This window comes from Glycine soja, chromosome 20 (genome assembly GCF_004193775.1).
Source record: "Glycine soja cultivar W05 chromosome 20, ASM419377v2, whole genome shotgun sequence".
Lineage (NCBI taxonomy): Eukaryota > Viridiplantae > Streptophyta > Magnoliopsida > Fabales > Fabaceae > Glycine > Glycine soja.
Window position 1 is genome coordinate 2,654,959 of NC_041021.1, and position 72,089 is coordinate 2,727,047.

General features: G+C 32.2%; 6 protein-coding genes across 6 annotated transcripts in view; 3 read left to right on the forward strand and 3 right to left on the reverse strand.

The window, feature by feature from the left end:
* Window positions 1-20,923: 20,923 nt before the first annotated feature.
* On the reverse strand, window positions 20,924-22,525 carry LOC114402790 (nodulin-C51). Its single transcript, XM_028365467.1, has 2 exons — window positions 21,780-22,525; window positions 20,924-21,177 (listed from the first exon to the last, which is right to left on the reverse strand). The coding sequence occupies exons 1-2, from the start codon at window positions 22,429-22,431 to the stop codon at window positions 21,155-21,157; spliced, it is 675 nt and encodes a 224-aa protein (XP_028221268.1). The 5' UTR covers window positions 22,432-22,525; the 3' UTR covers window positions 20,924-21,154.
* A 4,865-nt stretch (window positions 22,526-27,390) lies between these two features.
* On the reverse strand, window positions 27,391-32,934 carry LOC114403743. The gene is made up of 8 exons (XM_028366889.1): window positions 32,597-32,934; window positions 31,953-32,029; window positions 31,641-31,775; window positions 30,556-30,610; window positions 30,288-30,375; window positions 28,173-28,271; window positions 27,720-27,827; window positions 27,391-27,636 (listed from the first exon to the last, which is right to left on the reverse strand). Exons 1-8 carry the CDS (start codon window positions 32,896-32,898, stop codon window positions 27,613-27,615), a joined length of 888 nt encoding a protein of 295 aa, XP_028222690.1. The 5' UTR covers window positions 32,899-32,934; the 3' UTR covers window positions 27,391-27,612.
* Window positions 32,935-46,591: 13,657 nt separating this feature from the next.
* LOC114403030 (glucosidase 2 subunit beta-like) lies at window positions 46,592-54,996 on the forward strand. The gene is made up of 17 exons (XM_028365745.1): window positions 46,592-46,935; window positions 47,062-47,178; window positions 47,296-47,391; window positions 48,117-48,356; window positions 49,176-49,402; window positions 49,923-50,039; window positions 50,164-50,256; window positions 52,460-52,790; window positions 52,887-52,976; window positions 53,070-53,171; window positions 53,275-53,332; window positions 53,446-53,514; window positions 53,668-53,755; window positions 54,180-54,241; window positions 54,352-54,403; window positions 54,479-54,564; window positions 54,637-54,996. The coding sequence occupies exons 1-16, from the start codon at window positions 46,824-46,826 to the stop codon at window positions 54,539-54,541; spliced, it is 1,917 nt and encodes a 638-aa protein (XP_028221546.1). The 5' UTR covers window positions 46,592-46,823; the 3' UTR covers window positions 54,542-54,564; window positions 54,637-54,996.
* A 1,807-nt stretch (window positions 54,997-56,803) lies between these two features.
* Window positions 56,804-61,802, forward strand: LOC114401484 (protein FAR1-RELATED SEQUENCE 6-like). Its single transcript, XM_028363993.1, has 2 exons — window positions 56,804-56,984; window positions 59,645-61,802. The coding sequence occupies exon 2, from the start codon at window positions 59,645-59,647 to the stop codon at window positions 61,649-61,651; it is 2,007 nt and encodes a 668-aa protein (XP_028219794.1). The 5' UTR covers window positions 56,804-56,984; the 3' UTR covers window positions 61,652-61,802.
* A 1,875-nt stretch (window positions 61,803-63,677) lies between these two features.
* Window positions 63,678-67,082, forward strand: LOC114402536 (pyruvate kinase, cytosolic isozyme-like). The gene is made up of 3 exons (XM_028365154.1): window positions 63,678-64,116; window positions 65,017-65,478; window positions 65,950-67,082. The coding sequence occupies exons 1-3, from the start codon at window positions 63,883-63,885 to the stop codon at window positions 66,760-66,762; spliced, it is 1,509 nt and encodes a 502-aa protein (XP_028220955.1). The 5' UTR covers window positions 63,678-63,882; the 3' UTR covers window positions 66,763-67,082.
* A 1,549-nt stretch (window positions 67,083-68,631) lies between these two features.
* LOC114401566 overlaps window positions 68,632-72,089 on the reverse strand; it is a 12,128-nt gene continuing 8,670 nt past the window's right edge. The window contains exon 5 of the mRNA XM_028364104.1: window positions 68,632-69,261. Coding sequence (XP_028219905.1) covers window positions 69,220-69,261 — 42 coding nt within the window. The 3' untranslated portion in view covers window positions 68,632-69,219. The remainder of the gene's footprint in view (window positions 69,262-72,089) is intronic.

Here is a 72,089-nt window from a genome sequence, read left to right on the forward strand (position 1 = left end):
CATCGTGAAAGTAATAAATAGAAGGAAAACATAGATGAAACATGAGGGATTGGATATAAAACAAAAAATACCTACCATTCATTACAACCCCCGTTAAGCCCTGTAATTTCACATAACAGAAAATAAAATTTCAGAGAAAAAACTAACTTGGGAAAACATTTCTCTTTTCATATTTTATTCGTAATATTGCTAGGAGAATTTACATTATCAAATACAACAAATGATTAATTGAACTACAATCAATTCCTATACAAATTTACTATTAAGGAGGTGCAATGTACAGAGAAGACGTCTTCAGGAGAAAGGAATATCAAAGAGTAGCTTCCACCACATCAACAAACTCCAGTGTATTATTACTTCACTGTCAAGCTAGAGTTGCCCTCTTGTCTCTTGTATCCCTTGACTACAGCAATTATTTTTGTTAACAAATTTAGAAAAAGGCATAGCTAAAACATAAAGATATCTCATTATGCAATTATTTACCCAATTAAATTAAGGAAATGAAACATTTGCATTTACATATATTTTTTAGGCTTAAATATGTTTAAGATCCATGATAAATGACCGAATTTTACCTAACATGACTTGAAGCTCATGGGTGTTAATTTACCCAATACTCAACAAGCAGCAAGTTCCTACTCACATCCATAAACACAACATGAATAGAATTCTGTTAATACATCATAAAGACGAACTAGTTCACCGGAGCAACATCACCTCCTACGAATTATATGAAAGCAAGTAGAAGTGACCCCCCAACATAAAGACTCAACAGATTGGGGGAGAGAAAAGGACGGAGGGAGAGAGAAAAAACCTGGGCAACAACAGATCTCTTTGCATCCAGAAATTGGCGATACATATTTGTTGGGATCCCTCCTTAATTGGAGAGGTTCTAGAAAATTCTAGAGCTTTCTAGAAAAGTGTAGAAGTTTCTAGAACGTCCTGTAGAACTCTAAAATAGTGTAGAACTCTCTTGAAGCTTGTGAAAACCTCTAGAATATTCTGGAGATGTGTGGAACCTTATGGAAGAGTATGAAAGGGAGTAGAAGAGTGTAGAGACTGCTAGAATGTGTGGAGCATTCTAGAGAATTAATCTCTACCCTAGGATACAAGTAATATCCACCATTCATTGTGGAGGTGGAGTAGTATAAATAAAGGTAGGAGCCTTCATTCCTAACCATCCAAGACAAGAGTGAATCCACTTCTTAGAGTGAGAAAGCTAGAAAGTTAGAGAGCCGCTTTGAGAGAGAATATAAATAGTTTGGGAAGTCTCTATCCTCAAGCTTGAGTGAGGCACTGTAGAGTGAGTCAATTTTGTAAACACATCCTTGTAACCCTACTATTCTTTTGTATAGTGGAAGAATCTCCATATTGGAGAATTATAATCGTGTGCTCCCATTACTACCTTTAATTACTAAGTGTCTATCTAAACTTTACATGCTAACACTTTTGCTTCCTTAGTACATGTACTAGTTGCATAATTTGAATTTCAAAATTGTGATAGTTGGTCTTTGTTATCTGTTAGTGGTTCATGACATCTTTAACTTTGTCATGAGTTGCTACTATAGAAGATTGATTCTTCTGTAGAATATTTTTGTGTTGTTGCTTTTGATGACTATAGTGTTGGTGCAAGATTTTTTTTTTCTTCTTTTGGTTGCTTTTCTATAATCAAGACTTGATGATATCTACAAGTTTTGTGCCTCTAAATTACTTACAAGTCTTATTAAGAGCTTATTGCTTATGTATTAGTGCTTCTAAGACTTTTGTGTTACTTTTGATCATGTTATTGCTTATGGTGTGCTTTTCTAAACATTATAAATGCTAATGTCGCCATTGTTAATTTTCTTAGTTATGCATCTTTTGATGGTACTTGATTCGTGTGTAGATTTTCATATCTACCCTTTGACTAAAGATATCTTCTAATCCTATATCTGATCTTACAAAGCTTCTAATCTTGGTACACTTTGATCTAAGAAAGCAAAACCAATCTTCCATGCTTCTGATAAACTCTCCTTCTAGTAGTCCTACTTATGATTGTGCATAATCTATGTATAGAGGGTTGGTATGCTATAACCTGATAGTTGACACCTTTCCTAATGCTTCTTGATCAAGTCTTATCTTAAATTCAAACACTTATTAGTAGCTTAAGCCTAACAGACTTAGAATTTACTTCTTAAAAGTTTGTTGTCATTACAACATTTGATTCCAAAAAGGGTCATGCTTCAACATAAGATGATGAGGCTTAGTTTGCTCATGAGCCCTTTAATGATCCTCTATAGCAAATCCTAGTCTGGCCTAAGGTAATTAGTATTGGCCATTGAAGGTTCATGACACTAATCATCTCCCGCCTTAACTTCATGGATGTTTTCTTGTTTGCTTTAGAGGGATCTAAGAATGAGGATGATAATTAGTATAGCTTGGGGAATCTATTAGGATTTTATTTGTTTTCTTAGGAATTTAGCTTGTTTTTTACTCAGAGTCTATGTTTCTCCTTTATTAGGATTTCTTTTTATGTAATCACATAATATTCAATTTATATTGTATGTCCTCAAATGTACTAGAGTGTGTGTGTGCTATATATATATATATATAAACAGAGAGAGTTCTTGCTATGTGAGTATACTATGAGGTGCTTGGTGTGTGTTTGTTGAAAAAGAGAGAAAGTGTGGGTGATATTGAACCCGTTTAGCTAAGGGAGGTTCTGTTCGTGTGAGAGTGATATAAGAATGATGATGGATGGGAAGAGAATACGTGGGAACCATAAAGTGGTATTTGGTTTCATCCAAAAATATTTCTCTCATTCTTTTAAAGGAAAAATAGTCAAATTCATCTCATAAAACAAATTGATCTTTAAAAAATAATGAGAAAGACAAATTTAGTTCATGAATATGTAAAACTACAATAAATTAGTCTTACCATTAAATTTGTGAGATCATTTTATCATTAAATTATAATGTTTAATGATTTATTTGACAATAAATTATATTGTTTAGGATCACATGCAGTTGAAAAATTTAGGGCCAAGCAGCTTGTCGACCTATTTAAGGTTCAACTCAGCTTGACTTGTTTACTATAAAGGTCAAGCTTAAGCTTTTTAAAAAGCTTTTTTAGATAAAAAGGTTAAACCCAAACTATAAAAAATGCTTGTTAAACTTGACAAGCCGACCTGTTTAAGTAATAATAATAATAATAATAATAATAATAATAATAATAATAATAATAATAATAATAACTATTATTATTATTAAATAAAAAAAATTAAAATTCTTCAAATTCTTATAAAATAATAAATAGAAAATAAAAGTACTTTTAAATTGGATTGTGACCTGTACGCATTTCACCTCTACACACGTCCCTTTGCATTCTCACTTTTTAATTCATTTTCTTTCTCTAAGTTCTTGTATCTATGCCAAAAAGATAGAGATTAAAGTTAAAAGGATAATGCAACTAGATTAATACTTCCAAGGAAAAGAATATTTTGTAAAGACATTTTCAAATAATTTAAATATTTTTGTTTGACTATATTAGTATAAATCATCTCTAATTCATACATTTTTTTAATATTATGTTTTTTTTCATTTTCTTTTGATATACTTTGTGTTTTAACGACTTGAATTCAATATGATTTCGTTTATCAATTATTTTTGGATTTGTACATTAGTTATATGAAATTTTATAAGTTTCTTTTTTTTAGTTAGTATTTCACTAGGCTTTAAAATAATTAATTGATCAAAGACGTCTTTAAGCAAGCTTTTAAATATGCTCGTAGGCCAAAATGTAAGTCGAGCCGAGCCTTCAAAAAAAGCCTATGACAGGTAATGAGTCAAGCTTAAACCTTACGTATTCAATTCAAGTCGAACTCAAGCCTAGTAAAGCTTGGCTTGACTCGACTCATTTCCACCCCTAGTGGTAAGGCAATCTTGGTGGTGGGAGGACCAAATGCACGACGTGGTGGTTAGCACGTGCCCCAGTAAGAGAATCACCATAGGTTTCTTTTAAGTTATTGAATTTTTATAATTTTAAAAATATTTTTAAATTATTAGATAATAAATTTTCTTATATTATTTGTATTTAATTTGTTATTAAAATTTCTTCCCTCTCTAAATATAAAATAGAATAACTATTTTAAATGATAATTTTTTCTTGCCTTTTAAAACAAGAACATTTAAAAAAAATCTTTAAAAAATATTTTTGAATATTTTTGTTATTTTTATTTTCTTTCAATCTATTTTTCATTGATGCAAAATGAAAAAATAGATTCAAAGAGAAAAAATAACAAAAAGTAATAATTAATAATATTTGTTGCACTATTCATTTTTTAATTTTTGTTTTTAAGTTGAATTCAAATATTTTTTTAAAGAAATTATTAATAATTAAACGTAACTTTATGTAACAATATAAATACCTTATATCATAATATTAAAATATAATTTTATGTTCAAAATATTTGTTTGACAATAATTTTAATTTAAATTTAATATTGTATATAATAATTTTTTGTTATATAAAATAAGTATTTATCTTGTACATGACGCATGCTAATATATTATAAAAATTCACAATGTTCATATTTTTTTATTTTTTTTGCTTTTCCTCTTTCTAATGGAACATATAATAATATTTCTTGAGTAGAAAAAAACTAAACAAATTGCCAAAATTAAATGGATGATTATTTAAATGAAAAAATTTGGATAAATTTACCCTCATATAGTCATGTTCTTAATTTAAAAAAATTGGATGTAGATTTTTTTAAATGTTGAATAGTCTCTGACTGAGAAATCTAATTCAATTGGTTGAATAAGTTGTGTGAATTATTATAAATTCTTATTATTCATTTGTTTTGTGAACCATTTATTTGTTTATGAGAATATTATTCTTGAATATTAAAAAAAGTGTTTGATTAACTATTAAAATTGATCGAATAAGTTGTGTGAATTATTATAAACTCCTATGAGACGTTTGTTTTGTGAACCATTTATTTGTTCCAAAAAAATATTATTCTTAAGATTATAACATGGAAATATTATTCTTGGATATTTTAAAAAAAAAATATGTTTGATTAACTATTAAAATTAATTGAGAATGTTTTTTATATTCTCAAGAATAATTAAAACATGTGTCTGGTTGAATTATTTTTTCTCAAGAACGTGAGAGAATAGTGAGATAGTGGTAATAAGAAGGATATATCTAAATATTTACTCACGAATGTTGATTATTGTCACACAAGAATAATTTTTTCCTAACCCTCCTATAAGAATAAACATTGATTGAAGATAAGATTATGATTTTTTCAAGAATAAAATATACACGTTAATAATTATTTTAATATCCCATAACACATGCAAGATACATTTTATAGTCTTGTATTCCTGGAATAAACAAATAGTCCATAAAATAACAATCCACACACATGTTATGGGAATTGTCTTTCTTCTCGAGAAGTAGGACTAGTGAAGAACACAAACTTGTGCATGGCTGAATCCACCCAGTGCCCAATAATTTATCTATTTGTGTTCAATCTTTAACTTCTGAGCATAGGGTTACCTGTAAAGGCAAACAGTGATGGGAACAACATTTTGGAGTAGTGGAATAGAATGATTTGTAGGCCTCACCAACAACAAATGATGAGAAGATTCCTCCAATAGGAATGCATGGTCATGGAATAACGGGCGAAAGGTTAGATTAAGCACATGTGCATGATGGAGAGGGGTATAATCACCCAAATCAGGGTTAGTGATACGTAACTTTGCGACCTGATCTCTCGTGAGAAGCTTGCACAAATGGTTGTAACTCAACTGAGTTGGGTCAGTGGATGTTTCTCCTTTTAGTTCAATATAGTGAGGACCTTGGGCAAACTTCATAGTCAAAGCCTGGTAATCCATCAATAAAGACCCAAGTTTTTTGAGCCACTGGGCCCCTAACACCACGTCTGACTTTTAAAATTTTTTAAGGGTTTTCTAGATTAACAATTATAGGAAACCAATAGGATCTTGAAACCTATGATTCTCGCAAATAATAGATAAATAATGTGTACCTTTCTCTATAGTGAGACTTCTCTCCAGTGCACTTTGATTTCTTGGAAGAGGAGAGAAACAAGATTTCACTCCCTTGACTTTTTTTTTGTCTCTCTACGTTTGTAATAGTTACAGATTAGAGAGAATGCTTTTCTGTCAAGAAGGGAACCATATTTTACATTAGTGGGTATTAACCCCTTTTATAACCACTACTTCCATCAAGTACCAATTACCTTTAGACACTTTTTTTATTTAACCCAATTACAATTTAATCCCTAACTATTAATTATTTATTTATTAGTCCCTACATAAGTCACATGTCTCTCACATAAGACATTAATTCTAACATTCTCCTACTTGGCTCATGTGACATTAATAAACATTATGGATTAAATAAATAAATAGATTAAGCTAACATAACGTGCATTGAAATGACTAAATCGTTCTATACATTAGGTACACAATAATTTTATGATTAAGAATAGGAACCAATTTGAGTCATGGCGGTTGTACATCACTTAATCGACATAGTCCCTTCCATGTACTACATTAATATAACCATTAGTTAGGAGTATATAATCGGTCCAACATAATGTCTTTATTCAAGACAAAATCCGTTAACATTATTCTAATACAAATATACATGCAAACATATAGAACAGGTAATTAGAAACATGTCATAAATGAGCTTAGAGTGTCATTAAAATGCATAAGATAATTACACTTAATGATCATCAATAACAATAATGTTTATACTTTCAACATGTTCTATAAATGTCTTAGGCGGTAATCCCTTTGTCAAAGGGTCAACAATCATAAAGTTTGTGCTAATATGTTCTGTTGACACTCTTTGTTTCTGAACTTCTCCCTTCATGACAAAGTACTACAATTCTATATGCTTAGCACCCTTAGATTACTTGTCATTCTTAAAGAAAAATACTGTTGTAGAGTTATCACAATACATTTTCAACGGCCTAGCAATACTGTCAGCAATTCTAAGCCATGAAAGAAATTTCCACAAGTAATTAGCCTGAATTGTAGCCTCAAAACATGCTAAAAATTTATCTTCCATGGTAGATGTAGCAACAACTGATTGCTTTGCACTCTTCCATGATACTGCTCCTCTGGCTAAGAGAAATACAAAGCCAAGAGTGGATTTTCTTGTATCTACACATCCAACAAAGTCTGAGTCTGAATACTCAATCACCTCAAGGTGATCAGACCTCCTATATGTAAGCATGTGATCTTTCGTTCCTTGTAAGTATCTCAGAACTTTCTTTACAGCTTTCCAATGTTCCATTCCTGAATTACTTTGATATCTTCCTAACATTCCAGTTGTAGAGCTTATGTTTGGTTGAGTACAAATCTGAGTATACATAATACTCCCAACAGCAGATGCATACGACATTGCTTCCGTTTGTTTTTATTCCAGATCATTTAGGACATTGTGTGAGACTAAATTTGTCTCCTTTCTAAATTGGAATGAGTTATGTTGAGCACTTTTCCATCCTAAATCTCTCTAGTACTTTATTGATATATGTTTTCTGAGATAAGCTTAACAATCCTTGTGATCTATTACAGAATATTTCTATTCCTATCACATAGTTTTTCTCACCCATATCTTTCACTTCAAAGTTTCTAGAGAGAAACTTTTTAGTCTCGTGAAGAAGACCGAGATCATTAGTTGTAAGCAAGATATCATCAACATACAGAATTGGAAAAATAACTTTACTTCCATTGACCTTTAGATATATACACCGATCAACAATATTTTCCTTAAATTCAAAGGAAACAATGGTATCATTAACCTCAAATACCATTGGCAGGAAGCTTGCTCAAGACTCTATATTAATTTCTTTAATTTTCACACCATGTGTTCCTTTCCTTCAACCGAGAACCCCATAGGTTGGTCCATATAAATATTCTCCTCTAAATCTCCATTAAGAAAGGTAGTTTTCACATCCATTTGATGTAGCTCCAAGTCATAATGGGTCACTAATGTCATGATAATCTTGAAAGAATCCTTTCATGAGACTAGTGAAAATGTCTCTCAATGTCATCTTTTTGAGTAAATCCCTTACCAACAAGTCTAGCCTTGTAACATTTAAGGTTGCCATGAGAGTCACGTTTAGGCTATACAACCAACTCTCTTACAACCCTTTGGCAATTCTACAAGGTCCCAAACACCATTATGTTCCATGGAATTTATCTATTCTTTCATGACATTTAACTACTTCTCAAAATTATCACAACTTACAGCTTGTGAAAATGAAACTGGACCATTATCATTAATGCTCAAGTCTATTTCTGTTTCATGTAGGCATACCACATAGTCATTCAAAATAAATGGTCTCCTTTCTCTTTGATACCTCCTTAATGTTATTTCTTGTGGTTCTTCCACTATAGGTTCATTATGTATCATGGGCGGATTATTGTGTTGTTCTTCTTCATTATTGTTTTGAACAACAACTAAAAAAGCAATCACCTTACTGCTAGAGGCACAAGCTAAAGGGACTTGCACTCTAACTTCTTTAATTTCCACATCTCGTGGAACTATACTCCCACTGATTTTACCATTTTCAATGAACCTTGCATTTCCAGTTTCGATAATTCTCATACTATGATTAGGACAATAAAACATATACCCCTTTGACTTTTCTAGATAATCGATGAAATATCCACTGATTGTTCTTGCATCCAATTTTATTTCTTGTGGATTATAAACCCTTATTTTTGCTTGAAAACCCCAAACATGCAGGTGCATTATACTAGGTGTCCTATTCCTCCATAATTTAAAAGGTGTCTTTGGAACTGTCTTACTAGGAACCCTATTCAACAAATACATGACAGTTTTCAAGGCATACATCCACAAAAATATAGATAATGTTGAATTGATTAACATACTTATAACCATATCCATTAAAGTTCTATTACGCCTTTCTGATACACCATTTTGTTGTGGTCTACCAGATATTGTGCATTGCGCACAAATGCCATGTTTCTGAAGAAGTATAGCAAATGGACCTGGGTATTACCCAGTTTCATCATTTCTTCTATAATACTCACAACCTCTATCATATCTAATAACTTTCACCTTTCTGTTTAATTGTCTTTCTACTTCATTCAAGTAAATTTCTTAGGTATCCACTGCCTAAGATTTCTCATGCAGTAAGTAGACATAATCGTAATGTGAATAGTCATCAATAAAGGTGATAAAGTATCTTTCCTTTCCGAAAGAATTAACATCAAAAGGTCCACAAATATCAGTATGCACAATTTCAAGAAGTTGAATGCTTCTTGTAGCCCATTTCTTTGTATGCTTTGCTTGCTTTTCCTTAATATAACTCACACAAATCTTTAGATTTGTAAAATCTAGATCACGAAGAATTTCATTCTTTATATATCTTTTCATCCTTTCTCTAGAAATGTAACTTAAACGTTTATGCCACAAGAAAATAGATCGTTTGTTCACTAAACTACACCTAGTGTCAACATTATGATGCAGAGTTAAAGCAATTTTAGCATACAAACCATCTAATTTATATAAACCATCACAAAGAACACCAGTACCAATGAGATGATTATGCTTAAATAAACTAAAACATCTATTACCAAAATTAAAAGAGTATCCAGTAACATCAAGTCTAGATAATGAAACTAAATTCCTAGATAAACTAGGTACCTAAAGAGTTTTCAATAAATCTAAATGATATACAATGTCAAGTTTTAAACGATAAGTCCTGACTACTTTCACTAGAGCTCTTGTTCTATTCCCCATGGAGATGAGCTTCTCATTTGGGCTTATGGTTTGGATGGTAAGGAATCCCTGCATAGTATTAGAAACATGACTCATATATCCAGAATAAGTTCACCATGTATTATGGGGAACTTCAATTAAGTTTGATTCAAAACATACATGAGCATTAAGCTCACATTTTTTTCGAACCAAGACTTACGCTTTGGACAATCCTTTTGGAAGTGTCCAGATTTCCCACAAAATTGCCAATTATTTCCCTTTGATACCTTCTTCTAGATTTGCAAAGAGTTGTCATTGATCTTTAATGGCCCTTTGCCTTTATCATCCTTCTTCACTATTTTCTTTCCAGCTTGGCTTACAAAATGAACTAAATGACTTCCTTGATTCTTAAGCCTCGTTTCTTCCTGAACTAAGATATTGTGCAATTCATGCACATTCCATTTATCTTTCATGGTATTATAACTCATTTGGAATGGGCTATACTCAGACGGTAATGAGTTCAAAATAAACTGAATAAGGAAATTCTCATTCACAGTCATTCCTAAGGTCTTAAGTCTTGTTGTAATGTTTGTCATCTCAATGACATGTTCATGCATAGTATGTGAACCATCAAACTTCATGGTGGCCAATGTACTTATAAATGTCCCAGCAAGAGACTTATCAGCTATTTAAGAGTTCTCTCCCACTAACCCCATAAACTCTTTAGCATTATCGATCATAGGAAGAGTTATCTTAATATTGTCTGCAACAGTTATTCTCATGAACATTAGGCTGAGTCTGCTAGATCTTTCCCAAGCTTTATAATGAATTTTCTCTTCATAATAAATTTCACATAAGTGTTTTGAGACATAAAACACATGTTATACATATGATTCGTTCAAATAGTAGTCAATATATATTGATGCTCTCATTTGGGTGATACACCAACACACAACATATAAACATGATGATGCTAATAAAATTCTTGACATTATTTGGCAATTAAATATGCACCAATTAGTAGTACCTATTTCCTTTGGGTATATAAATAAAACTAATGATACACACAAATTGTCAACAATTATATTCATTAATTATAAGAACAACTAATCAACTTTTGAACGATCCATAAATGTCTTATAACAATGAATTTCAATGTACCCATAAACCAATAATCATATAATTTAGCATCATTATTCTATGAGTAGTTGAAATAATCATTAATTTGAAATTAAATAACCTTATAGATTTGGTCACTTTGGTGACTAACAAATCTATCATACACTTAATTCCAACCAAAATATATGATTTGCACATACTTATTGTTATTATCAATTCATATCCATTTTATTAATTTCATTCCAGACCATAAAATAATATTCACATTTATTTGTCTTTTGCATTCAAACACGTTCAAGCAAATATGTAGCATATACATATTTATTGCTACGAACAATTTTAAAGCATTCACGTCAATTTAATTCCATGAAATAAACTTTAAATCCTTTAATGAAATTCAACAATAATATTGGGAAAAAAATGAGCACGTGGGATTGAGAATAGAAAAAAGTGGGTTGGAATAACAATTCCAAAAAGAATTCCTTATTTGTATTGCTTTTTCAATTCAACCAGAATTGCTTTTTCAATTCAGCAAGAATGCTTTTAAGTTGTACATGGCAAAGAGATTTCACGTTTCGTATTCCTTTCATTCTATTCAAATTAAAAGACTTTCTTTTTATTATATATCAAATAGCATAAGATGGAACAACGAAAACACATGTACTGGAAAAATAAAATCCTGAAATTTTATAATTAGGGTTCATGCATAATTGAGAGAAAATAAATCATTCTTGGGGAATCATAAATTTCATAACTCATGCATTGATACCACATGTAAAAATTTTAAGGGTTTCCTAGATTAACAATTATAGGAAATCAACAAGATCTTAAAACTTATGATTCTCACAAATAATAGATAAACAATGTGTACCTTTTTCCATAGTGAGACTTCTCTCGAGTGCACTTTGATTTCTTGGAAGAGGAAAGAAACAAGATTTCACTCCCTTGACTAACTATTCTTTCTATCTCTCTACGTTTGTGATGAATAAAGATTAGAGAAAACATTTTTTTTGTCAAGAATGGGACCTTGTTTTACATTAATAGGTATTAATCCATTTTATAACTAGTACTTCCATCAAGTAGCAATTATCTTTAGAAACTTCTCCATTTAACCCAATTACAATTTAATCCCTAATTATTAATTATTTATTTATTAGTCCCTACATAAGTCACATGTCTCTCACATGAGAAATTAATTCTAACATGACCCACTCATTTCCAAAACACATAAATCCACAATAAATAAATGATCCTGAATACTAGTTCACCCTTTACACACTTGGTCACATGTTAATTGTTCCCCATTATCCACCAAGACCTTCAGAAGTCTGGTTGGGCTTGATACTAAACCCAAGTCTTGTGCCACTCATTGTTGTATGAAATTGTGAGTACTCTCACTGCCTACTAGGATTTGGACCTGGTGTAAGTGAATTTGGCCTGTACTTTGAGATTTTCAAATGCATGATGAAGTGACAAAAATATCACAAGAAGACAGAGTTGAATTGTGTTTTTACAAACTTTGATTCTTTTTTGAAGACAAAGTTTATTGTGATATAAGTTCAGAATGAAGAATAGTTCTAAGCTCAAAACGAAAATGCAAACAATTCTAGAAAACGAGTTTTCATAGTTCAGAACTTTGTTTTAAAAGGTTGTTTAGTTGAAAAGACTTTGATATATAAAAAAAAGGGTTTAGTTTTAAGTGTGTTTATCAAAGGAGTTTTTTTTCCTTAGTCATAGTCAAAAACCAGTAAACATATTACAATTTAAAAACCATGTAGAGGGAGAGAGAGAAGGAAGATGATGCACACTGAGTTTTATATTAGTTCATCCCAAACTTGGACTACGTTTAGTTCTTACACCCTTCAAGATGAGATTTCACCAACACAATGAGTCATTGTCGGACCAACCAACCACTGGATTTCAACAACCTGCCAACAACCCCACTGGACTTCACACTTTGCCACTACTAGACCAACAACACCATTGATTACAACCTTTGCCAGCCACTTGTTGGACTTTCAACAACAAAAGATTTTTGTATTTAGACTGCTCAAAGAGAGATTTCTCCTCATAAGAGGGTTTTCACTTAGGAAATTGCAATATATCTAAGATCTATTTTAGCTTACAAGCTTTTACAGAAGTAGGTCACTCACTTTTTCAAAAATATTGAAGAAATAAAATCCCAACTCGACTTTGAGTCTTGCTTTGCTATAGATGTTAATGGTAGAAGTGGAAGGTTAGGCCTTCTTTGGAGACATGCTTTCAACTATCACCTTCTAAACTTTTCTTCCAACTTCATCAATGTCTAGGTTCATCAAACAGTTTTTCCAACCTGGAGATTAATAGCCTTCTATGGCATCCTTGAAAAAGAAAGAAGAAAGGATTCTTGGAACCTTCTTCAGACTTTAGGAACAAACACTTCTCTCCCTTGGTGCATATTTGGTGACTTTAATGATTTGTAACATCCCAATTTTTGTAATCTAGTTTAAAAAGAATTGTTATTTATAAATAAATAGAGTTTTAGAAAAATGATGAGATTTTATAAATAAATAAATAAGGAGATATAATTATTAATTAAAATAATGATTTGAGAGAAAATAAAAAGGATATTTCATTTATTTGTTTGATAGAAAATAAAATAGTTTGTTTTTATAAAATAAATAAATAAATAAATATAGAGCAAATAATAGGCTGAATACCCTAGGTATAAATAGTTATGGTAAGTCAGGTGCCTTTTTTTGGCCTTATTTTCGTTTTTTCCCTTCTCCTCTCAAAACCCTTTCTTTTTCCCGCAGCCCATCAAACCTGTCTCAGAAAAACGACGATCTTGGACTCGTTTACCGTTGGATCGTCGTGAAATTTGAATACCATGTTCGAAACCCAATTTCGAACATTCTCACCGTTGGGAATTTCAAAATAATATATGAGCTTAGAGGAAAACCCTTCGCATTGTAGCATTTCAATTTCCCGCAGAAACCCAAAACTGTCTCGGTAAAACTATGATCCCGATTTCGTTAAGCGTTGGATTTTCATGAAATTTGGATATGTTGTTTGAAATTCAATTACACACACTTCCACCGTTGGGATTTTCGAGATAATATTTGTGGAGGGAGAAAAAGGAATCTCATAAAGACAGTATAAGTGGAGGCTTCAATCTCTTCTCCATCTCTCTGACATTTGGGAATTCTATCGGAGCAGTCGGAGGAATAACTGAAGGAATCTCAGGGAACCGCTATAGATGTTACTATCGCTGGCTGAAGACACGTGAGTCCGCTCAGAGGTAAGGGATGAGTTTATCGCAATTGGGGGTTAGAATGAACATATGTAGGGATCGTTAGAGAACTAAATTTGGGTTTATTTTGGGATGTTTATTTAATTATAATTTTTCCTTTATGATTATAAATACAATATTATTGTGTTCTATGTACCAATTGATGTCCTGATGAGAATTGATTGATAAACTTGAGTGCTCTTGATGTCTTTGTGTTTAACCCATGAATTTGATTAATTGATTTTGATATAATTGTGAGAAACTATTTCAGGGATTTTACACCCCATGTTGTGATGAAATCTTTTGTATAAATTGTTATGTTGAGGTTATGAAATGATGATTCAAACTGTGAGTATGTGATAAATTGAACATGTGACGGATGATGAAATACATGTGTATTGAGATGAGATGTGTGTATTGAGTTGTGAACTATGAACTGTGCAATCACACAATTGTAAGATCCTTTAAGGGCGACGAGTATTGTGATGGGATCCACTGTGGAAACCCGACGAGTTAAAATGATTTTGAAAACAATTGAGTAGATGTGTGTATTGCATAGTTCATAGGTAAAGTGTACATGATTCATGAGGTGTGATAACATGTTAAATTGAGATTATACCATTGTGATTGGGATTAAGTGTATGTGATAAATTGAGTATGTATATGATTGAGATATATATGTGCATCGAGTTGTGAACTATAAATTGTACAATCACACAATCATAAGTCCCTTCAAGGGTGACGAGTTAATGCTAAGTCCCTTTTAGGGCGACGAGTTGATGTTAAGTCCCTCTTAGGGCGACGAGTTAATGTTAAGTCCCTTTAAGGGCGACGAGTTAATGATAAGACCCTTAAAGGGCGACGAGTTAAAATTATTTTGAGAACAATTGAGGAGTCGTGTGTTTTGTACAGTTCATAGATAGAGTCTGTGTGCTAAAATAATTTTAGGGGTTGGACCTGAATCAGGAGGGAGAGGCCCTGACGGACTCTTCGGAGTGTAGGCCTTGGGGGTCACCGAGTTTGAGTGCTCCTTTAAGCCTATGTTGATCCCATATGGTTGGAGCATTCTCGCAAAACATCGTGACCCTGACTGGTCTCCCTATGATCTTACTTAGTGAGAGTGACCTGACAAACCCATTGTGTGGTGTGTCTTGTTATATACTCCTAAGCGCCCCAGGGTGGTTTTTCACTGACATGGTACCACATTGCATATAGGCTGGAGTCTTAGCATAAATGTCGCATACGCTTGCTAATTGTTTATTATGAAATTGATGTGTTATTATGTCTTGATCGGAGTGTGTGATTCCTGTGTATAATGATTGATGATTGAAAGGTATGATTGATGAATGACAAAGTGATGAAATAATGTGAGATATGCTAAGTAAATTGTATTTGGCTACTATATATTGTGTTGTTTCTCTCTAGTAGTTAGCAATGTGATAACTCACTCCCGGTTTGCTGTTTGTGTTTGGATCCTGTGATGATCTTGAACTTTGTGTTCGGGGGAGCAGATGAATAGGTGGATAACTATGAAGAACCTCATGCTAGAGGACACGGGAACACCACGCTCTGATAGGATGTGACATTAGGATATAGGTTCTATATTAATTGTATGAGACTTATATGACTTTCTTTTAGTCGAGATGACTTTATTATTTATTTGGACAAGTTTGAATATGATGTAGAAGAAAGTGAATGTGAGCCTTTTACCCATTTGAAAAGCTTGTATTTAAAAATGTTTTAAAAATACTTTTAATTAATATTTGAATTTTTATTCCTTTATTAATATATATGTGAGGGGTAGAGGGTGTCACAACAATGACTAGATTGGACTAGTGAATCACCCAAATTAGCTTCTAAATGGCTTTAGAGAAACTCTCATTGACTACAACCTTTATGACCTTCCAATGGAAGGCTACCAATACATGTGGACCAGGAGATGAAGAAAACATGATGTTACAGAGGAGAAACTAGATTGTGGATTGACAACCCTAGACTGGATTTTTGTTTCCAAATTCCAAACTCTCAAATGGATTAACATCAAAATATGATCATTCCTTTATTGTGCTCATGTTAGATGCTAGAAGAAGAAATTTTCCATAAGCCTTTTTGGTTTGAAAACTCTTGGCTTTTTTACCTTGATCTCACAGAAATTGTTCAACAAGGATAGGCCAATGATCCACAACGTGATTTCCTTTAAAAAACTTCAATCTTTCACAAATGAGATGAATTCATGGGGCCGAAATTTAAGGAGACAATTTAGAGACCAAATTGATGATGTTAGTAGGCAACTCGATCAAATACGTCATGCTGTCAGCAAAAAAATTCAGCCTTTTGATTGCTCAAGAAGAAGCTTATTGGAGACAAAGAGCAAATATTTTTTGGCTTAAAGATGGTGATTCCAACTCAATTTTTTCAATGCAATTGCTAATGCAAGGAAAAAGAAAATTTTTATCTCTTTTTTAGTCAATGTAAATGGTGATATTGTTTATGATCACAATGGTATTTCTGATGCTGTTTCTTCTTACTTTCATGAGGTATTCCAACCAGAGAGTAATTGTAATGATTTTCTCCCAATTATCAATAAAATTCCAGCATGTGTTTTCCCTTATGACAATGACTCACTTTTGGCACATTTTACTATTGATAAGTTCAAGAATGCTCTCTTCCAGATTGGCTCTAACAAATCAGGCTTAGATGCATTGAACCCTATTTTCTACAAGAAATTTTGGCACTTATGTGGTCCTTAACTCTTTAACTCTAAAGTTTGCTGGCTTGAACAAGGCACTTTCCCACCCAATGAAAAATGGATAAATTGGATGAAACTTTATTTACAAACATTTCAATTCTTGGTGGTTGTTAATGGTGAAGCAATGGGGGAAAATTATTCCAAAGAGAGGATTAAGACAAGATGACCCACTATTACCCTCCCTTTTCATACTTTGCACCGAGGGACTTTCAGCTATCCTAAAAAAATAGAGAGGCAAGAGGTGATATCAATGGGGTTCGGTATGTTGAGGGGCTCCTCCTCTCTCCCACCTTTTAATTGTTGATGACTATTTTTTGGTTTCCAGGGATGATGATAATGGGATCTTTATTCTTAAGGAATCTTTAGACACATGTGGTAAAGCATCGGGTCAACTCATCAACTACCATAAATGAGAAATCTATTTTTTTTCAATTCAAACACCAAACATGACTAAAGGTGCAACTTCTTTTCATTTCTTGTTGTTAATGAGAGCATTGGTTCTAGTAGATACCTAGGGCTACTCGTAATCATTGGAAAAAGAAATAAAGCACTCTTTGGCTATATCAAAGATAGCCTTTGGAACCGCATCAACCACTCAACAAACAAGTAATTATCAAAAGCGGGTAAAAAAATTCTTATTAAATTAATTGCTCAATCAATTTTCACTTATTGCACGAGTGTTTTTCTGCTTCCTTTCATTATTGAAGATGAATTGTAGAAAATGATGAATTCATTTTGGTGGGATTCAAATAATCAACAAAGGAGAGACATAAACTTATTAAGTTGGGATAAAATAACAATGAAGAAAGAATTTGGAGGCATAGGCTTAAGGCAATTACATGCTTTAATCTTATCATGTTAGGAAAACAAGGTTGAAAATTGACAACCAACTAAGATATACTTTTTAAAGTTTACAAAGCCAAATATTTTTCATCCGTGGAAATATTTGATTGGTGCTCATGTATTTATACTTACAAAAGATGTGAATTTTGCAATATAAATATAACAAAATCTAGGAAATGTAAATAAATGTTTATTATAAAAAAAACATTATATATATTGACCTTTCATCTTATTATATATTATGACTCGTTTGCTTTCCAAGAGCTAGAAAAATATCTGCCTTTCTAACATTAAAATGGAATATAGTTACATAAAATAATAAATTTATTTTATCATTACACTCATTACTATTGCATTCATATTTATTTATTTCCTTTTTCTTCAGTTAAAGAGTGTTTTTTTTATAGATGTATATGTATATATAATCAACAAGTTGTTTAAAGTGATATGGTTTAAACTTTAAATTTCCATTCGAAGAGATGTTTAATTACATTTAAGAATTTAACTCCTTTAAAATAAGAGAATACATTTTAGAAAATATATAGTTAATTTTGATTTTTGGAATATAGTTACATAAAATAATAAATTTATTTTATCATTACACTCATTACTATTGCATTCATATTTATTTATTTCCTTTTTCTTCAGTTAAAGAGTGTTTTTTTTATAGATGTATATGTATATATAATCAACAAGTTGTTTAAAGTGATATGGTTTAAACTTTAAATTTCCATTCGAAGAGATGTTTAATTACATTTAAGAATTTAACTCCTTTAAAATAAGAGAATACATTTTAGAAAATATATAGTTAATTTTGATTTTTGATTAAAAAAATTAATGATTATCATATATTTATGAAATTTTCAACTGTAATAATCTTTTTAATTAATTGTAACTATTTATTTTAAAGAGGCAATACATTTGATGCGTGACTATACATGCGACCTTGGGTTAGAATATTTCTTTTAAAAAAATACACGTAAGAAAAATATAGTTATATATGTAATTATTATTTTTAATTATATTCAATAAATTATCAAGTATTTTTTATAAAATTAGTATAAAATTAAAAAATATTTTACGGCCCTTCGTTTATAGGATAGAACAAAAACTTGCATCAAGCATTAATGTTGATATTTGGGAGAAAGTGGGTTTAACAAAGAGATTCTTCATTCAAAGGATGGTGTGTTCAATTAGGATTTCAAAAAATTTTAAAAGATTTTTTTTTGGGTAAAATAGTCTTGAGGTATTCAATCAAAATTTTTAAATAATAAAAATAAGTCTTCTGGTATTTAATCAAGATTATTAGGATTTTTTTAAAAAAAAATCCATAAAATTTATTGGTATTCAATTAAGATTTTTTTACAACTTAAAAAAACTCTGTATATATTTAAAAGTATACAAATTTCAGTGAATTCATTTTTAGGATGAATGTTAATGGATTTCATAAGATTTTTTATATGAAAATTCACTATGAGATAATCTCACTCAAACCTTGAGATTTCATGAGACTATGTTTTTTTCTTTTCTTGTCCATTAACATGTTTTTCTTTTCTCGTCACATAATCCATTGTCTCTTTGTTAAAAGCGATCGATATTCATAATTTATTTTACTCTTTTGACCAATGGTTAACATGCCCTTGAATGTGTCATATGAAAGATCTTCTCAATTCTTTGAATTTGGGATATCTTGATTATGTGCTAATACATATAAATGAATATGAATATATATGAACATAAGAAATATATAATTTTAATGAATGTGAGAAGTTGACTCATGTATAATTGGATAAATATAAAAATGAGGTTTGAAACAATTGTTGGATATATTTTTTGTTTGGTATGATCGTTATTGTGAGAATGACTACAAATATTCATGTTATTGACCGATATTATGGTATATAGTTTTTATAAACATGATTGATGATTGAAGGGGAATCATCCTATTATGCTTGTAAATATACTAGGGGAAATTGATTTGTTATATAACAAGTTGAGGGTTTTTATATAAGATAAATTTTATTTAAAGTGTTAGTGAACAAAATTCATGGATCTTTATTAATAATTTTGAATATTTTTTTAAATTCACGAAATCTTTTGAAATCTTAAAAATTCATAATACCCTTTCAAATTTTATGAATTCATATTTTGTAAATTCATTAAAATTTGAACTACAAAATCATAATCATAAATTTTTTTTTAAATCTTTAAAGTCATTACATTCATACAAAATCTTTTAAAATTCACAAAATTTTATATGACAAAATAATCTTTTAAAATCTTGATTCACTACACCCTAAGAGCCATTTCATTTTATTATTTAAAAATATAATGTTTGGTATATGAAGTTTTAGTTCATTAACAAAGTGCAATTATTATATGCCACGGTTATATATAGTTAAATAGCTTGATTAGGACAATAATTTATTTTAAAAAATGTGCTAAATTATATATATATATATATATATATATATATATATATATATATATATATAAATTGCAATGCTATTTTTTTCATTTTGAAAAATTAAATTATATTTTCCTCACAAATTGGGGTGGGAACACACATGAGGCGACTCTATATGAGCTTACAATAATATTATTAGATTCAATTTGATCATCAACTCAGTTACATTAGATCAATCCAATGAATTACTCATTGATTCAATAGATATTAAAAAAATTCTAAATAATTTCAAAAGTTGTTCATAGTTTAACAACATTCAACATATTTAGAAAACAACTTTTTAAGTTATTTAAAAATTTAGTGATCAAATTGAATCTTTTAAAATAATTTAGAGACCAAATTGATAATTAAGCCTAAAAGTCAGAGTTTACATGTGCAATCTTTTAAAAAAGTGAAAGATGATGATGAAATTATTAGAAAAAGAACATAACAAATTATATAAGAATCAGCAGAATGTGAATTGGAAAGTCTAAAGGAAGAAGAAAGTAGGGAACCCATGATAAAACAAGTATGTTTAAGTATCTTTGAAGAATTCCCTAAAAAAAAGTATATTTGAAGAACGATGCAAAGAATAGAGTCTAAATTTGCCCAATTAATGATACAAAATATTAATATAAAGAACTCTGTTGTTAAGATTGGGGGTTCAACACGGATTTGGATTTCCCCCGTTCAACAGATGCAGCTAGGTTCAACCTGAATTGATTATGCATGCTAAGAATCCAACGAAAAAATAGAAATAAAGCATGTTTTATTATTATTTAGTAGGAACACCATATCGTTCGTGACATTCAATGTTTATTTATGCATGTCAATGTAGTAGCTACTTGGAATTTTGAAGGTATAACAAATCCTTCATCATAAAACAAGCTAGCTAGCTTAAATCTAGTTGACGCATGTCTGGCTATTCTTCTACTAGCAATACTTCCAACATATTTTCCTTTATGCCTGAAATAATTTACGCCCTAATAGGCGGGCTACCTGCATCAACAAAATAATTTTTAAAACTTAATTAAAATCTAAACAACTGATAAATATAATTAATTTAAGAAAGAAAATCATTAAAAGCCACATTATTATACTACTAAAACATAGTATTATACACGGGATTACACATAAATTTAAATGCACTTACGTGTATGTATTTGTGTAAAATGAATTCTCTCGAGTTAGATTTTTACATAAATTTTCCATTTTAAAAAATGTATTTATCTCTCTTTTAATATATGGACAATATAAAATTTGATCGATAAAACCCCAGTTATTTAATATCAATGGAGAAAAATTAAATATTCTTCATGATTTTGTTACTCGAAAATTTCACATGAAAGAATGCATTATTCCTGTATTTGTATGAATAAAATGTTATTGATATGAATGACATTTGTATAAACTAAAACAATTAGAAGTATATAATAAAGTAGTGAGAAGTCAAGATAGAATTTATTTTTTACAAGGTTTATACATGAAGTAAGTTTGTAAGTAAAATGCAAAAATAAAAGTGTATTAATCGTATTTCATAATTTATAAATGGTTTCTTTTATGAAAAAAAACGGAGAATTAATTGGGAAAACAACACGTACCATATTCAGCTCCACGAGGATAGATGCATTGATTCATGGATGGAGTGAGACAAGCCTCTAAATCAGATGTGGCAACATTTGGAGCAGTGAGACAAGTTCGTGCAGTGACATGAGTACAGGTTCTCAAGGCAGTTCGTAATTGTATAGTCTCAATGAGTGACAAATCTCGAGGAGCTATGGGTGGTGATGGAATCGTTCTTATAATCGGACTTGTTGGTCCTAGTTTTAGCATTGGTGGTAATAGAAATGGTGGTAATCGAAATGATAAGGGTTGAACTTGATGGTCATCTAATTTGGACTTACGTCCACCTTGTGGATTATTCTTCCTTGGAAATACTTCAGAAGGTTCAACTTGAAGGTTAGTAACACTTGTTTGATAAAGTTGGGCACCATGGTCTACCAAGCATCTCTCCATAGAATCGAAAAGGCAAAGAGCCAACCCACCCTGGTTCTGCATTAATGCTTCACTTCCACTACTACTAGTAGTACTGCATGTTTCACCAACATGCGAAGTGCAAGGTGTGATGAACTTTTTTAACTTAGGAGACACATACGCCTCAGCTTCGCTAAGGAGACCAATACCAACATCTTCTGCAATTGCTGCACCTATAAATAGGAATACAGTAATTACTATCACCCTCATTTTCTCCATTAATTACTTGGTTACTTAGCTAGCCGCTAATAATTAGCACCTTACTTAATTTGAGACTAGTTTGGTGTGTGCTCATGTATTTATACTCATACAATATGTGAATTTTATAACAAAATCTAGGAATTGTATATAAATATTTATTCTAAAAAAAATTGTAACGACCTTTCATCTTTATAATATATTCAATTCTCACGAGTTGCCAAGAGACAGAAATATATCTGTAGAATATATTTTATCATTAAACTAATTACTAGTGCATTCATATTTACAACATATAAATGATAAAAAAAATATTTACAACCCTTTGTGTATTGGATAGAACAAATTAAAAACTTCCATCAAGCATTAATTTTTACATTATGGAAGATTCGGTTTAACAAAGGGATGTTTCATTAAAATTAAGAGTTGCTTTATTTTATTATTTAAAAATGTCTTTTTTTACAAGAATTTTAAAGAGACTTAATATATTATATAAAATATCAATTTTTATATTAATCTTCTAGTTTTTTTAACTGCAAAATCATTTATCAGAGTTTTATAATCAAACAATTCTAACACTTTACTTTCAATAGATAAAATAACTAACTCATTCAATCTATCTTGTAACATTGTTGATTTTAGATATGATTTAAGTAATTTTAATTTTGAAGAACGTCTTTCAACAGTAGCAACTGTTATAGGGATTGTCAATAAAATTCTATATGCAATGTAAACATTTGGAAAAGAATCTAAAGTTTTAATATAACTCAATACTTCTATTGGTGTGCTAACTTCTTTTCTTAACACTTCTCTTAATACTTTCAATTCTGAAAATAAATCAAGACCATCAATATCATAGCATTCATTAAACCTTAAAAACTTTTCAAGATTAATACAATATTTTTTCAATTCATCGTCATCTAAAGCTTTAATTTTTTTGGAATCAAATAAAAAACCAAAAATAGTCTCATATTGTAAAAATTGTTCAAATCGTGTCTCAATAGAATTAATTGATTGATCTAATATATATAAAAATACTCAATACAAAAAGATTCTTCAGGTTAATGTGTGATCTCATTACTAATATTTTCATCAAAATGAAGTTTTTTAATGAATTTTGTTTTTCACGAAATTTTGGCTCTATATCCATTTCGATAACCATTTTTTCTGTGGATTCTAAAGCCAATGCAAACCCGTTTTATATGTCAAAAAATATTTATTTATTCTGAATTTCAATTATAATATTATTTATATATTCATTTTTCCTTTAACCAGAGACGACTAAAGCCCAGGAAAACATAAAATAACACAAGTATGATGGTTTTTAATTGTTATATATTCAAAAGTATTTAGCCTACATGTATATAAATTAGAATAATTATTTTTAAGAATTATTCTTCAATAAAATTATTGTTAGGAAATTTTATTTACATGAAAAAATTTAGGTTTTTTTATAAGGTATTACACCTTTCAATCTATCCTTTTTATTAAGAAAGTATCAATGGTTAAATTTAATCTAGTATTTTTATCACAATATAAAAATAGGGAGGTAAAAACATCCAATGTCCTACAACAATAATTCGGCGAGTGTTGCTAAGTGCACCCAGCATTCTAAAAAATGGCAAAATTGTCCTTGCTTGGTTTTCCTCTTACGGGTCAAGTTGATCCGTAAATTGATCCGGAAGTCTCTTCCGGATCAAGTTGATCCGTAAGAGGAAAAATAAAAATTTTGTTAATAATACAATATATTTAAAGATATTTATTTTGTTAATCAATCAATCATAATCATAATTCATGCTAATCAATCAATCATGTTAATCAATTATAATTTCCTAAAAGAGGATATATCTATATATAATCATAATTCATTCTAATCAATCAATCATGTTAATCAATCATAATTCATTCTAATCAATCAATCATGTTAATCAATCATAATTCTCTAAAAGAGGATATATCTATATATAATCATAATTCATGCTAATCAATCAATCATAATTCCCTAAAAGAGGATATATCCGAGAAAACTAAATCTAATTCAATCATAATTAGCATAAATTATGATTATATATAGATATATCCTCTTTTAGAAAATTATGATTGATTAGCATGAATTATGATTATGATTGATTGATTAACATGAATTATGATTATGATTGATTAGCAAAATAAATATCTTGTATAATTAATAAAATTTTTATTTTTCTCTTACGGATAAGTTGATCCGGAAGTTACGGATCAAGTTGATCCGGAAGTCTCTTACAGATCAAGTTGATCCAGAAGAGACTTCCGAATCAACTTAATCCGTAAGAGAAAAACCAAACAAGAACAATTTTATCATTTTTTTAGAATGCTGGGTACACCAACAATAATACTGGGTGCACTTAACAACGCTCTAATTCGGCCCATTCAGTCCCGTCACACAACCCATTTATTTTGTGGGCCGTAGCCATAACACCAATGCCCATTTCCCCCAAATTCTCGTTTCTTCTACTCACTGCACTGCACTTCACCTCACTTCAATTCCCCAAAATACCAAATTCCAATGGCAGAAGCAGAATCCGAAGCTCTGCGCCTCAAGGCCATGGCGGAGTCCAAGTTCAAAGGCTCCAACAATAACGCCAAATCCGCTCTGAAGTACGCCAAGCGCGCCCACCGCCTCTGCCCGCACCTCACTGGTGTGTCGGAGACCGTCGCTGCCCTCTCCGTCCTCGCTGCGCCAGACTGGTACCGCGCCCTCGGCGTTGAGCCCTTCGCCAGCAGCAGCGTCATCCGGAGGCAGTACAAGAAGCTCGCCCTACTCCTCCACCCCGACAAGAACCCCCACGTGGCCTCTGAGGAGGCCTTCAAGCTCCTCGACGAAGCCTTAGACTGATGCCTAATTTGCCTTACATCTTACACGGCCCTGATTCTCATCACCCTTTATACATTTCTTCCAGCATTCATATTTCCCTAAGTTTGAGAACTTCACCAAAAGAATAAACTTTGCTACCAAGTTTATTGCATAACAAAACTAAGATATTATATAAAAAAAAAAAAAGGTGATTGCTATTCACAGCTCTCTCTTTCTTTTTAACACAATTTCTATTGTTTATCCTAAAATACCCTTAATCTAGTAACGTGTCTCATAAAACATTTTGAATTTTCTCTACATTATAACAAATTAAACCTAACTCTTGTTGCTAATGAAAATTATCAAGTTTATCACTACACAGACGAAACTACTGCCTTAAGTCATGCTTGAGTTTGAATCCATCTTTGCACTTCATCTTTGACATCAACAGCAGAGATCAACAAATAGTCAATTTTTCATCCCACTGGGGCGAGTTGCACTTAGTGGCTTTTGAGTGTGGTTTGTTACATATTTTTTTTTTTTGTTGTAGTTTTATAGGAAGATGAAAATGTTGGTTTTGTATTTTTGTGCATTTTTTAAAATTAATTTCATTACAAATCCTAAAATTAAACAATAAAATAGAATAAATAAGAAGAAAAACTAAAATGAGAATGTAAAAAAAAAATTGTCAATGTCTTCTTAGAGAATCATATTTATTTAGCTTCTTACTAATTTAATTACTACAATGCCAATTTTAATTTAACTATAATGATAGTTCACGCAATACCAAGTATAATAGTCTCATTTCAATAAGGTTATGTTTGACAAGATATTTTAATTAGTTTCTAACTTTTTTTTACCTGCTGAAAAACTTATTTGATTGTTCAATAAACAAACTTTTTTAGTAGTTTTTCAATAGATTTTAGCGCTTCTTGAAATGCTACTTGAAGTAGCATTTTTTAAAATGTTGACTTTTAACTTCTTATTTTATTTTTATCCTCGATATATATATTTATTTTCCTGTTATCTTTTTAAATAAATCATAATTTTAGTATTTGTCTAACATTTTATATTTTTCAGCTACTTCAATAGCTAATTTTACATAATACTTCTAATTTAATAAATTAGCTTCTTAACTTTCGACTACCAATTAATTTTGTCAAACATAACCTAAATTAAATGACCTTGCACAAAGAGGTTTAAGGAATATAAGTACTATATATGTGTGTACCACACCCATATATTTAACTTGGTTGAACCATCAATTAAACCTAACTTTTCTCTTTGTTGTTTGTTTGTTTAGATGAGAAGGCATAGACCTACTAACCCAAAAGAAAATAAAGGCACTTAAGTTTTAGAGCTTGAAGCACGGATACACCATCCTATGGCCCTATGTAGTGCATGTCCATAAATTTGACAAAGGATATAAGCATAATAAACAAAACATGCATCTTAGGAGGTGTTTGGTAGGAAAGAAGTTGAGTTTTTTGAGAATCATTAGTTTCTTATGTTTGGTATCTATTTTTAAAAACTTCACTATGAAAGAAGTGAAAATCTTACTTTCTTGAGTTTAATTTTTTTTATTACAGTATAAATATCATGTTACTCTTATTAATTTCATAAATATTTAAAATAATTGATAAAAATATCATACAACTCTTCAATTCGTAAAAAACTTATTTAAATGTTTACGATGACTAACTAAACCACATTCCCAAGAATTACATAATTCTCCAACATCAAAGAAAAATTTCCCCTAACAAAGGCCCCTTAAGCTTAACAAGCACTGAAAAATAAGACTGCGCCAACTGATCTAAACACAGACCATCAGAAAAAAGGCAAACCAAAATGAGAGGAGCAGACATAAAAAAAAAAAACTAAAACTGATAAGCAACAGTAGTGAACAAGTAGAGCAAACGAAAAAGTAGTTGCCAGGGTCACAATAATGGAGCTTCCATAAGCAAATGAATAATACCACAAACGAAACAAGAGTGACACTAAAGATAACAAGGTGCGTCAAGCGCAATATTCTGTTATGGGAAAGCCAGGTGTGAGTGGATGAACAAGAAGTGACTGTATTGTGTGAGGTGCTGTTTGTTGAGAAACAGAAAGAGTGTGAAATAACACATTTTAATTGTAGTACCATGTTTCAAAAGTACTTAATTAAATTAAATTTCAAAAGTTCTTTAACTTAAACAAAATTTATTACAAATCCCACGAGCTAGCATACATAAAATATACATATACACGATTACAATATTGCAATGTCATAATAACTGCTGTAAAAACAAAATGTCATAATAACTCTACCAGTTTCAAACAACACGATTCCTAACTCAGGCCTTGTCTACAGGTCAATATGCAAATTATCAAACCCCCATAGGTGATATTTCCTGAAATGCACGTCAAGCTTTTCAATGACCCAAGAACTACAACGTGTAGACAATCTGACAATGTACATCAAGGTCAACTAAACCTGGTTATTCGATGCTTCAAGCTCCAGTTCTCGGAAAAATGTGCGGAGACAGCCGTTAATGATGCGAGGGGCTGCTCCATCACAAAACCGTTTAGCAAGATCTACCGCCTTCAAAACAATTATATACAGAGTTATTTTTTTGGTGTTTGTGTGAAAACTATACCATACAAGATAAACATTTTTCATACAACATGGGCACGTGAATATGATAAAATTTTAAACACAATAAGACATGACATGGATTATAATACTAGTATCATATATAAAATTAATCTAAAGATAAAATAAAAAGTTAAAAGTATAACATTTTGGAATATTTTTTTAAAATATATTTTGGTGATAGATAGATAGGCCAGGTTAAGTAATGTTTGGTTAGCTTAATTTATACACCGGTCATTGCTCGGTTTGGGTTAACATCAATTTCTCTTCTCATCACATAAACTTAAGATGTACCTCATTAATGACGATTTGGTGTCTCGTTTCTAGCACTTCCATTTCGGACATGGCCAAGTGAAGAATAGACAGCTCTAAAATCTTCGCAGCTGGTTCATTCTGAAATCATCAATAGATAAGATGCAAACTACTATGAGCATTAGCAAACAAAGAGATCTTTAAAAATTAGTATAATATGTGTGCAAGGAATGAAACAGAAATAAGTTATTAAAAGCCAGACATGAATTCACAAATCTGCTGCTGAAACCACAGAAGGGCGGGCTAGAAATAAAAAGAAGCAAAGTCGAAATTATACATTAACAGAAGTAGATACAATAAACATCATCAAAAGATTATCAAACCAATAAAAATAAAATGCTATGCTAATGAAAAACTTGACAATGAAAGACAGATAAATTGAGATACACCAAACTTAATAACGGTTGTGCAGCAGGTGATATGCAAGGCTTGTAAATTCAATGTATATAGCGCAGCCAAGATGTTGTACAAATGAGAAGCATTTAGCAGCGATGAGCAAATAAACTAAGTGATCAAATGAAAATGATAAAAATCTAGGATCCAAAAAAATAGTAATCTGCCCAGGGTAACAGCTTACTTGCCTTTCAATAGGAGGAATTTCATGTTCTGTATATTAAATGAAGCAGGGGAAGGATGGAGTATAAACAGAAAAAGATGACATCTCCCATAATTAAACCCCATCCACTGATCAGGAATTTTCCTTATGAAGATTAAACTGTTCGGCAAAGTCCCAAGAATGTTTTCATATCTAGCACCCCCCCTCCCACACACACACACACACACACGAGTTCTTCACTTTGACAATGGACAAATATACTAGCCTATCTACACCCTAGCTTGTTATTGCATTGTTTATATATAATAATGGGAACAAGTATCAAACTCTTGACAACTTGGTCATGGAAACTCTGATAGTGATAGTGATATCATGTCAAGAATAAGAAATAGGAACGAAACTATTTCCCATGATCTTAAATTTCCAACCCTCCATTAACTCCTCTCCTATTGTTTGTTGTTTCCAACATTGATTGCTTAATGATTTCAATACTTCCAATACAACACTAAATAGTAAATATTATTACTATTTCCAACATCATTAAAACTAACAGTTCAATACCTCCATAATCAATGTGAAATCTCACAACAGTTTTATAACACTCAATACTGGTGATAATGATAGAAGTTGTTTTAAAATTTGAACTTTTAAATTAAGTTTCATGATTTGTTATTTAGGGATTTTATCCTCTTTTGGATTATCTTACTCCAGTATACAGTATGGTTATTTTATTAGGAAATAAAGTTATGTTAAATAGATCGTTGGTGTAAACTTTAATAAACTATTTTTTTTTTGCATGATAATATAAAGTATTAAGATTTCCTTTCTTCAGAGTGTTATATTATATGCCCTAGAAGGGTATTCTTAGTTTATCATTCTACATCAACAGGTCATTGATACCTAATAATATCAGTAATGGCAAACCAGCAGATTTTAGATGTAACCAAAGACAAGTCCAAATTATGTATTACACAACTTTTACTTGTTTATGTATTCTTTTCTTTTTAAATTAAATACAAACAAATATGCCTTAAAAAAATACTTTTGCTGCACACAAACAGATGATATAACCAGAAAATGGAGGGAAGAAGTACAAAGCAAAAATAGCACAACATTAAACACATACATTATGTGTAAAAATTGGTGATGGGAGAGATACATGAAAAAAGAAGCATAAAAGGAAGCCATGTCTCTGAATTTGTAAGCTTGGGTTAAACTATTTTTGCATGAGATATTTTATTCTTCTCATTGATCTACTCATATAGGCATTTTCTGTCTTTATATTCAACTATTGGGTTGTTCCTAAGGATGACAAATATATCAGGGGACAAATAAGTTTCAACATTGACTTTATCTATTTGCCCTTTTACAGGGAGGTTTGACTTTTTATGACAAATAATTGATCAAGATTGACACCATTAATAACATAGAAGTCTTTCAACTATAAAAAGAAATTGTGTCCATGGTTCATGAATTTGCAAGGGGGAGATGATCAATAATAAATTCATTACAAAAGCTACTGTATTTATCAATTATCATACCTTCCAATTTTGTGGGGCAATTTTGTTAATGACCAGGACATGACTGTCCCATGTATCCCTGACTGCAACCAATAGTTTCTTGGTGAATCTGCAGATAAAGCATGGTGTTAGATTATTATCATTGCTCACAAACTTTCACACACACAAAAGCACTCAGTCTTGAAGCGTGTATGTGTTTGGGAGGAGGTGGGGGCATGAAATGACAATCTTTAGCTAGCTACCAGTATAAATTTGAAGTATGAATTACATGTAAAGGGCCTACATTTACCTTAAAATCAGTTTGTTGTATACCAGCTTTGGAGGAGCTGTAAGGACTTCTGCTTCTGCCATGCAGAACATAACATATTATAACATTCTAGAGATGAAAGCAACAACAGAAAAACTGCACAGATAATAAATGCTTTACAACCCATTAAAAATTTCTCCGGGCATATATGTGACAGAGTGTTGTCACTGACAACACAGACTTCAGTCATATGAAAGAATGTAACACAATAAGGAAGGCTGTACCAATTTTACAATGCCTGAGATATAATACCATAAAAGTAAAAGTTTTCACCTGTAATATGTGGTGCCTGAATTAAAAGGTTCCAAAATAAATGTCATAAATATGAAACAATTTAATAGCAGAAAAAAAATGGTGCTTAAGTGTCCATAATGTTACTTGTGAATGGGCTTTACAATGTAATCACAACATAACTCTTGTCTAACATACTGTTAGCGTAAAGAAGTACCATTTCAAGGCTAACTTACAGTACCAGAACGCAAAACCTTGTTGCAGTGACAACCAAGGTAAAGACTTATTTTATATTTCTGGTTCTATTGACTACTAAACTAAAATGTTTGATATTGTATTCCTATGCTTTACTGATTTACAAATGCTACAACTTATAAGCTTAAACGATCAAAAAGTTAAAAAAAAAAAAACTACCTATGCTTACTTTCCATCCTGGGTAGCAAGAGAAACACAAAATAAAGACACGATTGACTTTCATCCCCAACAACTGCAATTTGACCAGCAAATTGAATTGACCAATCATATTTATAAGTCACAAAGTGTGCAGTGCAGAGGAGACATCAAATCAACAATGTGAAAAAAAGACTACTCAACATACGTATGTATATACATACACAAATTATGACAAATATGTATATACATACAATTATGCATACACAATATCATGAAGCAGTGGCAAATCCAGTTGACTGTATTTTATGCTTTCTTTTTTAAATGTTGCAAAGTTTAAAGTAAAAGAAATGCAAAATAGAGACATTGAACTTTCTAACACAATCCAAGCATCTTCAACTTATTTAGTGAGAGATTCTGGATCTATAGTTTTCTTGTTATGTTACCAATGGCAGACTCTTCTTCAATGTGCCGCAGTAGCTCATTTGCTTCTTCGTCCGATCCAACAGTAACAGGCGGCCCTCCGAAACTCATATGATTATACTCCAACAACTTTTCCTCATTAAATTTATATCCGGCTTCTGAAACAAACACATCAAATTCAACACAAAGGAGTTATAAGGTTTGGCTTGGTGGTTAAAAGGAGAAGAGAGAAGGAGAGGTCATGAGTTCAAATCCCTCCCACTAACAAAAACTAACAAACTAGCAACACAAGCCTCAAGTATGTAACACAATTCACACCAAAGCCGAACCGTTACCTCGCCGCGCATTCATCCGTTTCTCAAAGAGCCGAACCGGGTCCATTCCCTCCAAGCACGCAGCATAGATTATCGACCTGCACAAAACACTCTTGTCACAAACCAGAGTACCAAGTCTAATAATTGTGCTGTGAAGAATGGAACCAAGAGGTTTATACTTTGCAGTCTCAGTAGGAGTTATAAGGTTCACTTCATAATTAGGAATGGGGTTAAAGGATTAAAGGGAGATGGAGGAAGAGGTCGTGGTTCAAACTTTGAATCCTCACTAATAAGGGTTAACTAAAAAATAATATTTATCATAAAAATCAATGAAAAGCGTAAAAAAAGCTATGAGTAATTTTTTAATTCTTTGTGGTTAGCATTTGCCATATAGTAATATTAGTAGGTTTGAAACTTGGAATCCTCCATAATATACAAATAAAAACTAACAATTAATATTATCCAATAAATAAAACATAAGGTTGAATTGGAGGTTGGGAAAGAGGTTTTTTAAGGGTTAAAGGAAGAAGAGGTGAAAGATCGTGAGTTTGAACTTCCAGTCCTCACTAATATAGTAATAGTAATATTAGTGGCTTCGAACTTGGAATTCCCCACTAAGGTAACAACAAAAACTAACCACTAACCGATAAAATAAAAGAACTTACAGTGCGAGTTCTCTGGCGGCTCTGGGGCTGCAGAAGCGTCCCGTCTTATCGATTTTGGGAAGATAGGGTGAAGAGTTGTTGTTGTTATCGGGTTTGCCCAGAACGGGAGCTTCGTGTTGCGCGAGTGCGAAGGTGGAAGTGCGGAGAGAGTTGCGAAGGGAAAACGCTGCGTTTTGGGAGAAGAAACGGTTGTGTAATAATGGAGAAGGGAAAGAAGAGCGTAGCGGAATGGGGATTCTGGGTTTAGGAGTTGCAGAGCAAGAAGAAGGTGAAGGACACACGGGAAGCAACACTCCCTCCATTGCAACCCAAGATAATTGCAAATATCTCACACCTTATTAGCTGATACTGATATATATATATATATATATATATTGATTGTTATGATTCATAAATAGGTGAATATCCATTTTTGTGGCTAAAGAATCAGTCGGTAACAAATTGATAAATTTAATCCTATACAAAATGTGACAGATTAATTGTTTCATTTATGAAACAATTTTATTGTTAATTTATAATATTATAGAATTAATTTGATGATAAATTATATTTTTAATTATCATATTAGTAGATCATGTTCCTTAATTTTGTCTTTTAAGATTATTATATGAAAAAAATGTGATAAATTTTTTTAATTTTAATAAAATAGTTGTAAAATTTCTTATTTTTACCAATTTTTCTTTATATTTCATAATAAATACATAAATAAATTAATTAAAGATTATGAGATACGTAAAATTATAATTGATAAAATAATAATTAATGTGATCTTAAATTTTGTAAGTAACATATAAATATTAATAAAAATTTGACAATTAAAAAGGAATAAGATAATATTAAGTTATAAAGTTTAAGAATTAATTTATTATTAAATCATCTTTAAAATTGATCGGTCATACTTTATATATTTTTAGGGATTACATTTGAATTTATCATTTTTTTAGAGATTAATTTATTATTTTTTCACACTTTGATGCACTAAAATACGTATTTAACCTAAATAAATAAACAGTAGATAGTGTATACAGTAGTTGAATTTTTATGTGCTTTCTTCTACATTCGCAGATGTTTTTTTATCAAATAAAAATTATAAAATTGTGGATATTTCACTAAAAGATTATCTACTAGTGTAAATATATTTTTTCATTTATTATTAAACTAAACAAATAATTTTATTATGATTATTTTAAACGGATTGTTTGTGTGAAAGAAGGTTGAAAATAAAAAAGAATATTTTAATGTTGTAAAATAAAATTAGGTTTATTTACTAAATTGGTCCCTATAGTTTTATCATTTGTATATTTTAGTTTGAAAATGGTTTTTTTAGTCCCTATAATTTACATTTTTATTCTCTTTATAGTTTGAAAGTGATATTTTTAGTTCTTATAATTTGCATTTGAATTTTCTTTTAGTCTTTATAGTTTGAAAGTGAATTTTTTAGTCCCTATATTTTATATTTTAATTTCATTTTAGTCATTATCATCAATATTATCAATTACAATTAACTACAAAAATATTGACAAGTAATTCGTAACTAATTTATCACAGGATGATTTGTAATAAAAAAAATAGTTGATAATTTATAATTAATTTGTAGTTAATTATTTTTATATTATTTTATAGTAAGAATTAAAAAATAATTAAAATACAAATTATAGAGATTAAAAATATCATTTTTAAATTATAGGAACTAAAGAAAACTAAAATATAATCTATAAGAATTAGAAAAACCATTTTTAAATTATAAAGACTAAAAAAAATAAAAATGTAAATGATAAGGAGTAAAAACATCAGTTTAAACTAAAAAATACTAATCATAAAACTATAATAAACAAACCAGTAATTTAAACATAAAATTTCTTAAAAACATCTATGCACATTAGGATAACATAAAAAGTTATTTTGTTAAATCTGGAAAAAAAAATTGTCAAAATCTAATTTTGTTCTTGATACAAATTTAATCCCTTTTTTAAAAGCTCATAAAGCAAAAGCAAAGACGTATTTATTTGGATTCCATTAGAAAATCATTCAAAAAAGTATTAAAAAATATAGCTTGATTAAGCTATCCATATTTGGCCTGCTTATGTGTTGGCTTGTTAAGTTAGCTAAATCTTGCTCACTGGGCTCGTTAAGCAATGGTAGCAGCCATCAATTTTTAAAACTTTCCATGCTTAAGCGATTCATAGTTGACTCACTTAAGCAGGCAAATTTCTCCATTTGGAGTTTTTTTAAAAAGTATTTCCCCAGATGGGGTTCTTTTGTTATTATTTTCGGCAGGGGGCAGTTTTTAATGTGGAGGGCATGCCATGCAGGACCCAAACCGCCATTGCCAATGGCGAGTTTGGTCTCGGTGAGCAACTCGCTCATGCTGCTGGCGATACGTGCATGCAGTCCTGAAATCGCCATTAAAACTGGCGATATGCAGAAAGCGTATGGAACCGCCAGTCAAACTGGCGAGTTCCATGGTCTGAGGTTACAGCTACGTCGCAAGCGCTTTTTCAGTGCAGGCTAGGTTGCAAGTGCTTTTTTCAGAGAAAGGGGAGTTGCAATTGCCATTGGCGAGTTGCAACTCCCATTGGCGATTTAGGGCAGAAAAAATAGCCATCAGGAGTGGCGATTTTGTGCCTATAAATACGAAAACTCTTCTTTTAGTTGTGTGCTCACAATCACATAACATTTTCTTTCAGTTGTGTGCTCACAATCACATAACGTTTTTAGCTGTTCTTGAAATTAGAAGTAGCTTAGACGAAGAAATCTTTCCTTTTTCAGTTGTGTGTGCTCACAATCAGTGGCTTTGAGTTTTCTGAATGCACAAGGAGCTTTGAGTTTTCTGAGTGTTTAGGGATTTATCCGCATAAAGTTTTAAATTTGTTTGCTTGAACTTAAATATTTGAATCAGTTTTGTAATTTTGAAATTAATAATTTTTGTTATAATTTTTTTAACTATATTTTTATAGCAGTTAGAAGGTATAGTTTTTAGTAATTCTTTAATTAAATTAGTTTTATATTTTTATTTCGTAATGTCCCGTAAAATAATTTGTATTATTATTATTTTAAAGTAATTTTTTGTAGCAGTTTCAATGTATAGATTTTATGAAATTTTGAATTAAATTAGTTTTATATTTTATATGATTGTTTGTGTGTAAAAAATAGAAAAAATTTGTCATCATATTTTTAATTGGTTTGAAATTTGGTTCTTGAGGGTTAAATTTGTGAATGAGGTTCGTAAATTTCTGTCAAATAAATTATATTATAAAACATTTTTGAAGTAATTTTTGAGACCAGTTTGAATTTATAGTTGTTAATAATTTTTTAATTAAATTAGTTTTATATTTTATATCCTTGTTTGTGTGTATAAAATAGAAGAAATATGTCATGATATTTATTTAAAGAAAATTTTTGAGTCCTGAAAAAATTTGGTAAATATGAAATTTTTAGTATATTTTTAATTAGATTAGGTTGGTGTTGATAGTTTGTTAAAAATAACATGTTCTTATATATATTAAAAAAATTGTAATTGATAATACGTTCCTTTTTTGGAAGTCAAAATAATATGTTCCTTTTTCAAAATTAATAATTTGTTATAATTTTATGTAAGTAATTATTTATAGCAGTTTGAATGTATAGTTTTTATTCATTTTATAATTAAATTAGATTTATAGTTTATTTTGTAGTTTTCCGCAAAATAATTTATATGATAATTTTTTTTAAGTAATCTTTAATTAGAAGTAGATTTTTGCTTTAAAGTAATTTTTTTTAAGTAATTTTTTTTATTTATTAGTTTGTAGTAAAATAATTTGTATCATAATTTTTTTGTAGTTATTTTTAATTAAAACTAGATTTCAGCTTTAAGAAATTTTTTTAAAGTAATTTTTTTTATTTCTTAGTTTCCAGTAAAATAATTTGTATTTGTATTATAATTTTTTTAAATTAATTTTTAATTAAAACTAGATTTCAGCTTTCAAGTTATTTTTTGTTAGTAATTTTTTTATTTCTTAGTTTCCAGTAAAATAATTTGTATGATAATTTTTTTAAGTAATTTTTAATTAAAAGTGAATTTAAGCTTTCAAGTAATTTTTTTTATTTCTTAGTTTCCAGTAAAATAATTTGTATGATAATTTTTTTGAAGTAAATTTTTAATTAAAAGTAGATTTCAGCTTTAAAGTAATTTTTTTGAAGATTTTTTTATTTCTTAGTTTGCAGTAAAATAATTTGTATCATAATTTTTTTAAGTAATTTTTAATTAAAACTACATTTCAGCTTTCAAGTAATTTTTTTATTTGTTAGTTTGCAGTAAAATAATTTGTATTATAAATTTTTTAAGTAATTTTTAATTTAAACTAGATTTCAACTTTCAAGTAAATTTTTTTAAGTAATTTTTTTTATTTCTTAGTTTGCAGTAAAATAATTTGTATTATCATTTTTTTATTTCTTACATTTTACTATTTTGAATTTATTATGAATAATTAATTAAAATATTGTTTTTGTAGGTACATGATGAATTCGGTTATAACAGTGTTGTATTTCAATGGAAGGGTATATGAAGATAATGATGGTGTGATATTTGAAGGTAGCAAAAAATCGATTCAGATTAAACGTAGAATTAGTTTCAATGCTTTGAAGAAAAAAATTGGAGACAAGGTAAATTTAGAAAATAATAAAATTATTTTTGCTATCAGTTGTAGATTTTTAGTGTCAGGAAAATATATTGCTATGTGTGCGACACATAGCAAGTAACTTCAATCGAAAATTCAATAATGCCAAACAAAAAGAAATGTTGAAGAAATTAGGTAAGATTTCATATTTGATGATCACGTTTATTTTACTTTCATTTATACTTAAAATTGTTATTCATAACTAATTTTATGCAGCCTACACTCCATGCAAGCACATTTTTTATCAAAATTTAGAAAATTTTCGTGAACTGAGTCCAGCCATAGCAACATGGATTGATCGCATCTCAAAGGAAAAATGGACGATGGCTTACGATAGAGAAGGACGTCGATATGGCCACATGGCAATGAACCTCTCAGAATGTATCAATAAGGTTTTAAAGGATTGTCGCAACATTCCCATAACAGCATTGGTGAAATCAACAGTAGGTGTCGAAAGTACTTTGTTGAGCGTGGCTGCCAAGCCCAAAGACAGTTAAATGAAGGCCAAGTATATTGTTCAAAGCTTGTTAAAGAACTGAGGAAAAATCAAGAACAAGCTTGTACGCACATCGTTCGCGTGTATGATATCCACTCCACAAGGTTTGAAGTAGAGGAGAGCTTCAACCCTATAACGCAATGTGGCGGACAAAAGTGGGCAGTAAACTTGAATGATCGTCATTGTCAATGCGGAAGGTATTCTGCGCTTCACTATCCATGTTCACACATTATTGCAGTTTGTGGTTACGTGAGCATGAACTACTACCAATATATAGATGTTGTTTATACAAATGAGCACATCTTAAAAGCTTACTCCACACAATGGTGGCCTCTTGGGAATGAAGCGGCTATTCCTCCTTTTGATGACGCATGGACACTTATCCCTGACCCAACTACAACTCGTGTGAAAGGTCGGCCAAAATCAACAAGGATAAGAAATGAGATGGATTGGGTCGAACCATCTGAGCACCGAACAAAATGCAGTAGATGTGGAGCCGAAGGGTATAACAGGCGTCGCTGTCCAATGCAATCTGAGCGTGGGAGTTGTTCAAATTGTTGATTTATATATGTTAGTCGAGTGATTTGTATTTGTTTACGTTCTGTTCAATATATTGAATTTCTGGGGTTCAATGAATTCGGTAGTTTAAAACATTTTGCCTTTTGTACATTACTTATTTGTGGGCTTCAATGAATTCGTTAAACCATAATCACTAACCCTAAAAAAAAAACCACTAAACCTAAACCCTAACCACTAACCCTAAACATAAAACACTAAACCTAAACCCTAACCACTAACCCTACACATAAACCACTAACCCTAAACACAAACCACTAACCCTAAACCCTATCCACTAACCCTAAAAATAAACCACTAACCCTAAACTCTAAACATAAACCACTAACCCTAAACCCTAACCACTAACCCTACACATAAACCACTAACCCTAAAAATAAACAACTAACCCTAAACCCTAAACCCTAACCACTAACCCTAAACATAAACCACTAACCCTAAACATAAACCACTAACGCTAAACCCAAACCACTAACCCTAAAAATAAACAACTAACCCTAAACCCTAACCACTAACCCTAAAAATAAACCACTAACCCTTAAAATAAACCACTAACCCTAAACCCTATCCACTAACCCTAAACCTAAACCATATACTTAGTTTGATGCACGACATAAAAATAGTCATTATTACTACCGTTACTTATTTGATTTGTGTACTTTATTTTTTCTTTATGACTTTATTTATTATTCTAGTTTGATGCGCGACATAAAAATAGTCATTATGATTACTAACCCATAACCCTAACCCTAACACATAGCCCTAACCCATAACCCCTAAACCTAACTCATAAACCCTAACTCCTAAAACAAACTCATAAAGTCTAACCCTAACTAATAAACCCTAAAATTAACTGATAAACCTAACCGTAACTCATAACCCTAAGTAAAAAACCCTAAACTTACGTCATAAACCTAACCCCTAACCCTAACCCTAACTCATAACACTAACCCACAACCCCTAACCCCTAACCCATAACCATAACCCTAACTCATAAACTCTAACCCTAACTAATAACACTCATAACCCCTAAACCTAACTCATAAACCCTACATCCTAAAATTAACTTATAAACTCTAACCCTAACTAATAAACCCTAAAATTAACTCATAAACCTAATCGTAACTCATAACCCTAAGTAATAAACCCTAAACTTAACTCATAAACCTAACCCTAACCCATAACACAATCCCATAACCCTAAAACCTAACTCATAAACACTAAGTCGTAAACCTAACTCATCCTACAACTAACTCATAAACCCTAACCCAAACTGATAACCCTAACCCTAACTCAAAACCTTAAACCTAACCCTAAACCCTAACCCCAAATGATAACCCTGACCCTAACTCATAACCCTAACACTAACTCATAACCCCTAAGTCCTAAAACTAACTCATAAACCCTAACCCTAACTCTGTATTTGTCAACTTTAATTTTGCTGTATGACTTTATTTATTATTGTAGTTTGATGCGCGACATAAAAATAGTCATTATGGTGTCCGCGATGGTGATTCAATAACAAATGATGATAAAAAACGCAATTCCATAACAAATTCCATAACAAGTACAATGAGATACCATAAATTAAGTCTGAAATTCAAATTACAAAGATACAAAATAAATTTCAAATAGAGACATCAAAATCAGTCATTATGGTGTCCGTGATGGTGCGAAGATGTGCCACATGGTCGATCCCACCTTCGGGCTTGACGATCCGGATTTCTTCTTGCGCGCTGTCTCCGCCCTTGTTCCTCAGCCTCCGTAGAAAACTCGTGATGCAAATCAACACCTAATAAGTCACCCATAGCAGGGATTGCTCCGGGTACATCCCATTGTTGACCTAATGGGGCATTAGGTGTTGCCATTGGGGCATCATGTTGCTGCGAAGGGGTCATGGTCGGCCATGAAAAATGAGGCTGTGTTTCTGCAACACCACCAAACGAATGTTCGCTTGCAGACATATCAGTGTCATGGCCTTCAAAAGGATACTGATACATCTGCGAAGGATACTTAGCAAATGTTGGTGGCGTGTAATACATTCCATGGCCACGCTGCTCCATATGTTGGGAAAAATCTTCCGCTTGAACAATCTCCCTTCGTCTGTCAAAACCTCGAGTTTCAACACTTGAGTGAAGCATGTCAAACTGTTGTGGGGGAAATCGACGCTCTGATGCTGGACCATGTGCCACAGGCTCAGTGATCCTCTCTTGCTCTTGGGATAAAATCGCTAACTTTTCCACATATGGCACGAGATCATCAACTGTCCATGTGTTTCGCCCTTGTGGTGACACCATATACTGCAATGTCTCGGTAACTTCTCCCTGCAATTATTAGGGTAAGGAAATTAATGTCGATGCTTTAAAAAGTAAATTGAAGTTAAATAATTAAAAAGAAATAAATACCAATGTAGCCGTGTTTGCATTGTTTGGGTCGATAAACATTTTTGTTTTGCGCCTATACCACACCATGTAATCCGAGTTAAAACTCTATAGGCCCTCTTGTCGAGCATAAACGTCGACCCTAAACTCAGCTCGATTATTCCACTGACTGATAAATGGGGCCAACAGCTGGAACCAATTTTCATCCATTTTGCCTTTCAGTGTTAGCCCGTGGACATTCCATGGTTGTGAAGGAGACTCCGGAATAGGTTGTTGCATTCCAAATTGTCGCAACACTCTATTCGATTGGTGCCACTCTACAACATGGAAACAAATGAGTGGCACCACTGCGCACCACGCCATACTGCCAACCAAACAAATGGGAGGCAACATCGACATAACAGTTGTTGTGTAAGGCTCCCACAGAAACTGCATACAATAACACAATTGTTCATTTATCTTAAACCATGACATTTTATTTATAATTTAACGAATACATGATGATCTTGTTACCTCATGTCGTTTCATGATATCCAATTTGTGACGGAAAACTATTAGATCATCATTGCCAATATGTTGGTTTCCACGTCGCAGCCACCTACAAAAAAAATATGAAATAATTAGTGCTGACGTGTTACATTATTGATTATTTTCAAATGAATTTTTTTTCAAAACAACTAACCTGTGTCCGAGTGGTTTGTTTTCTATTATAGGAGGAGTTCTCTTTGGAGCCAAAGTCGTGCAGCGTTCCCATGCCCACATTTGGATTAAGATGCACATACCTCCGATTGATTTTATTTTGTAATCGGTGGCGCTACACATCTCTCTGTATAAATAAGCAAGCACGGCAGGTCCCCATGCATATGTGCTGCACTGTTCAAAGTCCCGTAAAAATTGGAGGTACCTTAGGGAAACTTTACTGCTGCTTTTGTCAACAAATAGAACTCCTCCTATGAATCTGAGGATCCATGCACGGGTAAACCTTTGTAATTGTTCTACGTTACCGTCATGGATATTTATTTCTGAAAAATGGTGAGCCAGCCAACTTAATTTGACCACACTGCCTTGAAGTTCACCTTCCTGTGGTCTGACTCCCATTAATTCTTCACACAATTTAGCCCAATCAAGATTAGTCTGACCAATTAATGGTGCCCCCTCAGTATGAAGACCTAACAAGACTGACACATCTTGAAGAGTAATCGTAGTCTCTCCGCATCTCAAGTGAAACGTGTGTGTCTCGGGCCTCCATCTTTCAATCAAGGCTGTAATTAATGAAGAATTAATTTTCAGGTACCCCATTTTCATTATCCAATAGAATCCTGATTGGCGAAGCAGAGGAATAATTTCCTCTGGTATTTCTTCTTGTCCTTGATAGATGGGTACAGCTCGTCTGATATGTAGTTTTCTGTCTGCTTCCCCATTCCAAACATGTTCGGAAACATGTTTAGGTTGCAGCCATAAGACGTCTCCATCTATTGGACCAGACTTAATGTGTATACTAGATGAAGATGATGACGAAGATGTCATTGATGCTGTAAAGTTAAATATAATACAAAAAATTGACAACAAAAATTTTACATTAAAAAAAGTAACAAATTTAAATAAATGTTCTAAAATACTCTACAAATAACAAAATTACAAATTTAATAGCTACACAAATTAAAATAAATGACCAAATTAAAATACATAGATTTGTTACACGTACAAAAATTTAACACAAAAAACATAAAATACTACCTAAAATAGTCTACAAATAAAAAAAATTAAAAATTACATACCTAAACAAATTTAAATAAATTACCAAATTCAAATACATAACAAAATTAAAAATTTAAACACGTACATCAATTTTACACAAATAAACTTAAAATACTACCTAAAATAATCTACAAATAACAAAATTACAAATTAAATAACTACAAAAATTTAAATAAATGACCAAATTAAAATACATAATAAAATTAAAAATTTAAACATGTACATAAATTGTACACAAATAAACTTAAAATACTACCTAAAATAGTCTACAAATAACAAATTTAAAAATTAAATAGCTACAAAAATTTAAATAAATGACCAAATTAAAATACATAACAAAATTAAAAATTTAAACATGTACATAAATTGTACACAAATAAACTTAAAATACTACCTAAAATAGTCTACAAATAACAAAATTAAAAATTAAATAACTACACAAATTTAAATAAATGACCAAATTAAAATACATAATAAAATTAAAAATTGTTACACGTACATAAATTTTACACAAAAAAACTTAATTTACTAACTAAAATACTCTATACATAACAAAATTAAATATTAAAATACGTACATAAATTTAATTAAATGCCCATATTTTTTTCCAATTATTAAAATTTAAATTAAATAACAAATATTATACACAAAAAAATGGTATTAAATCAAAAAAATTTCATGGAATAAAAAATTTAAAGAACGTATTTTAATATATATATATATATATATATATATATATATATATATATATATATATATATAAAATTAATAAAATATCATATATTTCAATAAAAACTATAAATAAGTCAATTAAATAATATTCACATTCTAACTAAACCTAAAATATCATATATAAAATACAAATAATATCATACAAACCTAATAAATCTAAACCAAATAATAATAACATAACAACCTACAAATAATTTTATCACAAATAATAACATACAAAATTAAAAAATCTTAACAAAATCATATTAATAAATTCACTACAACTAACATACAAATCATAATATACCAACTCAAATTTGTAACATAACTAACCTAACATATATCTATATATATAACGTGCAAATCATAAGAACTTAACTTAAATCATAATATATCACTACAATTAAAGAAAATAATATATATCAATTTAACTATAACTAACCTAACATATATATATATATATAACACAACTAATAACATATTATTTTTAAAACCTAACTTAAATAATATTAACCTATCAACTAGAGTTACCAAGTTAAGAACCACTTAACAAGTACAGAGAAGTCACGCGTAATATGAAGAGGAGAATATGAGACAAACCACGTATAAGGAGTGAAATAAACCACATCCCTACAAACATAAACAAAAATGAAGAATGCAGTAAATATTTATATATATATATATATATATATATATATATATACACACACAATAAATATTTATCATTCAAAAATACTTACCAAAAAAAAAAGACAACAACAAAATGAAGAACGCAGTCAGTCTAATGGAGAAACTTATGAAGAACAATAGCGAAGCAAAGAAGGAAGTGCAGCTGTGCACTCTCGGAGCTCCAGCTTTTATAATGGAAGAACCAAAATTTTCAAGCAAAGGCAACCCGCCAGCCATGCTGGCGATCAGTGGGCAAGGCAAATCGCCAATGGTAATGACGATTTGGCCTTGACTGACGCGCTACTGCACTGCCATGGCAGGACTAGCCCTCAGCTATTGGAACTCGCCAGTTTGACTGGCGATTTCCTACGCTTTCTGCATATCGCCAGTTTTAATGGCGATTTCAGGACTGCATGCACGTATCGCCAGCAACATGAGCGATTTGCTCACTGAGACCAAACTCGCCATTGGCAATGACAGTTTGGGTCCTGCATGGCATGCACTCCACGTTAAAAACTGCCCCCTGCCGGAAATAATAACAAAAGAACCACATCTGGGGAAATACTTTTTAAAAGAACCCCAGATGGGGAAATTTGCCCACTTAAGCAGTTAGGGTATGTAACTTCCAAAAGTGCTAACAAACGATCTAATGGCTTCCCAAACACTTTCAAAACCTTAATCATTTCGAAAACATGATTTCCTACAAAATCTAACATCAATTACAATTATTTCCATGCCCAAAATCACACCGACATGAAATTGTTGCAATGTTAGACCTTCCTTATGAGTCTCCAAGCTTGGGTTTTTTAGAAGAAGAGAGAAAGGAGAAGCCTTGAGCTCAACAACACCCCTCACCAAAAACCATGAAAGCATAGCCCAAAACCAACACAAATGAGAGTTTGCACAAATACCCATTATGGATCAACTCAAAGAAAAGGAAGAAAGAGAGAAAGAGAGCTCGTCGTTCCAACAATAGGATCACAAACTAAAGAAAAGGTAGGAGAACCTCTTGTCTTGGAGAGAAGAAATCAATTCCCATCCTTAAGAGAATTCCTTGTGGGTGGAGGAGAAATAAGGGTTTGTGAAAGGAAAAGAGAACACCTGGAAAAAAAGAGAGAAATGGGAGTGTCTCTGGATATAGGGTTTCTCATAAAGAATAGAAGAAAATAGGAGAATGAACTCTCCCCGCAAAAGCCAATGGCCCAAACCAAAGCTCCAACACAATTCAACACATCATCTAAGCGATTTTTTTTCCAGCAACATAAAATAAATTTAATTATCCTTGCAATTTAATTAAAATCACTTAATTATCCATTAAGAAAATCACAATATTATAGTAGAAATGGAAAAAGTGTGGGAGAATAAAGACTTCAATATGACTAACTGTGTTGACAGAGCCTTAACTTCTTTTTCAGACTAACGCTTTCCACACCAGTTTCAAGAATCAGCTGGCAGTGGTGCTCCTTGTTCCAATCTTCAAGCTTGGGTGCTACCTATGGATGATACTCAAGTGTAACATTGATGCTACTTTCAGGGATCACAAGCTCAAAATAGGTTGGGGGATACGTATGTGTCTGTGACAAATTTGGCCGTTTTGTTGCTGCAAAAACAAATGTGCATAACATCTGTTATGATGTCAATATTGGAGAAGCTTTGGGCCTCTTTTTGCATTGAAGTGGGTAGTCTCTCTGGGATATGATTAAGTCATCTTTGAAATGAATTGCATGACCATTGTTGATATGGTTAATTTTCCTGTTACTATTTTTTTTAACTGTGTTGAGTTAAGTGAGTGTAACAACATCCTTTCACACCATTATAACTTAAAATGTTATCTTTGCCAAGAGGCTAATATGGTAGCTCATTCACTAGCTCAGCCTACCATTGATTCTACTTGCTCCATTGATTATTCTAGTATTCCTATTAGTATTCATTCCTTGGTTTTTAATGAAATAATATGAGGTATTTCTTGTAAAAAAAGAAAAGAAAAGAAAATCAGTGTCACAAATTTCCCTAGAGTTGCTTATTATAATTCAATTATAGCATCATTGAAGTTAGACCGTATATTAAGGAACACAAAGTAAATGGATGGACATTTAGTAATATCAAAATCGCATAATTTAAAAAATAGAGACGTTAAATGCTCACAATAAAAAAATGTTTAATTATACTTTTTAGTTGTTAAAATTTAAAATGAATATGTTTTTTGCCTCTAAAAATTTAATAAGATTATTTTAGTCCCCAAATTTAAAAAAAATACATTTTTAATCCTTAAACATAGACACTAAAATGTTTTTTTTCTTAAACATGAAATTTGATGACTAAAATCATATTTTTTTAATAAAATTTGAGGAATTAAAATACATTTTTTAATTTGGAATATTAAAATTGGATTCATTGTTTTAGATTTTAGTAACTAAAAACATAATTAAGCCTAAAAAGAATGAAAATAAAAATCTTATGTTAGAAATTATAATTATAATGGTACTAAAAATTGTAGTAATTAACACATCACTTGGTTTTAAAAAGAAAATTCCCAACAAAAAAAAATGGATGTTTCATTTGCAGTTATAAATATTTTAAATCTAAAAGATTGATGCACTAATACAAGATTTTATTACCTAGAAAAAAAAAATATACTGCAACACTTATTTCAATACAAATCCGACATACGAAAACAAAATAAGCACAAAAGTAAAAATCTTGATGACTTTTGCACAAACTTATTTCCAAACTTGCTCTAAGTAGTTCGGGTTGGGCATGGCCCATCTTAAATTACAGTTGCTTCTCGAATCTCATTTTGACACTACAATAGGCCATAGTCGGAAACCGCAAGGTCGCTCCGCTCGCGTCGCCGCATAACACAACTTCCAATTTTCACAACCACCACCATTTAACACTTGATCTAACTACTCATTAGCTCACTCATTAGTATCATTATTCCCATTTTCAATTTTCAATTCACCTTCTTCCTCTGCCAGAACATGAAGCTGCTGCGTCTTCGAATCCTCCTCATTGCTCTGCTTCTCATGTTGTGCGCCCCATTTTCATCTTCTTCCAAACCCAAAGACCCCTTCCTCGGCGTCGCCCCCGAAGGTACCTCTTCTTCCAAGCTCCACGCATCATTTTTCACTACCGTTTTTGTAATTTTATTTTATATTTTGAGATTGTTTTGGTTTTTTATGTTTCGATTGAAGAAATGCGTGTTGCTATTTCTCGCAGATGACGACTATTACAAGTCTTCCGATGTAATAAGGTGTAAAGATGGATCCGGAAAATTCACCAAGGCTCAGTTCAATGATGATTTCTGCGATTGTGCTGATGGCACCGATGAACCTGGTTTTTATTTAAATTATTAATTGTTTAATAATTAATAGTATCTGATTAATTTTATTTGCTTCATATTGGATCATTTGCTGTTTCTGGAATTCTCTGTTTTATTTTTTTGGGGGGCAGGTACATCGGCATGTCCTGGTGGAAAATTCTATTGTCGGAATGCAGGACATTCTCCTGTTTACTTGTTTTCATCTAGAGTGAACGACGGAATTTGTGGTGAGCGCGACGTGTTTATCTTTTTTAATTTTTATGATGATTGTATTGTGCAATTCTTATGGTATGGTTATGAAAATTGAAACAAGGAAAAAGGGTGGAAATTGAAAGAAGAAGAATATCCTAACTGGATAGTTATGCATGAACAAGGTCCTATAAGTACAGGTTTAGAAGGATGTGTTGACTATGATTATGCATTTATTGATTACTTTTCAGTGTTCCATTTGATATATAAGCTAAACGTTTTGGATCTGGTGGATATGTTTTGAGCTTATGGGAATGCTTTCGCTTTATCTTGTTATTCTCACTGGTATTATTTGAGGAATTAATTTTATAGATATATGGCATAGTGATTGGAGAAGCTGGTGGAGTAATGCTGGCTGGCACTTGATCTAGATGGAATTTTTTTTGGACATTGTCATTATAGTTATTCCTTCTATATTTTATAAGTTCAATATGGATTTTTAATTCTGTTACCATGTAACAAGATTGATGAGTATGGAGAGTGCACTAATTGTTTTGATCCTTTTCACTAACATTGTGCATTTGCACATCACTTCTGAAAGTGTTTTCCTTGCTTTTAAATAATGGCATTCAAATTGTCTGTGTTGTAAAGTTAAAAGTGCTGTTATCCAATACATTCCTTGTCTATACTTTGAATTATTGTAGACTTGTGAGTTTTGTTAGCTCTGAAGTAATTTGTTTTGCTTTCCTGCCATAATATGTAGATTGCTGTGATGGAACCGATGAATACGATGGTCAAGTAAAGTGTCCAAATACCTGCTGGGAGGCTGGTAAAGTTGCTAGAGACAGACTGAAAAAAAAGATTGCCACTTATCAAGAGGGTGTCAAATTGCGAAAGCAAGAAATTGAACAAGCTAAAGTAGCTATGGAGAAGGATGAGGCCGAACTTTCAAAATTAAAAAAGGAAGAAAGTATACTTAAAGGGATCGTGAAACAGCTAAAGGGTATCTCTTTTTGGTTCTATCCTGTTCTTGTGAATGCTTTACTTAATAGATATAAACTACATGGAACTTTGGTTTAAGGATTTTGATCATAAAAATAATGATCATCCACACAAAGAAAAAATGGAAAGGAAATGTGTCAAATGTACTTGTGGCTAATTTAAACATGCTACTAATAGGTTTATTTTACATTGGTAAGAGGATCAAGTGAATGCATGGAGAAATCTGGTTAGGGATACAGGAATGAATTTAGTGTTGTGTTCAGTTTGAAGTGTTAGATGCCTTCGTTGGTTTTGCAAAAAACCTTCTGAATGTATAAATTAGGGATTAAGGATGCAGTGAGTGCATTTAGTGTTAAGTTAGTTTGAATTGTTAGATGACTTTATTGGTTTAGCAAAAAAACCTTTTGAATTTATAAATTGAGTACAAATTGGTAAGTGTGCAAGGTATTCTGGACTGTCTGTTTAATTACACATATGACCACAAGCAACTACTTGCAATTGATGAGTGACATATGATGAAGTAAGATCATCATTATCAATGTATTTAGCATGCGAAAGTTGAAGATTCTGCTTTTGGCTTTTTTCAAATTTTATAATTGAGGAGGGGCAGCATTTTACATGTTCTGAAAAGCAAACATGATAAAACATGTTTGACTGTTAAGTTTACAGATTTCATGCTATGTTGTAAACTATATGTAATTTTGATCAGGGAGAAGAAGGAATATACAATTTTTTTTGGAAGTCTTTTTGCTTGTGTAGCAATTTTCTATCCTAGCAGTGGAATACTTTCTTTGACAAATTCCTTTTGCTTACACCACAGATCATAAAGAACAAATAGATAAGGCAGAGGAGGAGGAGCGTTTACAGAAAGAAAAAGAAGAGAAGCAGAAAAGGGAGTCTGAGGAGAAGGCTAATGAAGCAAAAGATAAAGCTGATGAAGATACAGAGCATAGAAATGAAGCTGAAAAGCATTCAGATATTGAAGACAATACTCTAGAAAATAACCATGATAAAATAGAAAATCTAGAGGGTTCTCCTGCGGATCAGGTTTGATTGCATTTGACATTAAGGTTGCAGAACTTGACAGTACAATCATAATGCACCAGACTGAATAATTTTAGTTTAACTTTTGAATGCATTAATCTGGTAATTGTCAATGTGAGGTGACACTATATGTGTGTGAGAAATTTTCCTGATCTTTCATTAACCCTGTCTCATCCTTAGGTTAGTTATCCTATGATAAAAAGAGTAATACCCTGTCATGTTTCTTGATGCAGTGAAATGCCCTACCTCTAAATAACATGTGAATAATGAATATATTATTGCAAGAAAAATCAATTTTTTTTGCTATTAATATGTTTACCTGTACTTGCAAGCACTGGTAGAAAAACAACTAATAATGACTATTTTTCTCCCATCCCACTGTGAAGCAGATTGCTTTGTCTTTCCTATACATTATTCCTTATTTGTGTGTGTGTACACAAGTGCACTTGCATGATCTTGCACTACCCCCATCACGTGGTAGTGGTTTAATTCTTCTATTTTAGCATTCTATGCTTTCTTACAGGATGAAGCAGGGGACAAATTAGCAGATGTACTTGATGATGATGATGATGATGATGATGATGATGAAGCCAGTGATAGTCATGGGAGTGAAGGATCTTTGCATAATAAAGTGGAAGAGGTTTTTTTTTTTTTTGCATTTCTTTTCTTTTCTGAATTTTGGTTAGTTGAAATGACATTTTCTGCCAAACACATAAGATTTAAGACTTGCTTAACATTTTAGTTTGGTTTTCCACGCAATGTAGAATGCAAAAGAAGCTGAGGAAGAACCTATTGTTAAATCTGAAACTGATATAAAGGTCAGAAACAAAGAGTCTTCTGATGAAATCATCAATAAGGTATCTCTCTGGCCCATACTCTCAATCTGCCACGGTATGGTTGGAGTTTACTCTTATTTTACATTCATCTCATAGTTAAATATTTCAATTGATATATACTGCTTGATAGATTCATGATCAAAAATAAAAATAGCATATACTACTAACAAGACTTATAAAAGCATAAATCCAGGATCAATAACTAAAAACGTAAATCTAGGAGCATTATTATAACATTTAAAAATGCATCAAAAGTCAAACCATATATATATATATATATATATTGTGGAAAGAGAAACACGTGTAGATGCAGACAATGACCAGAACCCAAAGTAAAATAATGTGGAAAGAGAAACACACAAAGAATGATGGGGGAGTTGGGGAGAGGCAAAGAAGAGAAGAAGAAAAGGCAAAAGAGATACAAATGAAGAATGGACCCACCCTGGGACTGATTGGTGGGAAATTCTCTCTTTTCCTCTATTTTTTTGGAAATGGAAACTAGTTTTTAGGGTTTCCAGAATTGGGTCTCGCGTGACCTGACCCAGTTAGATGTGTGACTCATTGCAGTAGAATCGTGTGATTCAGCCTCAAAACCACGATTCTTGCGATTCAGCTGTAACTTAGGTGATTCATAGTGAAATTCAAGCACCAAAACAAGTCAGCTTCCGATTTACATCGCCAGCCTCTTGAATTGTATCATGAATTGTACGATACTAGTAACAATGCACTCAACTAATTGCAAGAAGGGCCACTTGCCGCACTTGAAGAATGCCAATAAATAAACCGCAGCTCTTATAGATGCAACAGAAGTTGCAGGTACCAAGCTTTCACTTGTAGCACCAAGGTTTAGGGCATCCATTGTTGCAAGACCACTCCCAGGCACAGGTCTCACATCACAGCAACACAATGGATAGTGGTCAGTGGTCACAGGTCTATTAGATAATGGCCTGGGACTGGGTTTTCATCCCTGTTCCCCATTCTACCAACTGGAAAACTGGGACCAAGCATCTATAGAAGGATCTCATGATCCCACTCAATCCTGCCAATTTTATTTCAGAGGTGGGAACAGAATGCTTCAGTTTCCAAAACACCTTGACATTGATTGTTACCCTTCTTTCTCTTTCCTCCTTAACAATCACCAGTAAATTGGAGGTGGAAAACCATAATGTCATTTTGAATCTACTAACTACCTTCATTGAGATCCCTATCTATGGCACATGAAATCATTTGGCATCGAAGTACATCGACCACTAAGCCCTTATAGGAGAAGAAAATAAGAAGAAAAAATTAAATAAGTTGCTAAAATTAGCTTATGCATAGGCTAATTTGTTGAAGCTTTCTCACTAAGCCCTTATAGGAGAAGAAAATAAGAAGAAAAAATTAAACAAGTTGCTAAAATTAGCTTATGCATAAGCTAATTTGTAGAAGCTTTCTCTTATTAGCTTCTCCAAAAGTTTGTTTTTAACTCGTGCATAAGCAAATTTTAGTTCACGGAGAAGCTTATTTCATTTTTCCTTCTTTTTCTTCTCCTATAAGTGCTTATGGAGAAGTTTATACAAAAAGGTCCAATGAGAATAAAGTTCCTTTTTCCTAACTTCCCACTTCTCATGAAACTGATAGTTTAGCTTACCATATACAATCACACAAAAACTTACAGTTAGAGAAGTCAGCAACCCCCACCTGTGAAGCACTAAAGACTTCTCTGGTTTCTTGAGAACTTTATTTAATCTACGATGACTCACCCAATCATGATGAGCTTTCTCAAAGCCCAACTTAATAACTGAACCACATTTTTGTCTTCTTTGAAGTTTGAATCATTCTCCACCTCATTCACTATTTGAGCTCATGAACCATGTTATAGGAGTCTGAGTGAGTTTGCATCAAGACAATTGTGATGGCTAGAGTTCATCGGTTCTCTGGTATTTAACAATCCTAGCTGTTAGTGTCGTTGCACTTATTTGTAGTCATTGGCACTGAATACAATCACCATTAGCCTTGAAGGTCTATTTCCAACAATATACTGTATGTTATGTGCCCTTTGCAATTCGTCAACCTTCAGCTCTTACTATATCTCCTGTTCTGATGAGATTGTTTTCTTTCTCATACAAACTGATATATTGCATAGTTATGGGTGATATTTTAGCTAAGAAATATCTTCAACTTTGCAATTTTCTTCCGCTTGCCTTTTCTGCTTGTTATTTTCTCTTTGTTGGCATATCTGTAGGGGAATGATGCATCTGAAAATACTGAGGGATTATCAAGGGAAGAATTGGGCCGGCTTGTTGCTTCACGTTGGACAGGAGAAAATACTGATAAGCCAAGTGCTGAACCTGATACAACATTAGACAATGAAGATCGGGAAGATCCAAAGGGGAAAAATAATGAGGAATATGAAGGCTATGCTTCTGAAACTGATGATGACAACAACAAATATGATGATGACAGCCACAAATACGACGATGAAGATGAAGTTGATGATGAATATCGAGAGGATGAGCATGATGACCTTTCTTCCTCCTACAAATCTGATTCTGATAATGAACCAGACTTGTCAGGTTTGTTGTAGATATTACATAATCTTTATCCAAGTTTGATATATAGATGGAGTTGTGATGAGAAAATTTAATTGAACTCATACGGTACCACAACAGATAATCCTTCTTGGTTAGAGAAAATACAGAGAACTGTACGCAATATTTTTCAGGTTGTTAATTTATTCCAGGCTCCAGTGAACCAGACAGGTAGACGTTTAATACTTTTATTTTTATTACCTGTATTTTATATCCACGTAGATGTAACTTAAGAGTTAAGCCTTTCTCTTTTGGGTTCTTTAGATGCTGCTCGTGTACGCAAGGAATATGATGAATCAAGTGCCAAGTTGTCGAAAATACAGTCTAGAATATCAAGTCTGAAGCAAAAGCTAAAACATGATTTTGGTTAGTATGCTGCTAGTAACATTTGTCACCATTATAGCATGAGTTGTAGAAATCAGTTTTGGACTTGATTTGAATAAACTGAAGTAGAACTTAAATATTACAGGTCCAGCAAAGGAGTTTTATTCATTCTATGATCATTGCTTTGAGGGCAAGGAGAACAAGTTACATTATATCTCCCTACCAGTTTACTTTCTCTTTTATTTGGTTTTTTTCTGATTCTGCAAGTTAGATAGTCCTGCTCGTCTCACTTTCTGGTGATGGAAATTTTGTTCAGGTACACTTACAAAGTCTGCCCCTATAAGCAGGCTTCTCAGGAGGAGGGTTATTCCAATACCCGTTTGGGGTAAGGTTTTAGTAACTAGTTGATAATTTTTGTTAGGGTGCTTTTCTTCAGTATAAATAAAATAAAAAAAGTGCAAGCGTCAATTGGTGGAAACAAAGTTCTATTTCCCCCCCTCTAAAAAGGTAAATAATTCAATTTCCTTCTTTTTAACAGGAGCTGGGACAAATTTGAGGATTCGTACAGAGTAATGGTGTTTTCTAATGGTGATAAATGCTGGAATGGTCCAGATAGGAGTTTGAAGGTTATATGTTTTCAAATTTTAAAAATGACATGCAGTCATTTCTTACAATTTTGGCTAGATTATTTTGTCTCTATTCATTCTGTAATGCTTAAATAAACTGTCTTTGGTTAGATGTAGCAAGTGTACTTTTGTTAGATGTAGAAGTGTAATATAAAATTTAATTTTTTCCGTAAGAGCATGTTAATAGATAAATAGTGCCTTCTGGGTATGGGACGGGAAACAGGTGCAGTCCAAATCCAAATGCTGCAAGTTTTTCAAATTAAACTAACAAATTCTTTTTTATAACAAAAACCATAGTAGTCCAGTGGTGAAAATTCTCTGCAGTTGTATTATAGTGCTTAGTGTAGTTGCACATGGAAAGAAGAACTTGAAAGGCTCTAATTTGTGGACCCTCTGGGATTTAATGGCTTTGCGTTTTGAACAGGTCAAGTTAAGATGCGGGTTGAAAAACGAGATTACTGATGTAGATGAACCAAGCCGTTGCGAGTAGGGATTGCTGTCTTGTTTTTCTCTGCTGCTATCTCCTCTTTTTTGTCAAAATTTTCTATGTGATACTCTCCCTTTTTCTCATTGTTGTCTCACTGGCCTCATGGCAGATATGTAGCTGTATTATCTACCCCGACCCTTTGCCAAGAGGAAAGGCTGAAGGTACTTCTCTAATCACATGATAACAAATGTCGTCTTTACCTTGATATGGTATTAATTGTTACCGGAACTTTACAGGAGTTACAACTCAAACTAGACCTTTTGAATTCGGAAATACCAGCAAACCATGACGAGTTGTGAACAACCGGGACAGATTTTAACTGGTAATTTTACTAGGCTGTGATTCTTTTTCTTGAGACTTGAGTCCCGAGTTGATCAAATTTTATTTTGAACAGGTAGTATGATGATCATAGAGCAAATGAAGAAGTGGTGCCCTAAGTTTTGTATGCTAGAGCTTACACAAATATGATATCGGGTGAGGTTAGGGAGAGGCTAGAAGCTGATTTGACTTGGGGTTGGTAATCCTTGTGGTTGTCCAAGTTTGCAACATTCTAATATGACTCATCCCGCACATTTTTCCTTTATTGAACTCAATTACGAAATGGTCTGTGTGCCTCTCCTTGAAATTGTCCATTCCATACCAAAGGATGGATATTTATACTATGCAAGATACTGGACAGTCAGAATTTCTTGAGCCAAAATTATTTGTTGGAATGAGTTCACGTTATTATTGATTCTTACATGGATTTGTGCCATCTGGAATTTTCATATTTTGTTTGCGTGGCCTCTTGAGGAGAGTTAATATATATATATATGGTTTGAGACAAAAAAAAAATCACAGGAGAAAGCCCAAAGGAAACCAGACCAAATTGATGTGAAAAAATTGAAAGTTGATCAATCGATTATGAAAAATGTAAAACTAAGGTCCCGTTTGGGATGGTTGTAAGTTTATAGTTTTTTGTTTTAAAATGCATTTTCAAAACGGAAATGGCAAAAATGAGGTTCAGTTACTTTTTTCCTTGTTTTGAAAACAATTTTTACTCTATTTCAAAAACAATAAAAATGAGTTTATTAATTTCTGTTTCAGTTTTTATCCAACCCTCACATTTCCTTTACTTCACAATGCTTCCTTCATCGTTGTTGGTCTCCCTCTCTGTTGTTTGATCCTCATCGTTCGTCACTCACCATCGGTAATCGTTTGTTATTCTTCTCGTAAGATGCTTTCTCTTTCTCTCTCAAACCCGTTCTTGTTTATCATTGTCGTTGTCACTGTCATCTCCTCTTTGTCTCTCTCCAAGATTTGGATATACTTTGATGTTAATCCTCTCCCTCCCCCAAGATCGTCGCGTGCCCTTGTCACATGTTTGTGCTGTGTTTCGGGTTCTATATTTTTTGTTAGTGTATTGGGGGTTTGGATCTGGATTTTTTGTGGTAAGTTCTAATTTCTGACATTGAGTTTTAGAATTGGGAATTCAATTGTTTCTTGAATTATAGATTGAAGGTCATGGTTAATAAGTTCAAAATAGTTAAATGACTCCTCTTGCTTAAACAAATTTTTTTTAAAAAAAGAGATGGGTGTATTTGGTTGTGCCATTTAAGAAATTGGATTAAAAGTGATGGTTTTTGTTTGTGTGGAGTTGAAGATGATGTTGAATTCTGCGGATAGAGAAGAGGCAAGTAGACCAAGGAGTGCTGTTGGATTGGCATCATGCTTCACAAGGGATGTGATAGGGTTGGAACCTCGAGGTGTTGTGAGAAAGATAACTTTTCAGTCAAAGTTGATTTTTTTTAAACTGAAAATTCAAATCTAAAATTAGGTTTAGTTTATTAAAATTTCAAAACTACAAACTAAAAAACACCCCGAACTGGGCCTAAAAAATGCATTTTTTTTCGGATTTGGTTTGGTTTTCTTTTCTATTGTTAAGACTGAACTAAACCAAATTTTTTAATACACTTATTTTATATTTTATATAAATTTCAATTCTTTCTTTACTTCAAATTGAATATTTAGTAAATTGAAATTGTTGTTTTTCAGAAGTTGATAAGATTCCAAATTATTATTATTTTGCAATGTGTCAATTTGTTGTTAAATTTAAAATAATTTTAAAATTGTTAAAAATAGAAATAATTGAATAACTTATCTAAATTCTAATTCTGACTTTGAAATAAACTTATTTATTTATTGTGAAAGTAGTGATTATAAGTTAGGATCAATTTTTTTCAACAATAGGCTTAATTATAAATGTATTTTCTTTATTACTAAAATTCAGTTAGAATATATTACTTCAAGTTATTTTACACTATTATTTATTTATAAATTGTTGTGTATGGTGACATTGTTGAATTTTATAATAATGATTACATTAAGAAAACGAAAAGACAACAAAAATGAAGCATCACAATATCAAGAAGATACACTTATACCAAGTGGACTAAATTGTCAATTCACTTATATTTTTTTAGACTAAATTAATTATTTTCCTATAAGAACAAAATTGTCCCCGAATCTGTCACCCAATGCAAACTAGATGGATCAAAGTCACTATTTTCCCATTAAATTAATACATATAAATAAGTCCAAGTGAAATAATAATAAAAACAAAACTTGGTGGGAGTGAGAAGTGATGCCCATGCTTATTTTGCTTTTGCCACCGTCAAGGGGAGTAAGGAGCAGCATTGACCCGCCCACTGCCTACTAGAGTGTGATGCATTGCGCGTAAAACCCAAACTTTCGCCAAAATAGGTATCTTTTCCATTCAGCTGCTTAAAGTGTTTAGTTTTCACTCTCTGTCTCAAATTTCCTTCATGTTTCTCAATTTCAATGCGCGTGATTTCAATTTCAACCTTGTAGATTGTTCATATATACAATCGTGTAATCTTCTTCGGTATGTATGTGATTTGTGCATGTGCAAAACCACCCCAGTATGGTTTGTTATTATAAATAACTTCCCTTGCTTTTACAGGGCAAGCTGTTGTTCTTGTCTTAATTGAATTTTCTGATGGCTGTACTGTACACTGGGAAAATTAGGATCTAGGTGCACTAATCAAACGGTTTATGTTTTGATGATAAAATGCAACCATAGGCATAATAAACTTTACCAACTTCACTTTTTGACTATACAAGTTATAAATTCTGATGGCTCCTTGCTTTGCAAAGGGACGGGGGAAGGTTATTGTATGTGGCCTTCCCCTTACATATGCAAAGAAACTGTGTCTGGATTCGAACCCATGACTGACCGGTCACAAAGGGCAGCTTTAATGTTGTGCTAGGGCTCACCCTCACACCTGATATATTAAATTAGTCAAAATTGTTCACCAAGTGTTTCTTTAACCCTTAAAACAGTTACAGTCGTAAGTTGTCATTGCAAGTTAGCTACCAAATACCCGCATTTTGGCTCTTCAACATAGAATTGTAAGCGAAATTGGTTGTGTTTTTATTTTTTCAATGTACATTGCAATAGATGAGGTTCCTGCCATTGTATAGTTGGTGAGATTTAAATGTATACAATCTTACCCCGTCCCCTTATTTTCCATTAAGGACTTAAACATTTGTGTAGTTAATGAGTCTCCTTTATATTTAATGGAGGTATTATTCTCTTCTTTTCTTTTGCCGGAAACAAAACTATTTTTTTTCTCCTGTATGTTTTGCTGATTTGTCGAGACTTGCAACATTGACATTGGCTAAATCTCTGTTATTGCCCTTCCATGCAATATAATTGGCTTTTCATTCCATCCTATAGAGCAGACCACTGTTTTGGTATGTGGTGCAGCATGTCGGACACAATAAATTGACAACATGTGTTTGCCATGCAAGTGACAAGTTCATTTGAAAAGATAATATTCTGCTCCTACATGGTTAAGACACAGTCAACCAATTAATTTTTAAAAAATAACAGTTGTGTTTGTTTAAAACTTTTAAGTTATAAGAAATTTAAAATAATAGAAAAGAATAAGGCCGGGATGCCTTTTACTTTCCCCAACTTTTTCGTTTCATTTTGGCACATATGGAATAAATCAAGATATTGTGAATCTTCAACCTTAACTATATGAGATATTATGAACTATGAAGCTTTTTCCATAAAATTTTCAATGGTGCACTCAAACACACATCGTGTTTGTGTCCTACAACTTTTACAATTTGGTATGTCCCTGTGTTTGTGCTTCATAGATTCTATCTTATCTCCCTAGACTTTCAATGAGATTTGACAATACTATATTATCTAATTTTGCCGATAAAAAAAAACTATATTATCTATGTGTTTAGCTTATTTTCTTGCTATCTATATTATATAATTGAAAATTTAGTGGCCAAATATGTCATTGTTATGACCTATAGCATGGTGTGAAAGCTCCGTGTCTGCCTTCTGATCTTTGAGATTTTTTTTTAATTTGATGAGGTATTGTGCTAGATTTTGTAGTGAACCAAAACCAGCAGAAGAGGGTTTATAGCCTTTCCACTTTTGGAAACATGTATGGAGATCTCAAAAATCTTTATACATGTTATATGCATACACTGGTCTGAGCTTACTTGATTCTGTGTCCTTAAGTGATTAAATTGTAGATACCATGTATTTATTATGCAAATTAGATTTATTATACACACTTCATATCTGAATCTGTGAGTATGCATATATGTGCAATAAGTCAATAGCAAAGAACTGACTCATTCTTTTTGACAAACCCATTGGGAAGTCCCAAAGCTCTCTCTAAGATCTAGTATTTTATTTGAACCGTGATACTTAACAGGATTAATAATTTAATATAAATGACTTGTTGCATATTCACAGGTCTCACCTTTCTGCAATCTACAGGCATGTCTGTTGTATGTGGGTATAGTTAGGAAACATTAGGCCCTCCTTCATTCTTGTTTTGTTAGGTGTTCATTTTCCTTGGGAACAACCTTTTCAAGGTTTTGGGTGAGCATTGTTGTGTGTGTGTATCCCAACTGAATAGTAGTTTCTGATGGCTCTTTTTAAAGATTTTGGTAAAAGATATTAGGCTAAAATTTTCTGGCAAGATGTAGTTGATACAGTCCTTTTTCTGGCTGAATGGTTACATTTTTAAGGGTGTCCTTTCCCCTTTAACATGTTTGAGGATATGGTTATGCTTTTGTTTCTGGAGTTTTGCTCACAACTGTTTCAAAGTAGGCGTTATTTCTGATAGACAGAGTGTTCAACCATGTTTAAGTCAAGTTTCTTGTGGTTCCCTACTCTAGTTTTTTTTTCTTTTTAAGAGGGTATCATAATTGCCCCTATTTGTACTTTCCCTCTTTCCCCTGTTGACAATTTTTCTTGATATCAATACAAACTATTTGTTATGCATTTATTCCCAAAGGCTGTATATAGTATAATATCAGCCTTTATTGATGTGTTGTTTTTTTAATTCTTTTAGTTTTTCTTTTAGATGGAAGAAGTTTGTCTGAATAGTGAGCCACTTTTTGATGAAAGTGATGAGGTTGATGTTGAGGGGAACTCTTCTGTAGCAGAACATGATCTTGAATCTTTAAACTCACAACCGAATAACTCTCCACTTCCAACTGTGGGTCTGGAGTTTGATTCTTTTGATGAAGTTTACAACTTCTACAATATCTATGCAAAGGAACAAGGCTTTGGTATCAGAGTGAGCAATTCATGGTTTAGATTGAAGAAGAAAGAGCGCTATAGAGCAAAACTTAGCTGCAGTAGTGCTGGTTTTAAGAAAAAAAGTGAAGCCAATAACCCGAGACCAGAAACAAGAACTGGTTGTCCTGCAATGATAGTGATTAGAATGGTTGAGTCCAACAGATGGAGAATAGTGGAGGTTGAGCTTCAACACAACCATCAAGTGAGTCCACAGAGCAAACGGTTTTACAAGTCACACAAGAAAATGATCGTTGAAGCCAGCAAATCACAACCACCGTCAGAGCCTGTAACGGAAGTACACACCATTAAGTTGTATCGAACCACTGTCATGGATGTTGATTACAATGGTTACTCAAATTTTGAAGAAAGTCGTGACACCAATTTTGATAAATTGAAATATTTGGAACTTAGAGAAGGGGATGCCAGTGCTATATATAATTATTTTTGCCGAATGAAGTTGACCGATCCAAATTTCTTTTACTTGTTTGATATTGATGATGATGGGCACCTAAAAAATGTTTTCTGGGCTGATTCCAGGTCAAGAATTGCTTATAATTACTTTAATGACATAGTTACAATAGACACAACTTGTTTGGCAAACAAATATGAGATCCCTTTGATATCATTTGTTGGTGTAAATCATCATGGACATTCTGTTCTATTGGGTTGTGGCTTCCTTGGACATGAATCAGTGGATTATTTTGTATGGATATTCAAGGCATGGCTTCAGTGTATGCTTGGTCATCCTCCACATGTTGTTATTACTGACCAGTGCAAGCCATTGCAAATTGCAGTTGCTCAGGTTTTCCCTCATGCTCGTCATTGTTATTCTTTGCAGTATATCATGCAAAGAGTTCCAGAAAAGTTGGGAGGGTTGCAAGGATATGAAGAAATCAGAAGACAGCTGTATAATGCTGTCTATGAGTCATTAAAGATAGTTGAGTTTGAATCTTCTTGGGCTGATATGATTAAATGCCATGGACTGGTAGATAACAAGTGGCTTCAGACATTGTATAAAGATAGACATCTATGGGTTCCTGTTTACCTAAAAGATGCTTTTTTTATAGGACTGATCCCAACTAAAGAAAACGAGGGCCTTACTGCGTTTTTTGATGGATATGTGCATAAACACACATCCTTTAAGGAATTTGTTGACAAGTATGACTTAGTTCTTCACAGGAAGCACTTGAAAGAAGCCATGGCGGATTTGGAGTCTAGAAACGTAAGCTTTGAATTGAAAACGAGATGCAATTTTGAGGTCCAGCTTGCAAAGGTGTATACAAAAGAAATCTTTCAAAAGTTTCAATCTGAGGTTGAGGGCATGTACTCTTGCTTCAACACAAGACAGGTAAGTGTCAATGGATCTATAATCACATACGTTGTGAAAGAAAGAGTTGAAGTTGAGGGGAATGAGAAGGGAGTTAAAAGTTTTGAAGTCTTATACGAGACTACAGAATTGGATATTCGTTGCATTTGCAGTTTGTTCAACTACAAAGGATATTTGTGCAGGCATGCATTGAATGTTCTCAATTACAACGGCATTGAGGAAATCCCATCTCGGTACATCCTGCACCGCTGGAGGAGGGATTTCAAGCAAATGTTTAATCAATTCCATGTCTATGATAATGTTGATTCCCACAACCCTGTGCCCTTGTATACTCGTCTGTTTAACAGTGCTCTTCCAGTGTTAGAAGTAGGGGCACAGTCACAGGAGCATTATATGGTTGCTTTAAAAGAACTGGAGGAGTTGTTAGGCAAGTTTGATATAGAGGACAATAACATAATGTAAATAATTAATACAAGATCCCTATTCCCTAGTTATAATGATGTTACTTCTAATTGACTATTTATAACTCTCTCGTGGTTGGTTTATTCAAGTTTTTGTGCTCATTGTTGATTGTATAATATGAAATGCCAGTGGTTCAGTGCCAATTACATAACATTTTCTTTTAAATGATTTGGACTGTGTTGATACTAATACATATGCAAACGTTCTAGCTCTACACCTACCTTTAAATTCTACTTCCTCCACTTCCTCCAGACTGAAATACTAAGCAACAAAAAATCAATATTTTGGACTAGAATATAAACAAATTTTAACTAATTCTTTCTTTTTTAATGATGGTATTTCTAAAATATCTTTTACTTAATTAGAGTTTTATTTCTAATAATCTTTTCTTTTTTTATCCTATGCAATTAATGTAAAAAATACTTTAGGAAATGGATTGACTTTTTTATTGATACTATCAATATAAAAGTATGTTAACTTATTTTCTTGATAGGTGTGAGTTAGTTTTTTATCTTCTTATATTTCAGTCCAGAGGGAGTATAGACATTGTAGCAATCATCAACCTTAAATTTCAGTGTCTGTTTATATGCAACCAGCAAAAAGATACCCAGAGAACTTTGCTAGTGTTTTTGTGTTTTGGGATACAGTTTTTGCCCTTAGTAAATAAGATTTGCTTTGAAGATTTCCTCTACACAATTCATGACCGAATAGAGGTAAAAAGGTCTGTTAAGGTGTTAATTCTTAAATACCAATAAAACAATTCTTAGGTTTACTGTTAAGTGATGGCCTTTAATAGAAAAAAATGGTAATCAAAATCAGACTGGGCTTTATGCTGAGCACTATTTTGCTGTTTCAAAATTATTGTATTTAACTACTTCTAAATATACATTGGATAATTAGTGAGTTGGTGTAAGACTAACATATTGATTCTATCTATGAAAATAGATATTTGTTTTTTAATAGTGAAAAAATATATATTTAATTTATTTTATTTAAATTTAAAAATATACATGTAATTAAACAATTACTTAATACTTATTTTAAATATAATTTTTTATTAACTAACTTTAATAAAAATCATAAAATGTAGTGAATCTCATATCCAATTTAACGAGCTTTATATATGAAATTAACTAATGTGATACATAATTATAATAATACTAATAAAGAAATGTTTTGATCCTATTCCTAAAAAAATTGTCACGTTTTTTTATTAAAAAAAAGGGTTAGTAGGTAGCGAGACAGTGAGTAGCATCGCAACGATACAAAGACATAAAAAAACATAACGCAAGAGCCGCATCACAATTAACAACCTTTATGATTTGTTTGCGTTTTTATTCCCTCAAAATATTTTAGAATGTTAGGTTTAGTATTAACTTTTGATTACTTTTTTTATTTCCTCAAAATATTTTAGAATGTCAGTTTTAGTATTAATATATCGTTGATGCGAGAACAACCGAACTCAATATTAATATCTTTAAATAAAGTCTCCTATTTGAATCTTATAAATAAAAAATAAAATATAATTAAAAGTAAAAAAATCGCAAAATTAAGAAAAAAAATGTAATTTTTAGTTCTTATAATTTTTTTGACAATTTTTAAATTTCTATTTTATTTTATTAATCTAATTTTGATCTATTCTTAGTCTAAACTAAATTGATGAATTAAAATATGAGACTAACATTGGTAAAAAAAATTATAAGAATTAAAAAATCAGACACAAATTTTTTAATTAATCATATCCAATATAAGGAACTTCACTGGGTCAAGCAAGTTTACTTTAATTAATTGAACAAAATATGAATTATTCTAAATTTTGTAACATATTTTTTTATTCTTTCCCATAAAAAAATTAGCTTTACATGGGAAGTTTAACCGTTAATAAATAAATAAAAAACTTGTGAAATTAAATAATGTTTCTCAAAATTTTAAAGAAATGTGTGGATCCAATTCCTAAAACAGTGACACAAATGTTAAAAAAAGAAGAAGTAAATAGGTAGCGACAGTGAATGGCATCGCAGAGGCATCATATCATATTGATTGCATAATAACAAGAGTCGCATCGCATCACAAATCTTTTTTGTCTCTCTCTACTTTTTTGCTTTCTTTCTTCTTCTGTTTATCGCATCGCGTATTGGTTGGTCGAAAAACAAAGAGTGTGTGTTGTGTGGTTTGGTTTGGTTTTTCACTTTTCTTCATCTTTTTGCGAGAAGACACACACACAGAGAGAGATGGCTACGACGAGGATTGAGGCAGAGAAGAAGCCGAAGACGAAGATCGTGTGCACGCTGGGCCCCGCATCACGGTCGGTCCCAATGATCGAGAAGCTTCTGCGAGCAGGCATGAACGTGGCGCGCTTCAACTTCTCCCATGGGTCCCACGAGTACCACCAGGAAACCCTCGACAACCTCCGCGCCGCCATGGAGAACACCGGTATTCTCTGCGCCGTCATGCTCGACACCAAGGCACGATACGACCACCAGATTCGATTTTCATATTCCATATTCTCCCCTTTTTGTTCGATTTGTATTTATTTTATTTATTTATATTCTCATCGCCGATTTTGTTTTGATTTACTTTTAAATCTTGTGTTTTAATTGCTAATGTTTATGATTGGATTAGGTTATGTATAAGCGGTTGTTATTATTATTATTATCTAATTCTAGCCCAACTATGTATGTGTGTGGAAGTGAAATGTTGAGATTTGAGTACTTAATCTTATGCGAATAGAATCTAATCTTGAATACAATGTTGGAGAATCGAGATCACCTGATATGATACGTTTGATTTATGTATGTATTTTTTTATCGGCAAATGTTAGTGTTAGTCTGTTAGTGTTAGTTTTTTTCTTAGTAGGAGGGATCAAACTTGGGACCTTTTCCTCCTTCCTTTCTTCTTAACCACCCAACCAACCTTATATCTCTTGATTTTGGTCACAATACTATACCCATCGTCATGCCTAGCATTGAAGAGAAATGGGTATTCTCACCTAATCAATATCTCAAATCAATGATGGATTCCGTTTTATGGCTAAACCCTTTGTCTTGTTTTGTTGCATGAGATGGAGTATGACTTGGATTCCTTACTAAGATAAACTCTTTTGATTACAAGATGGACTTTTTTTTTTTATAAAAAACATATGTATATATTTTGGCGCTTGTGTAAACATTGCGCTCTACCTAACTTAGCTATTGTCCTTGTGCTTTTGATACATATTTTATCACAGTTTGTAGATAATTTCTTTTGAAGATCCAATTGTTTGAATTGATATTGGGTTGACATTGTTTTGTGGACCATTTTTTTGAAAACTTCCTTCCACAATTAAGATTATCTTTCAATTTATGTTACTATCTACATTGCTGCAGGGGCCTGAGATTCGAACTGGTTTTCTCAAGGACGGTAAGCCTATCCAACTGATACAAGGTAATGAAATAACCATTTCCACTGACTATGACCTAAAGGGTGATGAGAAGACGATTTGTATGAGCTACAAAAAGCTGCCTGAGGATGTGAAGCCCGGGATGGTCATACTCTGTGCGGATGGCACCATATCATTTACAGTTTTATCATGTGACAAACAAGCAGGCTTGGTTCAATGCCGATGTGAGAACTCTGCCACTCTTGGCGAGAGGAAGAATGTTAATTTGCCTGGAGTGATAGTGGATCTCCCAACTTTGACAGACAAGGACAAGGAAGATATCTTGGCCTGGGGAATTCCGAATAAAATTGACATGATTGCTCTTTCTTTTGTTCGAAAAGGTTCTGACCTGGTGGAAGTCAGGAAAGTTCTGGGAAAACATGCTAAGAACATTATGCTCATGTCTAAGGTATGCCGTGCTGCATTCCCTTTTTTGGAAAATATAAGTGATTCCAGATCTGGTTAAAAAGTGATAGTGTTCTGCATTGGTTATGATATCCTTTGAGATGCCTTTTACATCTCCACTAGTGCATGTTATAGGATATCATCTAACAAATTTGTGATGCTCTTTTAAGAAACTAGCTTGTGTGTTTCTAATAATATTTGCTATCTCTAATATAATGTTATATTTAAGAGGAATGCTAACAACACTTTATCTATACATTTTTTTAACTCACTATTATTGGGTGAAATCAATGTGGGTGCTATTAAATGATGTGGTTTTCACTTCTTATTTAACGGGTTCACTCCTTTATTTAGTGGATCTCATAGATTTCACTAAATTTTAAAGTGTTTTGAAAAAAGTGTGTTGCTATCATATCTCTGTATTTACCTGTTTCTGGTCACTTATTCCGTCTGTTACTTCAAATATATGTGGCAGGTTGAAAACCAAGAAGGGGTTGCAAATTTTGATGAAATCCTTGCAAATTCAGATGCATTTATGGTGGCACGTGGTGACCTTGGAATGGAAATTCCAATAGAGAAGATATTTCTCGCACAGAAAGTGATGATTTACAAGTGCAACATCCAAGGAAAACCAGTTGTCACTGCAACCCAGATGTTGGAGTCAATGATCAAATCTCCCAGGCCAACCAGGGCCGAAGCTACTGATGTTGCCAATGCAGTTCTGGATGGCACAGACTGTGTGATGCTTAGTGGTGAAACCGCTGCTGGAGCCTATCCAGACCTTGCTGTTCAAACAATGGCTAAAATATGCATTGAAGCAGAGAGCACCCTTGACTATGGTGATGTGTTCAAAAGGATTATGGAGCACTCACCGGTACCCATGAGCCCATTAGAGAGTCTAGCTTCTTCTGCTGTTAGAACAGCCAACTCGGCTAGAGCGGCTCTTATCTTGGTTTTAACTAGAGGAGGGAGTACTGCAAAATTGGTGGCGAAATACAGGCCAGGGATGCCAATTCTTTCCGTGGTTGTTCCCGAGCTCAAGACTGATAGCTTTGATTGGGCATGCAGTGATGAGGCCCCTGCGAGACATAGCCTTATATTCCGCGGGTTGGTTCCCGTGTTGAGTGCAGCTTCTGCTAGAGCTTCTCATGCTGAAACAACAGAAGAAGCAATAGAATTCGCCATGCAACATGCCAAGTCCAAGGGTCTCTGCCACAACGGGGATTCAGTGGTGGCACTGCATCGTGTGGGCACTGCATCTATCATCAAGATCTTGACTGTGAAATGATCACCCCCATTACAAGGAATTCTTCTGCTGTTTATGGCAAATTTTTTGGATGGTGCAAAAGAGGTCTCGATATACCTCTTCATATCTACATTGGATGCAAACTTCAATTAAAAGCATTTATTAGGATCGGTTACCTGTTTTTCACATATCATATATTACTGGTTTTTTTTTTTTTGTTACATTTGCCTTATCATTGTGGCGAGTAGCCACTTGTTTTCATTTGTTAAGATTTTGTACGAGGCTTTTGGTGAACCAAAAAACTAGCCACCTCTGGATTTTGAATTTTGCGGTCTAAAGTTGTTTTAACTTTTAATTGAGCAGTCAGCAGTGTATGTTTTTTCTTTAGTATGATCGGTGAAGCGGGTTATTCCATTTTTTTTTCAACAATGAGTGATAAAGCTAACCCATTCCAATTGCGATGGATGGAAAATAAACTTGTTTAAATAATAATAAAAATTTAAAAATAGAAATTAAATAGGCAGAACTGGAGGAGAAAAAAAATATTCAGAATAAGAAATGATGAGAACTGTGGGCCTCCGGATTTATCATTGGGGAATAAAATAGGGATTTTGTTAATAATGTTTTTTCTGAGTTTGGTTTCGTTGTTTTAAACGAAATGAAAAATAATTGACTTTCGAAATATAAATTCTGAAATTATGTTAAAAAAACGATTTTCAAAATTTAATTTTTGGAAGTTAATTTTCTTCACAGTTCCAGAATTTAAATTTCTGAAATCAATATTTTTATGCATTCTAAAATTAAAATTCCGCAATACAATTTGAAAGACTAGAAATAAGTTTCTAGAAGACAAGAAAGTTAAAAAGTCAACAGCAACTTTGAAGAGCATGATTTGTGCCGGGATGACTAGAGGGAAGGAAGCAGCCACCTTCAACAATTTGAAAATTGTTCCAATATATACTCCTTTCCGGTCATCCTTCCTATATCGTATTCTATATGTGAATAACATGACTTGTTTAAATTCTTATGAATAAATATGATGTCAATGATTAGTTGGAAGACTTTCTGCATCTGCTTTTGTAATTTGCATTCACATTATCTTTGGAAAACTTATTTCCGGTCTTTAAATTAAAGGGTTTTTTTTTTTTTTTGCAATTAACATGCTTGTTAATTGTATGAGGGAAACAAACCAAATTAAACCATGTTAAAGTTTAGTTTGACTTGCTAAAAATGATATTTAGCTTGAGACTCGTGTCATGTTTAGATATGAATTACTAGTTTTTAGTGTCAAAATAAGTTCAAGAACCATTCATTTCGGCTTTATGTAAACCACTTCATAATGACTAATGAGATATGAAGCTCATGAACAGGTTCAATAACTTCCCTTCGCACTTTATCTACGTAAAACCCTATCAATTTATTGATCATTAAATAAATAAAACTATTTGAGAAGCCAATTGAGGACGATATTGGGAAGGACCTCACTTTTTTTAGCAGGGTAAGGCTTAGATCGTTTTTTTGGTAGTACAACTACAATGGTGAAATTATACCTAAAATGTGTAAATTGTTCAGATCTGTTAGTCCTCACCATCTAATCCTGGTGGTTTTTATTGCTTAAATATTTTATTTAGTCTTCAAACATCAACATTAGAGTCGCGATGCAACAACAGTAACGGAAAATGTGGATGGAGTACCACCAGTTACTTTAATACCCGTATCTCAAAGCACGTTATCATGCGAACTAAGCTAATAACACCATATCTTGAAGCAATGCTCCTGTGAAATATCAAGTTACAAGGCTTTTGGGTTGGTCAATTTAAATCCTACATCTTTGTTTAATTTTAGTTCATGATCGATGTTTTACACTACTACTTGATCAGGTTGGTGTTGAAGAATCTATAGTCGTTCACATGCTGCTCAATTCAATTACAATATGAACACTAATTGATTTCAAAGCATCTTTAATACCGCATATATACTCATAGTCTAGTTTTTTTTATAAAAAAAATTGAAATGAAAAAAAAAACATTTTGCTTGTATTTCCTTAGTAACTACATATTCACTAACTGGCCTCCTAATCAATCACTGCAAAAGGAAAAACAGAGAAAAAATAGAACCCTGGAAAACAGATAATACATCCCCAGGCCGCTTTTCCACCTATAGACTCAAATGCAAAGCTATAGTGCAGTGTACTAAACTGCTTGCCCATTTGCAGATTTGTTGGTAACATGAAACCCTAATCTTTTGACATGTAATGTAATCAGAATGGCTTCCTTAGCTCAATTTCAGACATATTCAAGTAACTGCTTCAAGGATAAACAGGATATCATTCTTGTCCTAAGATGTACAGTCAGTGTGCCTCTCCTTTCCATCAAGGTTCACAATGAGAAAGTTGCCAACAAATTGCATATGGTACAAGATTCACTCCCACACAAGTTGCAGAATAGTGAAAAAGAAACTTGTACCAAAACAGGAGTGAGAAAACTGCTTTTTGGGGCTCTATTTCAAACGATTTCCTTCTTGATTAACCCCATTCTCTTCCTGCAAGGACCTAATCATATTAGAAGTGACCAGGACATGTCCCCACTCACCAATGGGAAAACAAGTAAAAGATTAACATATATATACAAGATGATGAGGATTTGAAAGATAACCAGATCATATTCAAAATAACGAATTTAAACATCCAATAGATAGTTTGATTTTGGTGGATCAGGAGTAGACATCAAAATGAGAAACATAAAATAAACTCAAGCAAACAACGAAGAAAAAATATATGCAGTACCGGAAAATAATACTAGAGAGGCTCGAATGAATCGAAAAAAATATTTTCTTTCCTTGGAAAGAATTGCAAATAAATTATCCTTGGTTGGGGAAACAAAAGCACATGATATGCATAAAATGAAAAACTTATTTACAATAGAGAGATAGAAGAAATTGAAATTGGAGATGAATCCCTAAACTCAAAACTTAGAGACGGGGAAGAAGGCTGAAAAGGGAGAAGCAGATGAGGAAGGATAAAGAAGAGAGCAACAAGCATAAATGGCTACAGTCAAAGTGGATAGTGAAAGTGGAAAATGAAATCTTGTTTACAAAGATATCTACACAATGGTTCGGGGTGGCTTCTTCGGATTTGAAACATGAGAACACAAAAAAAAACTAACCAACTGAGGTCAGGTTGAGTAAAAAGAAACCAAACCTATTCAATTTCCCAAACCAGCCTGTAAGTTGTTTGGGTTGGGTTAACTGGTGCTACATGTGAAGGTGGTGAGAAATTGGAACATCCGGAGACGGGTCATCATTGAAAAGTAATAAAAAGTGGAGAAGCAAAGATAGCCGTAGGACAAAACCTTTGCTGAAGAAGATAGTATTCCAGGAAAGACAGTTGAAAGCCTTGACAGTGAACATACCTTTACTTGGAATAATATTATGAAGACTAGTAAAGAGAAAAATATAAAGTGATGAAGAATATACATTAGAATCGGGAAACAAAATAGATCTGGGAAATTGATCCAATTAGAGGGCATGCAGCTAATTAAATAATAAGATTTAATACCATCAACCAAACACAAAATGGAACATTCACAAGCAAGAGTTAAAACTAAATCTTTTATGTTGAGCAACTCCATTTTGTCTATAAGATCCAAAGTTTGGTCATGAATTCATAAAAAGGAGTACAAATATTATTTTTTTTTACATTGTCACTATGAAAAAATAGGAAAAGTTGTACAGCATTAAGTACTAATTTCAGCATATAATTCTTTTTAAATTTTAAAAATAATTAAGAATGATTATTGATGAAAAATATCCAAGGGCAACAGGAATAATTGTCAATAAAGATTACTACTGAGACACAAACCTATAATTGACACAACTCAGTTGAGGTGTGTAGTCAGCTCAATAAATTAGAAGATAGGAGAAAAGGACACAAAAGCACTTTCCTTTTTTGACAAGACTTCAAAAAAGTAGAGTGGATAGGTGAGGAACCATTTGTCAAGTTTAGGCAGACTGAAATTCATAAGGAAAAAAAAAACAGTTTAGACAGACTGGGACATCAAATACAACTATGAATTAAGACAACAGCAAAAAAACATTGCTAAAATTGAGACACTATAAGAAAGGAACTTCTAGAACTGAGGTATCGCAGGGAGAGATCCTAACGGATTTGGAAGTTAGGGTCAGAGGAGAGATGGATTGAAATTCACTCAGCTACCAACTTGATTTTGATACTAGAAAACAAAGAGTACATTGGAATTGTGTATATAACAGACCACACAAGGTATATTACACTAGGGTGGTATTATTTACAATCACTGTTACACTTGTAATTTTCTCCTAAAATAGTAGGACTGTAGGAGCACTAATTGACTGTATTCATACACAAAACTGTACAAGATATTTTATAAAGACAACTTTGTGTTATAGGAACAAAGAGTAAAAAAAGTAGCTGCAACCAGCCTTGAAATTAAGATATGGATGGAATGATCTACAAGGAATGCCTTTGATCAGTTTGTGAGGATATTGTAATAAGCTAATTATTTATGAACTTTGAAATTGTGAGACTATGTTTTGATATTATTCCTGATATTGTATTTATTATTAAAATATTTTATTCCCTATTAATCAGTAATTGATTGATCTTGTAATCAATACTGATTCCCTTTTCCATATTATAAATAGCATGAGATGTGATCTACATTGACACACAACATTACACAGTAAATAACATTGTTACATGGTATTAGAGCTTGGGTTATTCTTATTCTTGACAGAGGAATAACGAAAGTCGTTCTCCACCAGGAACCTACTGTTGCCAGAGATGAAAAGTTGACATTCAGTATTTCAATTGCAACATGTTGCATGCTAGATCTTTAAATATCCTTCCTATCTATAACAGATCATTCATTTAATCAGATTAAGTTCAATAGACCAAACAAAATTTTCCACCTTAGGCAGAGCCTTAATCTCTTCCAGAGAGAATTACCAATATAAAATTATAACAATATAATCAAATAAAGAGGAGGACAAAAAAGCAATGAGATCTACTTTGAAATATTCCTATTATTTGGGCCCACGAAAATTCTAAGAATGGAACCTTAAAAATAACTACAATCAAACAAAACATCAATGAAAGTAAAACTACTCTTTAAAAAGACCATGTGCTTTACACCATGTAGAGGTCAATCACCTAACCTTATCCCAAATCAACTAATGAGCCTAAGAAATCTTCTTAAAGATGCAACCTGGGGCCCTCTAGGTAGAAACCCAGAATAACCAGGACACAATTATAACTGAAAATATATGTTGTTTTTTATACTATATACATAACTGGATCTTTTATAGACGAAATAAAATTGGGATGACAGTTA

Coding starts and splice junctions, on each gene's coding strand:
- LOC114402790 (XM_028365467.1), bottom strand. CDS start 22,431: ATGGAGAAAATGAGGGTGATAGTAATTACTGTATTCCTATTTATAGGT. Junction 21,178..21,779: donor TCCTCGTGGAGCTGAATATG/GTACGTGTTGTT, acceptor TTGTTGATGCAG/GTAGCCCGCCTATTAGGGCG.
- LOC114403743 (XM_028366889.1), bottom strand. CDS start 32,898: ATGGAGGGAGTGTTGCTTCCCGTGTGTCCTTCACCTTCTTCTTGCTCT. Junction 31,776..31,952: donor ACGGATGAATGCGCGGCGAG/GTAACGGTTCGG, acceptor TGTTTGTTTCAG/AAGCCGGATATAAATTTAAT. Junction 28,272..30,287: donor TTGCCCCACAAAATTGGAAG/GTATGATAATTG, acceptor TGATGATTTCAG/AATGAACCAGCTGCGAAGAT.
- LOC114403030 (XM_028365745.1), top strand. CDS start 46,824: ATGAAGCTGCTGCGTCTTCGAATCCTCCTCATTGCTCTGCTTCTCATG. Junction 48,357..49,175: donor GATCGTGAAACAGCTAAAGG/GTATCTCTTTTT, acceptor CTTACACCACAG/ATCATAAAGAACAAATAGAT. Junction 50,040..50,163: donor TGCATAATAAAGTGGAAGAG/GTTTTTTTTTTT, acceptor CACGCAATGTAG/AATGCAAAAGAAGCTGAGGA.
- LOC114401484 (XM_028363993.1), top strand. CDS start 59,645: ATGGAAGAAGTTTGTCTGAATAGTGAGCCACTTTTTGATGAAAGTGAT.
- LOC114402536 (XM_028365154.1), top strand. CDS start 63,883: ATGGCTACGACGAGGATTGAGGCAGAGAAGAAGCCGAAGACGAAGATC. Junction 64,117..65,016: donor CCGTCATGCTCGACACCAAG/GCACGATACGAC, acceptor ACATTGCTGCAG/GGGCCTGAGATTCGAACTGG. Junction 65,479..65,949: donor ACATTATGCTCATGTCTAAG/GTATGCCGTGCT, acceptor TATATGTGGCAG/GTTGAAAACCAAGAAGGGGT.